Raw genomic sequence first — 72,089 nt, forward strand, 5'->3', positions numbered from 1 at the left:
AAGCGTTTAATTGGAGTAAGGGCAATTACGAGGCTATCAGGCTGGAAACAGGAAGCTTAAATTTGAAACAAATGTTCTCGGGGAAAAGTACGGAAGAAATGTGGCAAATGTTCAGTGGATATTTGTGTGGAGTTCTGCATTGGTAGCTTCCAATAAGGCAGGGAAATTATGGTAGGGCGCAAGAACCGTGGTGTACAAAGGCTGTAATATATCTGGTCAAGAAGAAAAGAAAAACTTACAAAAGGTTCAGAGAGCTCGGTAATGTTAGAGATCTAGAAGATTATAGGGCTAACAGGAAGGAGCTTAAGAAGGAAATTAGGAGAGCCAGAAGAGGTCATGAGAAGGCCTTGGCCGCCAGGATTAAGGAAAACACCGAGGCATTCTACAAGTATGTGAAGAGCAGGGGGATGAGAAGTGAAAGTATAGCACATATCAAATGTGACATTGGGAAAGTATGTACAGAACCGGAGGAAATAGCAGAGGTACTTATTTAATACTTTACTTCAGTATTCACTATGGAAAATGCTCTTGATAATAATAGTGATGACTTGCAGCAGATTGAAAAATTTGAGCATGTAGAGATTAAGAAAGAGGATGTGCTGGAGCTTTAGGAAAGCATCAAATTGGATATATCGCCGGGACCGGGTGAGATGAACCCTAAGCTACTGTGCGAGGCGAGGGAGGAGATTGCTGAGCCTCTAGCGATGATATTTGCATCATCAATGGGGACGGGAGAGGTTTCGGAGGATTGGAGGGTTGTGGATGTTGTTCCTTCATTCAAGTAGAGATAGCCTAGGAAATTATAGACCAGTGAGTCTTACCTCAGTGGTTGGTAAGTTGATGGAGAAGATCCTGACAGGCAGGATTTATGAACGTTTGGAGAGGTACAATGTGATTAGGAATAGTCAGCACGGCGTTGCCAAGGGCAGGCGTGCCTTACGAGCCTGATTGAATTTTTTGAGGACGTGGATACACATATTGATGAAGGATGAGCAGTAGTTATAGTGTATATGGATTTCAGCAAAGCATTTGATAAGGTATCCCATGCAAGACTTATTGAGAAAGTAAGGATGCATGGGATCCAAGGGAACATTGCTCTGTGGATCGAGAACTGGCTTGCAGACAGAAAGCAAAGAGTGGTTATAGACGGGTGATATTCTGCATGGAGTTCGGTCACCAGTTGAGTGCCTCAGGGATCTGTTCCGGGACCCATACTCTTTGTGAGTTTTTTAATTGACCTCAATGAGGAACTGGAGGGATGGATTAGTAAGTTTGCTGATGACACTAGGTTGGAGCTGCTGTGGATAGTGTGGAGGCCTGTCAAAGGTTACAGCGGGACATTGATAGGATGCAAAACTGGGCTGAGAGGTGGCAGATGCAGTTCAACCCAGGTAAGTGTGAAGAGGTTCATTTTGGTAGGTGAAATATGATGGCAGAATATATTATTAATTGTAAGACACTTGGCAGTGCGGAGGATCAGTGGGATCTTGGGGTCCGAGTCCATATGATGCTCAAAGTAGCTGCGCAGGGTGACTCCGTGGTTAAGAAGCCGTATGGTGCATTGGCCTTCGTCAATCGTGGATTTGAATTTAGGAGTCGAGAGGTAATGTGGCAGCTATATAAGATCTTGGTCAGACCCCACTTGGAGTACTCTGCTCAGTTATGGTCGCCTCACTACTGGATGGATTTGGAAGCCGTAGAAAGGGTGTAGTTGAGATGTTGCCTCGATTGGGGAGCATGTCTTATGAGGATAGGTTGAGCCAACTCGGCCTTTACTCCTTGGAGCGACGGAGGATGAGAGGTGATCTGATGGAGGTGTATAATATGTTGGGAGGCGTTGATCCTCTGGATAGTCAGAGGCTTTTTCCCATGGCTGAACTGGTTGCCACAAGAGGACACAGGTTTACAGTGCTGGGGTGTAGGTACAGAGGAGACGTCAGGGGTAAGTTTTTTTCTCAGAGAGTGGTGAGTGCGCGGAATAGGCTGTCTGGAAAGTGGTGGAGGTGGATACGATAGGGTCTTTTAGGAGACTTTTAGACTCATACATAGTGCATACAAAAATAGAGGGCTGTAGGTAAGCCCAGCAATTTCTAAGGTAGGGACATGTTTGGCACAACCTTGTAGGCCGAACTACCTGTACTGTGCTGTTGGATTTCTATGTTTCTATGTTTTTAATATTCCACAATATATCTGGGTGCGTTGAATCCTGGGCAGGATATTCACTCCTTCCAGTAAACACAATTCGCAGGTGTGATTAAGAGCCGGGACATTATTTTCGTTATTATGTAGGAGAAAACCGCATTCTTTAAAAATAATATATACTTGGGAAAGGTGCTGGTCAGACTGTCAAACAGAAAAAAATGGGTTAGCAGGGTGTCGGGATGTTATCTGAATCCGAACAAGTCGTTCTGCGTCTTCCCGATGCTGACCGCTTAACATAGCTGCTATAGGCTTCCGACATTCCACCTTCAATCACTGGGCACGGAGACTTGAATATTAACAAAGCTTTCACAAACTCGGAACATTCGAAGGAACCGTCGCTCAGTCACAATTGAAGGTTTAAAAGTCTCAAAATTGCTGATCGAATAATTCAAGATTTGGGGATTTTTTGGGAAATGACAAAGAACTGGTCCCAATGGAGGGACCAATAAATCTGGAAATGCTGTGAGCAGTTAGTGATGAGGCTGAGTAGTGTTGAAGTTATTTCAATACAATACTAGTAAGATCTAGAATTCAATTCCAAGGTGAGAGTGGTTTCAAAAATATTTGAAACATACTTGATGTCCCACAGTATCCGCACAAGGTTGTGGACCCAGAGCTGGGAGGTTGTAATAATCCTGGCAACTATTGACTTAAAGGATTGTACCCAAAGGGTCAAATGTACCTCTTCAGTGCCCCACATTTCATTCAATGTCTGAGTTAATTTGTGTTAATTTCACCGGCATTGTTTCGATCACCGGTCGTGAATAAAATAACGTTGTTTCCACTCCCTTCCGTCTGCCCTCTCTTACACAGGTAGCGAGTCCCGGAAGCCCTCGGTTTTTCTGCTCCCTTACTCCCGGAGGGGACCGGCTCGGGTTCTGCCACTCTATCCTACCTGGTGAGAGGATTTAAGCCGGGCTTGGTAGCGCTGCGCTGGAGCGTGGATGGAGTCGAGATGGAGAGCGGGGTGACGACAGGCGGCTTGCCTCCGGACTGCAAGCTAAAACCAAGCATAAAAGCTGAGTAGTTACATGCGGGTACCCGCCGGTACATGGAACAAGGGCTCAATCTACTCCTGCAGCGTGAGAAACAACTAGCTGAGGTCGCCGCTGCGCAACATCATCTCTTTGTCCGCTTGTGCGCAGTGAAACCCCGCCGGTTGGCAGAATACAGTGTTAGTATGTTCTTGTTTAACGCCCTGAAGTAATCACTGGGTTTGTGCAGTCGTCCTGCTCAATCTCACAATAATGTCCGCTTTTGGCAACGCTCAGAATGTTTAATAATTTCAGAATTAGTATTTTGTGACATTGCCCACAGTGTGCGGCGTCTTAGCTTCCTCTGTGTATAGAAAAAATGAGAGCTCCCGTGTTGTCATTGAAACCTGTGTAACACAACTCTGATTAAACAAGAAACAGCCGTGGGTTTGTCGTTGTCGTTAAATCCCTATCTTGCTCCTCATTTGCTTCGATTATGCCTTGATTCCGGCCGTTAATTTCCCATTTACTGCTAATTCTCTTTGATGACGGCACACCTGGTTCCTGTCGAGAATTGCAGCAGAAGAAACCTGGCGTTACAATCATTAGTCGCCAGATCATTGGTCTTTTTTACTGTGAGATAACAACGTTTCCCGACCGCTTAGAACCGTTTATTCTAAGTTTAGCTGCAGTTTTAGGGTTTACCTATGTGACTCCGTTTCTCTGAGTCAAGGCTCCGTGTCAAGGCTCTGAGTCAAGGCTCGGTGTCAAGGCTCCATAACAGGGCTCCGTGACCAGAACCTTCCTGTTTGCTGTTCGGCGTTTACGCCCGTGTAAGCATCCAAACTCAATCTCTTTGCCTGTGCTCTGCAGTTGGTTTCGCCTCATTCGCCATGTTCCATTGCAACAGTCGTGGCCTGGCTTTACTCGGCTGTGCGCGCTGCGTTGCGGGGCTGGTGAGGGGTGTGGGTTGTGGATTGGTAGCGGATAATGTCCTTTCTAGGACCCTCAATCAAAAGTACAGTCCAATGCATTTAGACATCTTATTTCGCCCTCGCCTCTCACCTTCCGCCATCACTGACATCTGTTCCACGTCGTCTTGCGCCTCTGCTCTTTATTTGCAATCGCCCGTATGTGACAGAGGTCAAAATTCTCACTGCTTGTTCGTCACATTCTTACTGCCAATGGGAGTGTTAACCTGTAAAAATATTTCCCCGTGACTTGGCAATTCACTCTATCTGAGGTTATCAATTGCGTTAGTTGATCCACAAAGACCAATGGCCTCATTTCGCGCACATCTCTTCGGTGCAGGTAATATCCTGGATATAAAGAGGAAGTGACTACTTCATTCTGTAATAAAAATTCCTATTTCAGTCACTGTAATTCACCGACACCACGCCCACCCATCATCCTGCCACACACACACACACACACACACACACACACACACACACACACACACACACACACACACACACACACACACACACACACACACACACACACACACACACACACACACACACAATTGTAAATCATTTCCTGAAAAACAATTCATTAATTTCTGTAACTTATCTTTATCTTCAGCTCAAAGTAAGTTTGTTATCAAAGTACTTATACGTCATCATATACAACCCTGAGATTTGTTTTCACACTTATTCAGAGTAAAGGTAGAAAGTACAACAGAAACAATGAAAACCTGCACACAAACAAAAGCTGACAAGTCATGTGCAAAAAGACGAGCGGCAAACAACGAAATAGAGAGAAAGATAGATAACCAAATAAACAAATGAATGAATGAATGAATAAACAAATTAATTAATTAATTAAATTCTAACAGTAAATAAACGAATGCAGGGATAATGGATATATAGATAAATAACACTGAGATTTCAGGTAGTTTGCTTGTGTAGAATACAGAGAGGAAGTATGTGTGTAAGGCCGGTGTTCTGTGCTCGTGGTCAGATGTGAAAAGGCCTTGAGGCTCCCAGCATCCCAGGCGGCCACATCAGCGCCAGGTGCGTCGAGCTGAAGCTCCTCGGGGACCAGATTAAGGAAATGTAGATGCAGTTCGGTGATCTTTATTTGATCAGGGAGAGTGAGGAGGTGATAGATAGGAGCTATATGCAAATAGTCACACCAGGGCCAACGGAGACGGATGTGGGTAACATTCAGGTGAGGGCAGGGCAGGAGTTAAAGGCTAGAAAGTACCCCAGTGGCTGTACCCCTGCAACAAGAAGTACTCCTGGTTGAGTACTGTTGGGAAGCGGAATACCTGGGGGAGGAAATGGTGTCCAACCCCTCTGGCACAAAGCCTGGCCTGTGGCTCAGAAAGGTAGGGAAAGGAAGAAGATGGCAGCAGTGATAGGGGACACTATAGTCAGGGGGTAAAGGTAAGGAGGGCGATTCTGTAGACGCAGGAAAGAAACAAGGATGGCAGTTTTCCTCCCAGCTGTCGGGTTCCGGGATATTTCTGATCGTGTCTACGATTATCTTGAAGACCGAAGGAGGAGAGCCAGAAGTACATATTGGTACCAACGAGATGGCAGGAAAAGGGAGGAGGTTCTGAAAACAGACTACAGGGAGTTAAGATGGAAGTTGAGAAGCAGGACCACAAAAGTAGTCGTCTCGGGATTAATTCCTTTGCCACGTGACAGTGAGTTTAGGAATAGGGTGAGGTGGAGGATTAATGCGTGGCTGAGGGATTGGAGCAGGGAACAGTGTTTCAGATTTCTGGATCATTGGGGGCACTTTGGGGCATGTGTGACCTGTACATAAAGGACGGGTTTCACTTGAATCCGAGGAGGAACAAATATCCTGGCGGGGAGGATTGCTGGAATTGCTGGAGGGGGGCAGTGGGAACCGAACTGAAGAGACGGAGAAAGAGGTAGTTAGCTGACAAAGAGAGAAAGATTGGAGACAATGTGAGGATAGGCAGGCGATAGAGAGGGGACGCGCTCAGACCGATGGTTTGAGTTGTGTCTATTTTAATGCAAAGTGCATCATGAACAAAGCGGATGAGCTTGGAGCGTGAATCAGTACTCAGATCAATGATATCGTGGCCATTACAGAGACTCGGATGGCTCTGTGGCAGGAATGTTTACTTCGAGTGCCCGGCTTTAGATGTTTCAGAAAGGACAGGGAGGGAAACAAAAGAAGTTGGGGCGTGGCATTGTTGTGCAGAGATAGCGTCACGGATGCAGAAAAGGAGTAGTCATGGTGGGATTGTCTACGGAGTCTCAGTGGGTGGAAGTTAGCAACATGAAGAGGTCAATAACTCGACTTGGTGTCTTATTTTATGTACACCACCCAATAGTAACAGGGGCATCGAGAAACAGATACGGAAACAGATTCTGGAAATGTGTAATAATGATAGGGTTTGCATGGTGGGAGATTTGAATTTCCCAAATATCGATTGGCATCTCCCTGGAGCGAGTGGTCATACAGGGTGGAGTTTGTTAGGTGTGTTCAGGAAAGTTTGTCGACAATATGTTTAGATAAGCCTGCAAGAGGAGAGGCTGTACTTGATCTGGTACTGCGAAATGAACCTGGTCAGATGTTAAGTTTCTCAGTGGGAGAGCATTTTGGAGATAGTGATGACAATTCTATCTCCTTTACCATACCTTTGGAGAGGGATAGCAACAGATAAGTTAGGAAAGCGTTTAATTGGAGTGAGGGGGAATATGATACTTTCAGGCAGGAATTTGGAAGCATAAATTAGAAACAGATGTTTTCAGGGAAATATACGGCAGAAATGTGGCAAATATTCAAGGAATATTTGCGTGGAGTTCTGCACAGGTACGTTCCAAAGAGGCATGGAATGGATGGTAGGGTACAAGAGCCGTGGGTCACAAAGGCCGTTGTAAATCCAGTCAAGAAGTAAAGAAGATCTTACGAAAGGTCCAAAAACTAGGTAATGATAAAGACCTGGAAGATTATAAGGCTAGCTGGTAAGAGCTTAAGAATGAAGTGAGGGGAGCCAGAGGAAGCCATGAGAAGGTCTTGGCGGACAGAATTAAGGAAACGCCCAAGGTATTCTACAAGTATGTGAAGAGCAAGAGATAAGACGTGAGAGAATAGGACCAATGAAGTGTGACGGTGGAAAATGGAATATGGAACCGGAGGCGATAGCAAAGGTACCTAATGAATACTTGGCTTCAGTTTTAACTATAGAAAAGGATTTCGGCGATTGTAGGGATGATTTACTGCGGACTGAAAAAATAGAGCATTTAGATACTAAGGAAGAGGATGCGCTGGAGCTTTTGGAAAGTATGAATTTGGGTAAGTCACCAGGACCGGACGAACTGTACTGCAGGCTACTGTGGGAGGCGAGGGGGGAGATTGCTGAGCCTCTACCGATGATCTTTGCATCATCAATGGGGACGGGAAAGGTACCTGAGGATTGGACGATTGCTGATGTTGTTCCCTTATTCTAGAAAGGAAGTAAAGATAGCCCAAGAAATTATAAACCATTTAGTCTTACTCCAATGTTTAGTAAGTTAATGGTGAAGATCCTGAGAGGCAGAATTAACGAACATTTGGAGAGGCATAGTATGATTAGGAATAGTCAGCATGACTTTATCAAAGGCTGGTTGTGCCTTACGTGCCTGATTGAATAGTTTGAGGATGTGACAAACATATTGAATAAGTTAGAGCAGTAGATACAGTGTATATGGATTTCAGCAGTTGATAAGGTACCCCATTCAAGGCTTATTGAGAAAGTAAGGAGGCATTGAAAGCAAGGGCACATTGATTTGTGGCTCCAGAATCAACCCGATGTTAGAAACATAGAGACCTCGAAAACCCACAGCACAATACAGGCACTTGGGCCTGTAAAGCTGTGCCGATCATACCCTTACCTTAGAAATTACCTTCAGTTACCCATAGGCCACTATTTTTCCAAGCTCCATGTACTTGTCCCGGAGTCTCTTGAAATACCCTATCGAATCCGCCTCCACCACAGTCGCCGGCCGCCCATTACACGGACTCACAAGTCTCTGCGTAAAACATCTTACCCCTGACATCTCCTCTGTACCTTCTACGAAGTACCTTAAAACTATGCCCTCTCGTGATAGCCATTACAGACCTAGGCAAAAAGCCTCTGACTATCCACACGATCAATGCCTCACATCATCTTATACACCCCTATAAGGTCACCTCTCATTCCCCATCGCTCCAAGGAGAAATGACCGCGTTCACTCAACCTATTCTCAAAAGACGTGCTCCCCAATCCAGACAACACATTTGTAAACATCCTTTGCACCCTTTCTATGGCTTCCACATCCTTCCTCTAGTGAGGAGAACAGAACTGAGCACAATACTCCAAGTGGGATCTGACAACGGTCCAATATATCTCCAAGATTTCCTCTGGGCTCCTAAAATCAATCCCACGATTAATGAAGGCCAATGCACCGTATGCTCTCTTAACCACAGAGTCAGCCTGCGCAGCAGCTTTGAATGTCCTATGGACTCGAACCCCAAGTTTCCTCTGATCCTCCACACTGCCATTAATACTATAGTCTGTCATCATATTTGACCTACCAGAATGAACCACATCAAAGTTATTTGGGTTGAACTTCATCTGCCACTTCTTAGCCCAGTTTTGCATCCTGTCAATGTCCGGCTGTAACCTCTGACAGCCCTCCACACTAACCACAACACCTCCAACCTTTGTGTCATATTCTCTACCTTGAGTCGTTGAATTGTTGCAGGTGCGTTACACATTCCAAAAGCCATGACGGAGTACTATAGTAAATGATGCAAAGTAACACAGGCAGAGACAATATCATTTTCACAGGTCAAGCTTAACGTCAGACTTGTCTGCAGTTACTCTGTCAATGCAATTCTCCATACCCGACAGCGGAAATGATTCTGGCACCGTAACGGCATTTACTTTCCTATAATATGTGCAGAAGCAGATATTCCTTGGCTCTTGTGCTCCAGGATGCATGGGGATCTCTACGGGCTATAGCTAGGATGGGCTACCCAATGAATGATCAGATAGCTTACCTCCTGCTGCATTAACGCAGTGGGTTCACCCGGTACGCATGCTGCTTCATAGGCTTAGCACCATTCCCAACAATGTCATGCTCCGACCAACTCGTTCGAGTAGGCACATCATTAAACAACGCCGGATAATCTTGAATTAATTGTTTCACATCCAACTGTTGCAGGGGATCTAGCTGTGACAGCCCACCTCGGAGCTCCAGTAATGGAGAAGAATTCTACAATTTGGCACACTGCTCCGTGGCGTTTCGCAACACTAGGCCTTCTTCATCCGCGCTGCCAGCTGGCATGGGAAGAACGACTGCAATGGAGCCAGTGACCCCTATTTCAGAAGACGGAATCCCATTCTTTGTTCCCGATGTAATACGCCTCAGCATGTTGATGTGCAACACACGAGCCTGTCGCCTCTGGTCAAGGGTACGAAATAACAATACGAACTCGGAAAGTTTGTGAGCAATCGGGGAAGGTCCTGAAAAACGAGAATGGAGAGCTGAAACACATATGGCACGAAATGCCAGAACCAAATCCCCAGCACTGAAGCAGCGAGGCCTTTTTTTTGTCGTAACGCGCCTTCATCTCAGCCTGCGAGGATGACAGAACCCTACTGGTGTGCCCACAAGCAGAGTGGAGACGATCTACGAATTCGCTGACATATTCCAACAGATTGGGCAAAGTCTTCGGGGATTCTCCGAACAGCTGCTTTTGACTAGCTTAAGCTGCCATATAATAGTATGCACAAGGATTATTTCATCAGGTGGAATCCGAGGGACTCCTGTACGGTTTCGTGCACTGCAAATAATACAAAAGGAATGTCTGTGCCCCAGTCTCTACCATGTTCCAAACAATACGCAAGTAGCATCGACTTCAGCGCCGAATGGAATCGTTCCAGTCAGCTGTGACGCTGGATGACACACACAGGGGACCTTACGAAGGACTGAAAGTGTGTTCATAACCTGGGTAAAGACGAACATAAATCTCCTATCCCGATTAATCAGCACAACTCTCGGCAGACCAAATGTGGAGAAGAATTGTATCAGTGCCGTAGTGAAAACAGGCGCAGCAATTTTGCACAGAGAAAACGCCTCGAGTAAACGGGTGGCAGCGCACATTACGCTCGGCAAAAACTGGTTCCCCGGCAAAGTCCCTACATAATCCACCAGTACTCACTCAAACGACCATCACATCACAGGAATCGGGTGAATAATCCCAGGGGTTAACCCTGATTAGGTTTACCTCCGCGCTGGCATACCGGTCAGGTTCGGCAATAGTCAGCCGCGGCACACTTCATTCCGGGGCAAATGGATTGGCGTAAAATGCGTTATACGTTTTAGTAATGTCTGGGTGTCCTGCCAATGGGTGGTCATGCGCTAACTACAGCACATACTGTCCGTAATTTGTCAGTGTCAAAATGTGAAAGACAACATCCCAGCCCAAGCCATCGTACACAACAGGCACCCACCTACGCATAAGTCTTCCAAAAGTATCAGACAGGGATCGACATACAACTAAACAGCAACTGAGCAATTACGAACTGTGGAGGGAGCTTTTGGAAAGGACAATTTGCAGGGTGAGTAGTTTAATAAGTGAGCAAGTTTTGAGATCTGAAAAGTTCAGGCTCTCGAGTTCGCCACTAGTGAACATCCGGTGGCGGTAGAGCGCCGCGGGTATCTGAATGGGTCATGACCTGAGAAAGAAATTTCACCAACGCGGAAGAAAGGAAGACATCGGTTTAGATTGCGCCTGCCGCTATTCTGGACAGCTTAAAAAGTGCTTTAGACTAATGAACTGATTGATAAAAACTGGCATTCCTGCAATACATTAAACTGAGCGGCTAGTGGCAGTTGAGAGGTTGCTGTCCTACAGATTAGTCCATGGTTAAATGCAAGAAATTAGTATTTGAATTTGAATTGAATTGACTTCATGTCTTACATTCTTCACATACATGTGGAGTACAAATATGTACCTTTCATCTCCGTCTAAATGTGCAATGTGCAAAAATAGTAATTTATAATTAATAGAACAGTCAATATAACATAGACTACACTCAGATCAGCGTCAGTTATCAGTCTAATGGCCTGGTGTAAGAACTGTCCCGGAGTTTGTTGGTCCTGGCTTTTATTCTGTGTTGGAATAACCGGTTGGAAGCAGCTGGAATAGATTGCGGTTGCGTCGACTCGTGTCCCCAATAATCCGACGGGACCTTTTTACACACCTGTCCTTGTAAAAGTCCTGAATCATGAGAACTTCACAACTACAGATCCGCTGGGCTGTCTATACCACTCTCTGCAGAGTCCTGCGATTCAGGGAGGTACAGTTACCATACCAGGCAGTGATGCAGCTAGTCAAGATGCTCTCAGTTGTGCCCCTGCAGAAAGTTTTTTAGGATTCAGGGCCCATACCAAACTTCCTCAATCTTCGGAGGTGAAAGAGACGCTGTTGCGTCTCTTACCGCCAGAATACAGAATTGTCTTTGTATACCAACTTTTCCATTCCCGTTTCCTCATTTACTGCTAACCTCCAGTAATTTGCGACTTCAGTGCATAGGGACATTTACGTGAGGTAGCAGTTCACATGGAACAAGTGTAGGAGAATCCATACCAGATACGCAAGTCCAGAAAGGTAACACGACAATAGCTGGGAACCACTCAGAAACACACAAGCTGAAATAAGCCGATTAACAACACTGGCAACTGGAGCTCTCGATCCAGATACAAAACCTCCGAAACAGGGATGTTATAAATGTCTGTCAGGGAAACATGATAACATAACACACAAAAACCGGATTAGACTATTCGGCCTCCTCCTTCCACTGTCATGGCCCGGATCGGTTCCCCTTTAAATTTAGTTAGGTTGCAATCCGGACCATTGACTCCTTGTTTCCTTCTAATTCCGTTTCACGCGTCCCTTGAGCTTGGCAATCAAGGTAATCTACCCTCGATCCGAACCGGCAGCTTATAAGCCCCTGGCTTTAGCAGTTCGGGGCGAGAGTGTTAAGAAGCCTTCGCACGTCGCCGCCGCCGCTACGACAAGCCAGAGTCATCCAGCACGCATTGGAGTACCAGCAATTCGCCTTCCTGCACAAGAGTGTAGTCCAGGCTGCTCAGCGAAGGGAAAGGGAAGCAGAGCCTATTAAACAGAGGCTGCCCCCAAGTAATGAATGGCTTCTGATGCCGTTGCTTGCGCGAAGAGGCCGTGTCCCAAATTCTGCTGCAAGGAGTGACTCGAGATCACTAGGCAACATAAGCTATTCACCAGCGTTCCTCACTAAACTGGAAAATACTTCCCGAATGTTGAAGTCAAAGAAACAGGAGATATTTTGTAAGTTGAATTCCTCTAGCGGCGGGGAGTCTGACATTGCTAATGCTCAACCTGGGACTGACATATTTAACCTTCCTGCGGTTACCACATCAGGTGTGGTTTCATACAAGACAAGCGGAGTCCTGACTCGACGTTCATGCCCCTTGTCCATGTCTACCCCTAGAAGAGTCCCGGCTCGGTGCCTGAGTGGAAGGTGGAGTCCTGACTTGATGTTCATGCCCCTTGTCCGTATCTACCCCTAGAAGAGTGCCGGCTCGGTGCCTGAGTTGAAGGCGGAGTTCCGGCTCGATGTCATGCCCAGTGTCTGTCTACCCCCCGAAGAAGAGTCCTGACTCGATTCCTGATCTGAAGGAGGAGTCCTGGTTCGAGATTCCTTGTCCTGTGTTTTGGTGTCCCCGCTTCTGGCTGCGGCGATCCATGGTGTCCACGTTTCAGACTGCGGTGAATCAAGGTCCTAGTCTCCTAGTCCAGGGTCCGCGACGATCCAGGTTGCACGTTCCCGGCTGCGGCGATCCATGGATCCCAGTCTCCAAGTCCAAGGTCAGCAGTTGTCCATATTTTCGCTGTCCAAGTCATGGCCGCGGCGATCCCAGTTCCCTGTTTCCAAGTCCCAGGTCTTCTGAGACCCTCTTTGTCCTCCTTGATTTCCCGATCTTCTGTGTAGCGAGTAAAAACGCTATTTTATTGTACCTAAGAAAGACGTGTTTATGTCTTGATTGTGGGTCCTCTCCTAGCACCTTTGCCCCCACCTCGTGACAACCACTCCATTATTCAATGTGATCACGATGAACCTGTCAACCATAGAAACAGAAAAACATATAAGTCTCGAGCAGATTACAGCCCATTCGGGCCACAATATTGTGCCGACAATGTAACCTACTCTAGAATCTCTCTAGAATTCTCTACCGCAGAACCCTCTACTATTCTAAGCTCCATGAGTCTCTCAAAAGACCCTACTGTATATGCCTTTGCCAGTTTTGTTTTCCACGTTCCCATCGCTCTCTGTGTAACGAACCTACCTCTGACATCCCCCTTGTACCCACTTCCAAGCAACTTTAGACTATGACCTCTCATTTTAGCCATTTCAGCTCTGGAAAGAAAGCCTTTGGATATCCATACGATCAATGCATCTCAACATCTCATAGACCCATCAGGTCACCTCTCATCCTCTGTTTCTCCAAGGAGAAAAGGCAAAGTTCACTCAACGTAATCTCAAAAAGCATGCTCACCAATCCAGGCAACATCCTTATAAATCTTATTCTGCATTCTCTCTATAGTATAGATATCCTTCCTGTAATGAGATAACCAGAACTGAACACGGTACTCCAATTGGGGGTCTAAGGAACGTCTTGTATAGCTGTAACAATACACCACGATACATCATCAGTCCCACTGTTGATGAAGGCCAACACACCATACGCATTTTTAACAACACTGTGAATCTGCATAGCAGCTTTGAGTGTCCTATTGACATGAACCCCAAGTTCTCGATGGTCCTCCACACAGCCAGGTGTCTTTCCAGTAATATTATATTCTGTCTTCAAATTTGACCTACCGAAATGAACTACTTCACACTTATCTGGGTTGAGCTCCCTCTGCCACTTCTCAACCCAGTTCTGCATCCTATTGATTTCATGCTGTAACCTTTGACAACACTTCAGACTATCCAAAACATCCCCAAATTTGTGTCATCAGCAAACCAACTCACCTTTCACTCCACTCACCCCATCCAGAACAGTTATAAAAAAAAATCAGAAAGACGAGGGGTCCTAGAACAGATCCCTGCGGAACGCAACTGGTCATCGACCTCCATTCAGAATTCTGGATTCACAAACCAAGGTGTCTTTGGATCCCATGTCTTATTACTTTCTGAATAGGCTTGGCATGGGGAACCTTATTTCAGATTTCTAGGACTAACACCTGACTCACTATTCCCTGAACATCTCAACCGATGCCAGTCTCTGGGAACTCTCCGACTGTCAGTGCGACACTATTTGCAACGTTGAAACTAAAGTTGTCAAAGTTCGTACATGTCCCCACATAGCACCTCGAGATACATTTTCTTGCAAGCATTGACAGTAGTTCAGAGAAACGCAAACGAATACACGCCGACTGGCAAACAGTCAAAGTTGTAAAACAGACAAACTGTGCAGATAGATAGATCATAACTATAAATCCTTGAAAATGAGCCTATAGTTAGTGGGATCAGTTCAGCGTCGAAATTAATGAAGTTGTCTACACTGGTTCAGGAGTCTGATGGCTGAAAGGTAATAACTGTTCCTGAAACTAGTGGATAAGACCTAAGGCTCCAGTGGTAGTCACATTAGACAAAGTTGCTGTACCATGAAGGAAGACTGAGAAGTCCAGATGAATAAGTTGGATTTAGACTGGTAAATAGTTTTGCGTTTATAGCGAATGTGACCGAGAAGTCGGACAGCTGGTGGCAGCTCCATTCTCTCCAGATAATTCAGTAACTTTTCGTACGAACTATTATCGGGTACTTGTGAACCAGGTAAACTCATTAGGGCTGCATGGAAGGTGGAAGCTGGAGAGGAGAGAAAAATGAATTAGGATGGGTAGAGTATTCCTCCCCAAAAATCTTCATAATGCTCAAAGAAAATTACTGTACAGGGAAGAGCACTGCTCCCCAGAGATGTCTGCACTGGACATCTCACAAGTACTCGCGGGAAAGGTAAGGGGAAGTGTAAATCCAACTTTATATACAGATAAATTGTTAATGGAGTTATTTAGAAGGAGAAGGAGGTTCCACCAGAAGCACTGAGATTGCTAGATGACTGATAACAAGTATGTTTCACTGCAGATGTCTGTGCGTTAATCCCAGTTGGATTCACCTTCTATGGACCTGATCAAGCACAATTTTGGGGTGACTCAGCCAAGATAGGAAAACACAGGTCATTATACAGCTGCTGGAATTCAATAGGCGCAGCATCAATGGAAATTAATATAAAGTCGACGTTCCGAACTGAGCCTCTTCTTCATGACTGACCAAGCGTCGTGGCCCGAAACGTCCACGCATTTTATGTTACAAATATGCTACCTGACTTGCTGAGTTCCTCCAGAGTTTCGTGCAGAAACCTCATTTCGTCATTAATGAAGAGTCTAACCAGTTGGCCAGTGGTGCTAACCTGTGACGGGAATTTCACTGACCATTAATTTCCATATTAATTACTGAATTTATGGATCGTACAGGGCAAAGTGCGCCGCACCAGAAAACAAATCCTCTCCATAAAATGAGAATCAAATGAACAGCCGGGTATACAAAGTTCTCATCTGGTTAGTTGACATGATTCAACATTTTAACAGTTTAAGATATCGTTGAAAACACTGCAGCAGTCAATCGCGTCTAAACAGTATATAAAATCAAAAAAAAAATCTTAATGATTAAAGGATTAGCTTTATTTGTCATATGCACAAGGAAACATACAGTGACGTACAAAAAAGCTGGAAGAACTCAGCAGGTTGGGCAGCATCCGTTGAAAGGAGCAGTCAACATTTCGGGTCGAGACCCTTCGTCAGGACTAAAGAAGGAGGGGGCAGGGGCCCTATAAAGAAGGTGGGGGGATGGTGGAAAACCAATCAGAGGAAAGATCAAGGGGTGGGGGAGGGGTAGCAGGGAGAGGATAGGCAGGAGAGGTGAAGAAGGAATCTCAGCGGAAAACAGTATGGGTAGTAGAAGAAGGCAGAGTCATGAGAGGTGATAGGCAGCTAGAAGAGGAGACAGAGTGAAGGTGGGATGGGGGAAGGGAGAGGGAGGGAATTACCGGAAGTTGGAGAATTCGATGTTCATACCATGGGGCTGGAGACTACCCAGACGGTAGATGAGATGTTGTTCCTCCAGCCGAAGTTTGGTCTCATCATGGCAGTAGAGGAGGCCATGTATGGACATATCCGAATGGGAATGTGAAGGAGAGTTGAAGTGAGTGGCAACCGGGAGATCCTGTCTGTTGTGGCGGACGGAGCGTAAGTGCTCGACTAAGCGGTCCCCCAATCTGCGTCGGGTCTCGCCGATGAAGAGGAGACCGCACCGGGAGCACCGGATGCAATACATTACCCCAACAGACTCACAAGTGAAGTGTTGCCTCACCCGGAAGGACTGTTTGGGACATTGAATGGCGGTAGGAGATGAGGTGTAGGGACAGGTGTAGCACTTACGCTTGCAGGGACAAGTGTCAGATGGGAGATCTGTGGGAAGGGACGTGTGGACCAGGCAGTCGCGGAGGGAACGATCCCTGCGAAAAGCAGAGAGGGGTAGAGAGGGAAAGATGTCCTTAGTGGTGGGGTCCTGTTGAAGGTGACGGAGGTTGCAGAGGATCACATGCTTGATCCTGAGGCTGGTGGGGTGATAGGTGAGGACAAGGGGGGCACGGTTCCTGTTGTAGCGACGGGAGGATGGGGTGAGAGCTGAAGTGCGAGAAATGGAGGAGATGCGGGTGAGGGCATTATTGATAACGGCAGAAGGGAAACCACGATTCTTAAAGAAAGAGGACATTTGGGATATCCTTGAACGGAAAGGCTCATCCTTGGACCAGATGTGGAGGAGACGGAGGAACTGGGAATAGGGAATGGAATTTTTGCATTTGGCAGGGTGGGAAGAGGTATAATCAAGGTAATTATGGGAGTCAGTGGGTTTATAGTCGAGGACCTACGCTCCGTCCGCCACAACAGACAGGATCGCCCGGTTGCTACTCACTTCAACTCTCCTTCACATTCCCATTCGGATATGTCCATACATGGCCTCCTTTACTGCCATGATGAGACCAAACTTCGGCTGGAGGGACAACATCTCATCTACCGTCTGGGTAGACTCCAGCCCCTTGGTATGAACATCGAATTCTCCAACTTCCGGTAATTCCCTCCCTCTCCCTTCCCCCATCCCACCTTCACTCTGTCTCCTCTTCTAGCTGCCTATCACCTCTCATGATTCTGCCTTCTTCTACTACCCATAGTGTTTTCCGCTTAGATTCCTTCTTCACCTCTCCTGCCTATCCCCTCCCTGCTACCCCTCCCCCACCCCTTGATCTTTCCTCTGATTGGTTTTCCACCATCCCCCCACCTTCTTTATAGGGCCCGTTCCCCCACCTTCTTTAGTCCTGACGAAGAGTCTCGACCCGAAATGTTGACTGCTACTTTCAACGGATGCTGCCCAACCTGCTGAGTTCATCCAGCTTTTTTGTACGTCTTGATTTGACCACAGCATCTGCAGTGCACTTTGTGTTTACGAAACATTCAGTGAAATGCGTCGTTTGCATAGAATCAAATCAGTGACTACTGTGCTGGGCATCCCACCACACTTCCGACCCCAAAATTTAGTACCTTTAACTAAATGCCTTGGGAAAGTTGGAAGACAGCAGAACGCCTGGAAGGAATCGCACCTTAAACTCTGGCTAGCATACGGGTTTTGTATACTTATTCATGATATGTTAATATGATAGTCAGGAGAGCTGTCATGATATATTGATTTTTATTAAAATAAAACGTATGAAATGCACTCGTGCAGAAGATTTATGACAAATTTGCTTTGTTTTCAATATATGTGGAAAGGTATACAGGCAATGGAGGTAGAGGAGCAACGGTTCGCTTTGTCGGTTCTTGCAAGGAAGTGGCTGACCATATCAGAGATGTTGGGCACACAATGGAAATCCCGAATATCAGCTTATTTATAAGGTGCTATGATACCTAATTCTCTCAGTTTTACTAGGACACTTCGTCGTAATATCCCTCTGTGCAATTCAGAATTTCATTGGGTAATTGAAATCATGTGACAAATGAAAGGTACCGTAAAGATGCATGCAAATTCTTGTTTCTCTTGCTCCTGATGCGTTCGACAAGAGAACGATAGCGCCCCCGTTAGTGTAATTTCAGTGCATGCTTCTCATTTTTCAGCTTTGCAGTAAAAACACTGCTAAATGTTCAAAGTATATTTGTTATCAAAGTGTGTATACATCATACATCCTTGAGACTCACCTCCTTACAGGCAGCTACAAAACAATGGAACCCAACGGAACCCGTTGAAAAAGAAAATAGTGATACAGTTAGTTCAATGAACGATAGAATGAAAATGCATCATATTGACCGCTTTCCTGGATGCCCAGAGGTTTAATTTCCACAATTTGCACTTCATCTGCATGGCAGCAAGCAAACTAAAATTTATGGTGTAGTAAGTCGTAAATTATACTGGGTATAAAAGAATGGCTCTGAAAGGTGAGCACTAATGATGTGGTAGCGGTAGAACTCAGTCATTCACGGGGCTGCGGTCAGTAAGCCAGATTCAGCAGGGAAACAAAGCGAAATTCCCTTTAGTGCAGCACTTATCATATCCTGTTTAGCTCCCTACCATCAGGCAGAGTTACCGTACGATTAGAACAAGGTCTGTTAGACTGGGAAACCGCTTGTTCCCCAACCCTCGCTCCCCCCACCCCCACATTTACCAGGAGATTACTGAACTCCCCGCCACCAATGCTTCAAAGTTCAAAACACTTTTATTAAAGTATTCTGTATACAACCTTGAGATTTGTCCTCCCGTAGACAGAAAGAAACACCATGGAGCCCGTTTCAAGAATAGAAAAAACATACACACAATAAATTATATCAAAAATCCAAAACGCAAAAAAGGAAACATAATCGCGTAAACAACTAAAAGATAGCAAATAGCAAACAGAATATTAAATATTAAATCGCAGAGTTCCTGACATTGTCCGGGAGAAACTGCTACCGATTTAGTTTAGTTCAGCGCTGTGCTGATACTGCATGCCACATCCGCAGAGCTATTTCCGCGCCAAATCGTTGAAAATGTAAATTTAAAGTAAGCAAGAATAGATAGAACATGAACTGTAGACTTTCCAAAACTGAATCCACATTCGTGATAATTCCACGGTGAAGCAACTTTAGGATACTTCCGTTTGTGAAATGTTCTCAGACAACATCCTGTAGTTTTGGTTTGTGTACGGTATTTTGTACAACCTGCCCGGAAATCCTATATAGAGTCGAGATGGAGAGAGTGTTTCCTATAGCAGGGGAGTTTAGTACCACAGCATCGAAATAGAAGGGCATCATTTAGAAAAGAAATTAGGAGATATTTCTTTAGCAAGAAATCTATGGAATTAATTGCCACAGACGGTTGTAGAAGCCAAATCATAGGGTAAGCTTAAAGCAAAATTGGTAGGTTATTGTTTAGTCAGCGTTTCGAAGTAAATCCCAGACCTGAAGAAAAGTCTCGGCCTGAGACATGAACTGTTTACTCTGTTCGATAGATGCCGCCTGACCTGCCGAGTTCCTCCAGCAATGAGTCTGTTGCTTTGAATTTCGAGCATCTGCAAACTTTCACCTGTTGCGAATTATTATTCTGGCCAGCTGCCATCGATTTGCATCGCGATAACAGCGTTCCACACCCCTTCCATTTCATGTACATTGTTCCAAACTGGTCTTATCACTTATAATCAAGCCCGCATTCACCCCTTCCACCAGGATCTGGCTCCACAGTCTCACCGCCCTCCAAGTGAAGAAGTTCCCCTTCACGATCCCCTTCAATATTTAATATTTCACACTTAACTCATTAACTTTATTTCTAGTGTAACAACTTGGCAAAGTTTTCTATGCTAAAGTAATCATCTTTCTGCAGAAGCAATGTTTGGGTTATGATTAGAGATAACGTGCACTTTGGAATCTGAGCCATGCAATGAAAGGAGTGTATTTTGGTGTTGTGTGACTAACACCAGTGTGAGCTGGGTATTTTGTTCGGCCGGAGATGAAGGGAGAAGACACCGAAGAGAAGAGTTCGCAGCAATCAAACCGGAGCCAGTCCATGATTCGACAAAGTCCAGGGAGATCAAAGGAGGATCGGCGAAGGGGACACTATGAGGTCCACACTGTGCATATTAAACTGTTTCATTAAAATTGGCCCTTTCCTTTTCTTTTCTTTACTCGCCCTTTAGTCCAACTCTGAATTAAAAAGCTAAATGCTTTTATTGTATGCCGTGTACTGTCTTTTATTTCGTGGTACTTATTTGTAATAGGGTAACGAATCAAGCTGCATCCACACAAACAAGGGGTTTATTACACGCTTGGCGGGGCCGAAGATTGCCTTCCCTAGACGTATGCAGCCGAGGGAACCCGAGCGTTTCACTAGTACAAACCCACTTCAAATGAAAACCCTACTTGCAACGATTGCATCGCAATCCCATATCATTTTGAATAACCCTGCCAAATCTCCTCTTATTCTCCTGCAGTCCAGGAAATAAAGTTCTAACCTATTCCAGTTCAATAACAAATTGCTTTCCATTTCTAACACTCTCCCACGGGGCACTGAATCCTCAGATGGTCACCTCTTCCAGCGCCCCTGTGTAGTTAGTTCGGATTTTCCTCAAAACTTGCTAACCTGCTTAGCGCAGGTGGAATGACGCATTAAACATTAGCACGCAGCAGAGGGAAAAGCCTCTCTGATGTTGAAGCTAGCGATATCTTATCCTGTTGCCATGTTTGGCTCCAACATGTACCAAGTGGTGAGGAAATGAGTCCAGCTGTTGAGCGTCTCGTTATTCATTTGGAAAGAGCTGAGGAGGCAGTCCCTGGATGAGCTCTGTAGGTTACGGTCACTGTGCAGACGATGCCAACCTCTGAGAAAAGTTGCGTACGTGGTTGGGGTGGCAGCCCAGCGTATAAAGAAGTTATGGCACTCCATTTTTTTTCCAGGTACTCGTCGCATTAGGAAACTCGGAAGCAACTCCAACACCCTCACAGACCAGGAAACGACACGACATGAGATGGGTTAATTTGTGCATAGCAAAGTGTCATAGATCCCAACATGACTGTGTGTGTTAATGTTCTCGTGAGGACCAGAGAAAGATAAATATTAGGCCTTAATCTTTCACTTACTAGCATGTGCCCAATCCTTTTATAAATGAGCTAGATGAGTAAGTGGAGAGATAGGTTAATAAATTCGCTGTTGACAGAATGTCTGGTGTTATTGCGGACCGTGTAAATTGTTGTCAGAGGTTACAGGGGGACATTCATAGGACACAATCTAGGCTAAAAATTGCAGATGGAGTTCAACGCAGTTACGTGTGAGGTGGTTCATTTTGGTAGGTCAAATATGATGGCAGAATATAGCATTAATGGCAAGACTCTGGGCAGTGTGGAGGGTCAGGGGGATCTTGGGGACCTAGTACATAGGACACTCAAAGGTGCTACGCAGGTTTTCTCTGTGGTTAAGAACGCATACGATGCAATGGCCTTCATCAATCTTTGCATTGATTTTAAGAGCCGAGAGGTAATGTTGCAGCTATAGAGGACCTTGGTCAGACCCCACTCGGAGTACTGTGCTCAGTTCTCGTCTCCTCACTACAAGAAGGACATGCAAACCATAGAAAGAATGCAGAGGAGATTTGCAAGGATGTTGTCTGGATTAGAGAACATTGCTTATGAGAAGAAGTTGAGCGAACTCGGCCATTTCTCGTTGGAGCGACGGAGGATAAGAGGTGACCTGATAGAGGTGTACAAGACAATGAAAGGTATTGAGCCTGTGGATAATAAGAGGCTTTTTCCCAGGGTTGAAATGGCTATCACGAGTGGGCATAGTTTTAAGGTGCTTGGAAGAAGGTACAGAGGAGATGTAAGGGGCATTTTTTTTTTTTACGCAGAGAGTGGCGAGTGCGTGGAATGGCCTGCCGGCGGCGGTGATACCTACGGAGACGACAGGGTCTTTTATGAGACTCCTGGATGGATACATGGAGTTTAGAAAAATAGGTATGCTTTGTGGGCCGAATGGCCTGAATGGCGCTGTAGATTTTTAAAAATGTTTCTATATTTCCAATCCTATCCCTCGAGACTGTCGATGTGAGGTTGCTTTGAAAATTAATTTTAAAATCGTAAATCCCACGGTGCAGCACTCCTTCCTCTCCGCAACCATGGTGTGACTCTCCCTCCTATAGCCGCAATACAGTTTAACCCAAGTCGTTCAAGACTGAGTCCTCGATGTCATCACGAGTGAACACCACTCTGTACCGATTGACAACCACATCTCAACCACAATCATCATCAGCACGATACAGTTCCATAATGTTAAACGGATTTTTTTTTCTGAAGTAAACGATAATATCAGAAGACATTGGAACACAATCTGGGCATCGATTCTGTGCAGCAACCCTTCATGGCTGATTTATTATCCCTTTCAAGACTATCCTCCTGCCTTCTCCCTGATGCCTTTGAAGTCTCTAGTAATCAAGAACCTATCAACCTCCTCTTTAAATATGCAATGATTTTACCTCCACAGCCACTCGTAGGAATGACCTCCACAGATTCACCACCCTCTAGATAAAGAAATTCATGACCATCTATTTAAAAAGGAATGTCCTACACTCCTGGATTCTCTCAATATAGGAAGCATCCTCTTCACATGCACTCTGTCCAGGGTTTTCAATACTGGATAGGTTTCAATAAGATATACTACCATTCTTTAAATCTAATCTAATCTCCAGCGAATACAGGCTAAGGGCCATCTTTCAGGGTGGGAACATCCTTGTGAACCTCCTCTGGACAGTCCCAGATGCCAGCACATTTTTTCTTAGATAAAGAAAAAAAAACATTCAGTAATGCAAAGTAATCCAACAGCTTCTTTTTCGAATCAGACCACTCCCTCAGACTAGGGTGATATCAATTTCGGACCGAAATGATCAGGCATTTCTTGAGTCAACAGGTGAAGATCCTTGGAAATCATTGTCACGGGCGACTGTACCACCCAGGTCATTAGGTATTTTGAAAGCAGGTTGATAGTTTTGTGATTAGTCAGGGTGTCAAAGGTTACGGGGAGCCGGAGAAAGGGGTTGAAAATTATAATAAATCAGCCATGGTGAATGGCTGAGCAGTCTCAATGGACCGAATTCTAATTCTGCCCCCCATGTCTCATAACGTACCAAATGCAGCAGCTACTCAGTAACACCTCAGAGAGGCCGATAATCGGGCACGTGTAGGGAAGCCGTTGGAAACGACGTTATTACAGAGAGCCCCTCCAAGCTGTTTTTGAGCCTAATGATTCGTGCTTTCGGGCCTTCGTATATTCTAATCGATTGGAAAGGGGATAAGAGAGAATGTCCTGGGTGTATGCTGTGTTTGAGTAAGTTTTCTGCTTTATCGATACTGGTTTCCCTGATATCCTGCGCTCTGTCTAAGATTCTCTGCAGTTTTGTATGGCGATGGTCATAGCGTCCGCCGTAGACCTGGTTCGATGATGGGTGAATTGCAGTGGGTGGAGGTTTTGTGGCAAGCGAAAGTCCTACGTGCCATGAATAGCTCATCGAAGCGCTTCATGAAGACAGATGTCAAAGCCACAATGCGGTGGACTTTAAGACCAGTCATTTTGGGTTTTTTTCCTGTCTACCGGAGCAATGGTGGTCTACTTAAAGTTGGAAGGAAATGCATCTTAATGCGAGGAGATGTTAAATATTTCAGTCAGTTCATCCGCAGGATCTTAGACATAGACACAATCGAGGTCCAATTCTTCTGCCATAAACTAGAATGTGTGCTGAATAGGATGTTGCATATACATAAGGACCTGATTTAGGAGTGGTTGTGTTGATTAGGACTACACTCTGGAACATTAGAGTTTAAAAAGTGAGCTGCTGAATGTGTATAAGATCATGCGGTGCATAGACAAGGAGAAAGAACATCGAATGTATAAAGGGAAAGGGTCAGGAGACCAAGAGGGTACAAGTTTAAGATCATATGCCAGTGATCTAAAGATAAGCTCAGTAGCAGATTTTTCACACAAAGAGTGGTGCGTATTTTGCATGAGCTTCTAGAAATAGTGGTCAAAGTCTATTTAATAACACAATTTAAAAGCTATCTCGCAAAGTAGAAATATTGTAGCGGTTTTGAGGTCTATGGGATAATGACGAGAAGGTGGGACCAGCTCGCTGGCAACACAGTGGGCTGAGGTGCCTGTTACCGTGCTGCATGCCTCCATGACATCGCGATGACTTCTGAGAAAGACAGGTAAATAGTTTCTCCTGACCGACTTCCGATAAGCAAAGATTCAAATAATGAGCTTTGTGCAGGAGGTCGTTGTGAGGAGGAATTAAAGTCCAAAGTCTCTGCAAAATTTTCAATGAGTAGGACATTGTACAATACAGCACAGGTACATTCACTTCGGCTCACAATGTGTCTTGTATGTGTGAAGGTGATCAATTTACTCGGAAACGACACAATCGTATCCACATTCAGTACCATCGCATATCAGCCTCACTTAATCTTTCAAATTACAAGTAGGTTGTCTCTCACCCTCCTACACTCCTGAGATAGTAAACAAATATGTCCAACCTCTCTATATAACTCACGCCGTCGAATCCAGGCGGAATCCTTGGAGATGTTTTCTGCACTCTTTCTAAAGTCTCCACATCCTACAAATAATGGAGTGCCAAGAAAAGCATACAATATTCAAAGGGCTGCTGAAGCAAAATTTTCTGCGCGTACAAATGACATGCGACTATTATTATCAATGCACTGACCAATAAAGGCAATGATTGTATATGCATTCCTCCAATCTACATATGAGGCGACTGAGTTATGGACTTTGATCCCATAATCCCTCTGTACATTTCTGTATTTCAGTGTCCTGCCATTACCGGTGTACCTTACTCTTATACTTGACAACTTTTGGGGTAACTTACTTTCATTAAGAAAAAGAAGCAGTGTGGGTCCTATTTCCCGATTCATTACACCACACTTGCCCGGAACAAATCAATACACAACACAATAGATTCTGCAGTTGCTGGGACATGCACAACAATGACGGATGAATTTAACAGGTCAGGTTATGGAGAAGTATAAACTGTGGACGTTTCCGGCCGACACCTGAAATAACGGCACAATCTACGTTTTCTGTCGCCCAAATCTGCAATTGGTCTATATTTTGTTGTATCCTTTAAAGCCCCTTAAAGAGGTCTCAGCAGCAGTCCCTGAGGAATACCACTGGTCACAGACCTGTTTCGTGTGTTTCTCTCTCTCTGTGTGTGTGTGTGTGTGTGTGTGTGTGTGTGTGTGTGTGTGTGTGTGTGTGTGTGTGTGTGTGTGTGTGTGTGTGTGTGTGTGTGTATGTTGCGTTTACGACCAAGATATTAGAACCGATTAGTGCAATCAGTTAATCAACGTAATTGGTTTGTAATTGCGCCGAGGGACAGTGAACATATTCCTTTGTTTTGCATCCCATCTATACAAATTATTTCATTCATTTCAATTTCTTTGTAAGTCCAGAAGAAATCCCGTGCGAAATCGATGCGCGTTGCCTACTGTGCCGTGTTCAGACGAGAAGTTAACCTAAAGCCTGACTATCCTTTGCCACTCCTCTGAAAGCAAGATAAAGTGATTCCGTCCCGCACTTGGCTCCATTATCCATCCTTCCAGGCCAGTCAGCTGTAATGCTGGTTTGTGGGAACTTCCTGTGTAAAAATTGGTTGGTGCCTTTTCAACATCTGAATTTTGATTACTAGAACCTCCATTGTGTATTTAACAACCTTGGAAGTAATGAACAATCCATCAAGCTCCTCTTTAAATATACCTAGTGACCTGGACTCTGCAGCCGCCTGTGTCAATGTATTCCGAAGATTCACTACCCTCCGGCTGAAAAAGATCCCTCTCATTTCTGTTCTAAAGGTACATCTCACTCTTTTGAGGCTGCGAACTTTGGTCATAGACTGTCCCACTCTCGGAAACCTCCTCTCCACATCCACCCTTTCTTGGTCTTCCAATATTCATTGGGTTTAGTGGATCACCCTTCATTCTCCTACACTCCATCGAGTACAGGCCCGGAGTCATCAGCGCTTCTCAAATGACAACCGTTACATTAATGGGATCATTCCCGTGAACCTCCTCTGGACTCTCGGCAATTGTAATATATTCGTTCATAGATATGGGGGTTGAAATCTGTTCACAATACGCGAAGTGCGGTTTGAACAATCGGTTAAAGAGCCCCAGCATTCTATTCTTGCCATTATATTTTCGCTGATGACTTCTAATTTAAATTTCCACCGTCTTCGCCCACGCCCGCTTCCAATAAAGCCGTCGTTATTTGGTAATATCGGCACCGACTCTATCGAGCACATTCCGATTTAAAATTAACCCCGATGAGGTCGCCTCTCCCACCACCCACTCTCTTTCCTTCTCTGGAGAAAGGCTTCCTGGACTAATGAAAGTAGAGTACTCCAAGTGTGATATGACCGCTGCGAGTAGACGTGTATTTTTATGTGTTTGCAAACCAAGTTCCATCTGCATATACTTGGCCCCGCGAAAACAGGAAATCCGCAGCGCGCTTCTGTCTGTTTACAATACAACTAAACATTTATTAATAAGCATGTATTTGTTTTACATCAATTACAAAGGATCTCACTCCTCCCTTGCAGCAACCATACAAACCGATGAACACGCGTTTGCGATTAACACCTAGGGTTTAACTCGGTCACGAACAATGAGATGCTTCGCCCATTTTGTTTTCTCTTACATATTACAAGGGGAACGATCCGAATTTATAGCGGAGCAGAGTTTAGCAGCTATTTCAGAGAGAATTCAGGATAAATTATTCTTAATTAATAAGGTTTCTAATACGAGGGCAAGAATTCAAGGTGAAAGCGGGTAATTTCAAAAGAGATTTGAGGGGCTGGGTTTTCCCACAGTGAGTGTGTGTGCCTGGAAAGCGCTAGTGCGATGATAGAGACAGACGTATTTGGGGCTTTTAAAAGAAGTTTAAATAGGTGCATGGCTGTGAGGAAAATGGATAGTATGTAGACAGAAGAGCTTAGGTGACAATTCATTACTAATTTTATTGGTTTAGCACAACGTTGTGTGTCGTACTGTTCTATGTTCTGAGTTCTCTGTTTTGTTTAAATACCGATAGTCGATAATCCGAACAGGTAGAATTAGAAAGGTAGATTAGTCAAGAGTGATGGTGTGGTAAATTTGTTCTTACCCCACCGGGAAATGCAGTAACTGGAGGGATGTCCTATAGAGTTTTAAGAAAGGGATTTGGATAAAACTAAGGGAATGGGCAGCAGGTAGTGCAACTAATAGTTCAGTCTGAGGCTACTCCTTTTTCTGTCTTCCAAAGAGGCAATTTGTAAAAAAGATGGGTGGGGTGAAATCAACCCATGTTACCTGTGATAGGATCTGATTCCAAAAAATTACACCAAGCAACTGTGGTTTGAAAGCAGGGCTAGCTGTTTGGAATGGGAGAAGGGGCTCATATTTTAATTTAAAAAATGCAAACTATCGTGGTCTTCAGCACATGAAAACGGCCCAAATGAGTGTAAGACAGTTTCAATTGTTGACCAGACGATAGTTGAAATCACAACCGCACACTGGTTCAAGGCTGCTCACACTTATGCGCTCAGGTTGAAGTGCATTAAATTGGGGTCGGTAATGCGTTGGCGGGAAAGTGCAGCGCACTCTCGTAATTGCTCTCAACTGCACATCGGAGCTTCCAATATTCATCTGCATTTTATCTTTAATAATGTCAAACCACCAGGAAGGCAGACTGTGCAGAAATCACTCTCTCTCTCTCCTCAGTTTCTGTGTCTCAGACCGCCTTTTTCCGTTCTCCGCCAAATCAGCCCGCCCGTGTCGGGAGTCCGGCCACTCTAAATTGTAGCCAGGACCTTGGCTTGTTTTATTCTATAAAGTGGAAGAAACGGAGCAACCTATGTCATCTGCGGTTCATTTACAGAGTGGGCCAATTCGTAGATGCGGAGGGGAGGTTCACGGAACAGGTATACGAAGTGTCGACCCTAGTGACGGAAAACATAGAGCGAAATGATTCTAGGATCTACTTCTGCGCATACCATCTCTGCGGCGAATTCGGCAATGGTCACGAGTAACCTGTGGAAACAAGTTAATTTATTTCTACAGATAATCAGACCCGTTTTCTTCTTAAGCCCATCACCCCTACTGGGGCAAAAGCGCCTACAGCAGCTCGCCAGGCTTCTGTCCTGGGCCTCTTTCAAGTTGTCTCCATGTGGAGCTCTGTTTAGAAGGTTTTCCTTTTCCGGGGAGCTTCTTTTAGCGGTTCTGTTGCACTAGAGTCTTAAGGGAATGGATTGCTTGCCCCATGTTCAGCAGTCCTTTATTTCGCAGCCAGGCTTAGGGCTTTCCATGGAAGAGCTTGTTGGGACTAGAGTGTATGAAGGGGGTATAATTAGTAGGTTCAAAAATGAGACGGGAATTTGTGGTGCTGTCGATAGTGAGGAGATTATTTTTCAGCTGCAGAGCGGTACTGATGAGTTTAATTTCCATAAACATCACGAAATCTGGCTCTTCCAATGGTTCCAGTTCACGTCGCCCAATTACCAGTTACCTCGTATCTCCTTAGAATGTATGAGTAAACCGGAACACATGGAGGAAATCCATGCGTTCACGTACATTCTCCTTACGGCGGCTGAACATCCTATCTCACAGTTGTCTCTGTAAAGCCTTGCGCTACGCTGCCGTGCCTCCATATAATGTGGTCAGAACCGTGGTAGATGAAGGTTCACCCAGAAAAATTTAAAGCGATGTGTTTTGGAAGCTCGGGAACAGACACTACGAAAGGCAGTAACCAAGGTAACATGGAGAAAATATGAAGTAAAAATACCAAATACATGTCTTCATGTGCAGTAGAATAAAGTTTAAGAGCAAGTACAGTATATTCAGTCTGGGCAACACATTAACCAGGCCAAAATTGGTGTAGTGTGTGCAAGCTCTAGCCTTTAAACTATAGCAAAGCGCGATTGCGTTGGACTGGATGCAGAGCGGATTCATCAACTTTGTGTCTTCGACGGTCCCGAATACTTACTGCTTCATCATAAAAGGCTCAATACGATCTTTCAGATGAGGCCAAGAGAGGTTTTGAACTAAGTAGTCAGGAATACCAGTGTACCGTATCTCAGAGAATGAAATTGGTTATAAGACCATACGACATCGGAGCAGGATTAGGCCATTCGGCTCATAGAATCTATACTGTCATTCCATTCACGTCTGATATTTTTCCATCTCAAATTCATCCTCATGCTTTCTCTCCGTAACCGTTGACACACTTACTAATTAAGAAGCTATCAATATTTGCTTTAAATGCATCCAACGACTTCGCCTCCACAGCTACCTTTGGCAATCAGTTTCACAGATTCAACACCTTCTGGACAATCAGGTTGAAGAGGTTGCAGTGGGGGGGGGGGGGCGGTTTTTGAATAGTAGGTACAACTCCATATATATCGTGGATATGCAAAATATAAGTTCGCATGAACCAGAAATAAACATCTTAAATTGGACGAAAACCAATTTCATTAACATTAGTCAGGACCTGATTAGAGCTGAATGGTAGCACCGGCCTACTGCCAGATCTATGTGTATGGATGCAGAAGCAGGAAGTGATCAGGGCCAACATCTTCTTCTAATGGTAAAACAAAGTGGTCATAATCTTAGAGAACTATGGAAGTCACAGATGACTAAATATTGGATAAAGGAAAAAAAATAAAACATGTGGCATGTATGGAGAACAAAGCCTTCCACGGTATAAAACGCACAGGGAAGCGCTGCGAAAAAAAAAACAGATTAGGAAATGGTCAGAAAATGTCGTTGGCAATCAAATAAATATTCACCCGCGGACATCCTAAAAGAGTATAATTGTCGAAGGACTATCCAAGGGTAAAATAGAACCCACTATGAGCAATGGTGGCAATCTGTCTACGGAGACCGAAGTTCCTAAATGAGTAAGTTTAATCAGTATTCACACAGGAAGCGCACCTTGCAACTGGAGGCTTCATGAAAGGGAAAGGAGAAGTTCTGGTGTAAATCTAAATCTAAATAAATAAATACATACATACATACTTAGTAAGTGTGTCAACGGTAAGTAAGTAAGTAAGTAAATAGATAGATAGATAGATAGATAGATAGATAGATAGATAGATAGATAGATAGATAGATAGATAGATAGATAGATAGATAGATAGATAGATAGATAGATAGATTGATAAATATATACATACATAAATAAATCGATGAATAAATGAATAAATAAATAATTGCAAGTGTTCGAGGCCTTGGCGGTTTTAAATGTGAGTCTTCTCCGAATCTATCCCAAACATCTGTGGCAAGTAAACTGTGACACCGTAAATAGTTGCTGGGCACATGAAATATTTCTGGAGGCAGCAATTGGAGTACCAGCGAAGAGACTGTCAAGTACGTCCTATGAGTCGAATGTCAGTAGTAGGGATCTGAAAAGACTAAATTTTCGGAAACAGTATTATCGATCTCGTAGGTTCATAAGATCTAACGAGGGGCAATCAAACTGGCTGTGTCAATAGCTGATTCTGTCTGAACAATCTGATTGAATTTCTTGGAGAAGTAGCCGAGTCTAACAAAGATAACAGAGCAAAAATGTATGTCTTGCATGGGCTTCAGCAAAGCCTCTGATAAGGTCCCACTTGGACGTAGACTGGTCCAAAGAAATAGGGATCTAGAGCAATTTGACAAATAGATCCTACATTAGTCTGGCAACAAAGATCGTGGGAGGGTTGCATCCCTGTTACTGGGTTGTCTTCCAAGAATAGGTGCTGGAAACGTTGCTATTTGAGAAATTCGTGAACAGTTTAGGTTTTTCGAAAAGAAGTAAGACCAGTAAATTAATGGAGAAGACAAAACATAGCGAAATAATGGGTAGTATGAAGGGTTGTCTCCGCCGACAAGTGATACTGAAGGGTTGGTGAAATGTTCTATGAATGTTCTCCCAGATAATCGTGAGACAATGAAATTTTGAAGGATTAATGAGGCGAAGGATCTTATTTTTGAAACTACGATTAAAACTGACCAATTCACTTGGGCATTCAGCCGAACCTCCCACGATATTCCTGTTAAGACACCAGCGGATGAAATTTCTCGAATGGGATTGGTGCGAAGGCACCTCCGTTCCACCGACACTTGATCCCGACAGGAGTGCTGGTAGCCGCTTCCAAGTGCCACTGATATATGGCACAGCAATGTCCTCTACACTTGCGCCATTGGAGATTTGGTCAGTGACAGTGCCTCCACTTAGAGATGTGTCGTAGGTACCAGTATTCTTGTCAGGATTGTGACGTGAGGCGATTCGGCCGTTGGTCTTTATGCCTCCTACCCAGCTTAATCCCACCTTCCAGCACAGTCAGGTGTCCCTGACTGCTCTTCTATAGCATCCAAACACTGGTAAAACAAAGTGGAAATAATCACAATATGTTTAGTGCTTGTTCCCCCACCGTTTCTTGAGACTGTTACCAATCTGCGGGTGAAAACTTTCCCCTCACTTCTTTTATCATCGCTCAAAACTTTCTTTAAATAGGTTTCTCTTCGGGTGACCACCCTGCTGAGGGAAATGCTTAGTATCAGAATCAGTATTATTATCATTGACAATTTATTTATAATATTTAATTCCTCTTTATTCATTATCAAACTACGTATATGTCACTATATACTACTACTCTGAGATTCGTTTTCTTGCAGGCATTTACAAGAAAATGAATAAGTACAATATAATTTGTGAAAAAGTGTGAATAGCGAAGACTGACAATCAAAGTACAGAAGTAAGCCATTCGCCACTGGTACACGTCTCCCAATGAATTCTAGTTAAATAAGATTTTAAAACTGTAGATAAATAAGTTACATGTACATCGATAAATACAGTGAACTGCATATTCTGCATCAAATCAAATCAGCATAGGTGTGCTGGGGGCCGCCCGCAAGTGAAGCCATATTTCCGACAGCAGCATAGCATGCCCGTAACTCACCAACCCGGAACCATACATCCTTGAATGTGAGTGATAATCGCACCACCCAAAAAAATATAGCCACGGGGACGGGGGGTGGGGGGTGGGGTTGGGGTTGTTATGTAAATCTTCTTACAGACAGTGGCGGGAATTGAACACCATTCGTGCAGCTGAAGCTCTAAACCATTGCGCTAGCCAGTACAGTAGGTATAAATTTCCAAATCTCCACCTGCATTGCTTAGAATTTATGTAATATTGAATTCCCTTACAAATTACGGAGTAATTCATTCAATTTATCAATAGACATACTGTAGTTTAGGCTGAAAATGACTAGTTCAGTCCCGACTCTCTGTCAGTTAACCATTCCCTTCTCCAGGCCAATATATCTCCTCTTAGTGCTGCGCACACTTAAATCCTTATCTGCCTGTGGCAGGTGGACGATTTCGGAATATGCACGATCCTGTACATTCCAATTCTCCTTTACCCACCCTATTTAGTATTTTCTCAAACGGTAGCTATATATCAAACTCAAACCAACTAACTGCCATAGCCTGGATAAATATATTTATCAGACGTGTGAACGGACCTCTCGTAAGATTTAAATGATTCCTAGATAGGCACATGGATGAAAGGAAAATGGATGACTATGGTGGAGGGAAGGGTTAGATTGAAACTGAAATAAGATTTTTTAAATTTAAAGAATCAATAAAAATAAACTACAAATAAAAATCGGTACAGCATGATGGCCGAGGGACTGCACTTTGTTGGACTGTTCTCAGTTTTTGATCGATTCATGTTTGAATAGACATCATCATTGCTCTTGCACCTTATTACATACCTGCACTGCGCCTTCTCTATAACTGCAATACTTCATTCATCATTCTCTCCTTTTGTGCTACCTCGATGTTTTATGTGTGGTATGATCTGTCTGTATGGCAAACATACACAACGTTTCACTCCATCGCGGTGTTCATAATAATAAACCACATACTAATTACGATAAACTTCCATGACCTATTGTATAACAACTAAGGCTCCTGACACAAATATCAAAGGGAAGTTCCCAGTCAGATCGTTTTCTTGACTTTCCCTCAAGCTCTAATAATCCTCAAGCTCGAGTTTATTATTGGCTGAGTCAACTCTCGAGAAACCCTATGCCCAACTTCTGATGTTGTATCGTCTTCACTTGACCGCTGCTATGTGGATAAAATTCCTTTGATATTTTTTTTTGCCATATCGTTACCACCAAGCCTTTCCTTGCTGTGAGGCAGCGGGAATATCTGGTGGAAGCTCTCGTGAGCACGGAGAGGCGTGTACACTTCACATAGAGGACGTCCGAGAGCGAGATGGGACCTGGGTCTCTAGAGTCACGAATTACCGTGAGCCATTTGGATAGGCTATTTGTACCGAACGGAGGTCAGAATTTTAAGAACGAGTGGAACATTAGAACTCAAGATCAGAAGGCAAAAGATAATTCAGCCCACCAAGTCTGCTCCGCTATACCATCGTCGCTGTTTTACTATTCCCCTCACCACTATTCTGCTGCCTTCGTAACCAATGACATCCTTACTAATCAAGAAACACTCAATCTGCGCTTTAAATATACGCAATAACTTGTCCTCCACTGCCGCCTATAATGAATCCCACAGAGTTACTATATTGAAGAAAATCATCTTATTTTCTGTTCTAAGAGGTTGGGAATGACTTCCAGATTTGTGCCGAAGGGAATCGAAGAAAATCGATATACATAAACAATCTAGCTGGTCATATTACCGTCTGGTATGGAGGGGATACTGCACATGATCAGAAAGCTCATAATGTTCTATATTCAGCTAACTCCATCATAAGCAACAGCCTCGTCAGTAACCGGGACTCCTTAAAAAAGCGGCATCCATCACTATGGATCTCATCAACCAGGGCATGTCTTTTCTTATTGCTCCCATCAAGGAGTAGCTCCAAGAGTCTAAAGACACACACTTATTGTTTTAAGAACAATTTCTCCCCTCCGCCATTCAATTTTTGAATAGATAATGAACCCATTCACACTGCCTCGCAATTTGCCTTTTTATTTTGCTGCATATATTTAATTAAATATACATATACATGTTATTGTAAATTATGGATGTTACTATCATGTACTGCAATGTATTGCTACTGCAAAACAACAAAATTCGCGGCATATGATATGGTATTGTACCTGACACTGAAAATAGCTTGAATTTATCTACAATCTGTTGAGTAATTGGGCACAGGAAACAACAAATACAGATTCTAACGGATGGTAGATTTGTTGCATATCGAAGTTGTTCTTTTGTTCCTCAGACAGACTAAAGTGTCCGCTCTGTATGCTGATGTCATTTGGCCTGACGGCGACTCTCGTCTTCTTGCTCTAGGGGCGACCACTGTGGCCATTAGGAAGTATCGGAAGGAAAGTGAACCAGGTAAAGCGCTGGCCTTAACCTGCCAAAACATACCATTCAAGAAAAACTCAGTTCTAAATATTTATTTCAATCATTAAAAAGGGAAACGGCTTAGAAAACCATTACCCCTACGCACCCCCCCCCCCCCCGCGAAAGAATCCAGAACATTAATTAAGAACGCTGAATTTCAGGTGCACTTGTACATCTGCTCGTTCATGAACATATTTAATCAGGCAGTCATGTAGCAACAACTGAGTGCATAAAATCATGTAAACATGGGCAAGAGGTTTATTTGTTGTTCAGACCAAATATCATAATGGCGAAGAAATGTGATCAAGGGAGCACTGACCGAGGTATGATTATTGTTGGCAAACAGGGTGCTTTGAGTGTGTCAGAAAATGCTGATATCCTGCGGTTTTCGCGCACAACCATCTCTAGATTTTGTAGAGAATAGTGCGAAAAACAAAAATAACATCTCGTGCCCAACAATTATGTGGACCAAATCGCCTTATTAATGAGAGTCGTCAGGAGATAATAACCAGACTGGTTCAAGTTGTCAGAAAAGCGACAGTAACTCGAACAACCACGTGTTGCAACAGTGTTGTGCTGAAGAGCAACTCTGAACGCACCATACGCCAAACCCTGAAGTGAATGGGCAACAGAAGTAGAAGACCTCACCGGGTTCCTCTCCTGCATCCAATAAAGTATTCGCTTTGCGCTTCAAACAGCACGCTACAGGAACATGCCCTTCAGACCATCATGATCAGTCAAACTAATTGAATTTGTTTATTTGTTTTTCAAATGGCAAACGAAACTAATCGCTTCTGGTTGAAGAATGTCCATATTATTCAATTCTGGCTCCTCGATGTCCATCGCACACCTGTACCGCATTTGCCCCCATCAACATCCCGGGCAGCGAATTCCAAACTTCCACTGTTCTCTGTGTTAACAAAATTATTACGCACATCTGCTTTGTACTTACCTGCGCGTACCTGAATCAGAAGGAACGATTCAACAACAGGAAAAAAATACACAAGCTGTTTTTTTTTCTATCTGTGCATCAAAGTAATAAAACATAGATATCCAAAAATAAATTAACAATTAATAAGATGCATATACAACATAAGTTATAAGTAAACGGTATAATGCCACTGGGGCTTCATACATGCTGCGTCACAGTTGGTTGTAGGGAGTTCAGAAGTCCTATGGCCTGTAGAATAAAGCTGGTTTCACACATAGTTGTTCTCTAATGCTACGGTATATTTTGCTGATGGTAGGGTAAAATACAATTGTGGTGATTATTGATAATGCTAAGAGCCCAGCGTACGCAGAGTCAACCTTCCCTTGTAGCGGATGCTTTCTATCCAGCCAGTATCCCGGTAAACTTCTTCTACACTCTCTGCAATGCCTCTACATCCGTCCTCTCTGATCGTATCTTCCACATCTTTCTACTTGGTAAATGCTGATCCTAAACAATCATTTAGAACTTCATCCACATCCTCTGCATCAAAGCACATGCTCCCTCGTTTATCATTCAGTGATCCTAACTATTCACAAGCTAACCCCTTGCTGTACATATATATGGATGTAATGCCCTGGGAATGCCTTTAATCCTATTTGCCTATGGCATTTCTTGAACCCTTTTTGGCGTAGTGTTTACTTCGAGTTAGTTTCTGGCTTCTTTGTAATTCTTAATTGCTCTCTTTGATCTTTAGCTTTGTAAACCTTTCATTTTTGACGAAAACATTACTTTGTCTTCTCAAACAAATTATTTGACTGTTTCGATATTTGTAACTTTCACCGTTTACTCACCCCAGTTTCAGCCTAATATTCTCCTAATTTACCATGCTGGAATAAATGTTATTTATAATAGTTGTTCTTACGTACGGCTACCTTAAAACTTGTGGAGCTGTGATCTCAGTGTCCTCAATGTTCTCCTAAAGAAAGGTCACTTACTTGGCTAGGTTTATTATCAAACTCCAAGCCTATTATGCCCCCTGCTGTTGTTAGATTATCTTCCCAGTGCTTCAGAAAACAACCTGGATTTACTGAAAAAAAATCCCCGTCTAAAGTTTTTGTATTAAGAATATCCCACTACATATTAGGAAAGTTGAAACCACCCACAACGACAACCCTGTATAGAAGTTAATGTCCTAAACAAATTACAGAGACGAAAATAGGCATAATGCAACACCAGGCCTTATAAGATCACGTGACCAGCACTGGGTCCTACGCCATCGCCGGAAGGGCTTTAACGAGGAGTAGACGTCTTTTTAACGCTTTGGGCCCCGCAGCGGCGAACATGGACACTGTTGGTGCTAGGCCGCAAGTAAGGGATGCAGACATCTTGGGAATTCGTGGCGCTGTGGAAGATCATAAAGAAATAAAAAAGTGAATGGAACTGGGCAGGGAAATCAGGAAAATTCAGTGGCAGGGTAACAGCTTAGAAAATAAGTTACGGAGTAGCGAGGATTTAGAGGTTTTAGTGTGTTGCAGAGATGGAGGGCTTTACTCGTTGGACCAATTGCACAGTTAGCGAACGTTGTAGAAGTTGGATGGGTGAGACAGATCGAAGAGTTCGAGGGCTGGATTGGTCACATGGACGGTTGTACACGGTGTCACACGGAATGTTGTGCGGTCTGGAGGAGACACACGGAAGGCAGTATGGGCTGCAGGAGACATGCAGAGGGCTGTAGAAGCTGGAGTAGTTACGCAAGGAGAGCGCGGCCTAGTTGCTAAAGAAGTTACAAAGAACGCAATGCAGCTATTTATTAAGATAAGCAAGGGCATTGGTGCTGGAACTCGAGGCGCTAGATGCGGAGGGAGACAGGGAGGCTTATATTACCGAAAAATACTGCATTTCAGGAACAGAAGAGCGTCCATGATCTGTTGGATGTTATGGATGCACTGGGCCGTGAGCTGGACAAAGTTACACAGAGCATAGGCTAAAGAACAATATCGAAATCGGAAGAACATAACAGGGGCAGGTTCAGGAACCGGAAGAGACGGTCCTGCGTTTTGTTGTGGACTGTATACAGTGAAATTCAATGGGAATGAGAGTCCTTGCCTGATAACACCATATTCCTTCGATCTGGAATTATCTCGTGACGAAATTTCGGTATCGTCGCATCGTAGCGCGAAATTGTACAGGGAGGGGAATAAAATGGTAACCGATCTCATGTACTTCCAGATCTACGCCAAGATGGCGATTGATACGAATTGATCTGGAAATGCAGAGCGAAGAATTTCCGCAGTGAACAACAAAAAAAAACGATCTTGTTTTGTTTGCGCGGTGTAAGACAAGCAAAGGTGGAGCATAATTAAACGTTTTATATGAAGCATATTTTTAAACTGAGCAGCTTAAATTGCTGGAGTGACAAACCGGGCTCGTCAAGACAAAAATCTGCACAGTCCATAGCCCGCGCAGAGGAGCCCAATTGATTCACGGCAACATCGATCGGTCGCAAGCGCACTTTTCATATTCTCGCAATCCATCTCGTACGGTACAGATTTCTCCATCCAAAGTCTCGCACAGAGATTCATAAGTCACAGGCCGTACGGTAGTAATGAGGACCGACGGTTAACCTGTAGACCACAAACCCCCCTCCCCCCCCCCATTGTGTATATCGCTGCGATTATAAGTGACCCTTGTTTTAACTGCTACTTCAATAAATTATAATTTGGCATAAAATGTAGAATTTGTTCTTTGTCATATGAGCCGAGATGCAGACTAGCCGCTTGTATCCATTTGCTCAAAAGTTGGTTACACATTTACCGCTGGACCCAGGGATTCAGAATTCTCATTCCAGATCATGAGACTCTCCCACTGAAAATACAGAGGGAGATTCTCAATGCTTTAAGAGCAGGAATAAGTGAACGCAGTGCTGCTGAAGGGGCAGTATTGAGTCAGGTGGGGTCGGTTTGAAACGTATTATGGAATTAATCTGTTTCCCGCCGAACCAAACCGGTTGCAACTGAAACAATTTCGACCGATATGAAATTGAATCTTCGCTGATGAAGGGGTGAATCAGCCCCAGATTCAGAGTGAAAGGGAAGTCCTTGGGCAGAGGCCGGGTGTTCTGGTGTCTTATTTCAGCTGGGATAGGTAATCCGTGCGGATTTCCCCTTCGCGTTGTCTGCCGAGGCTTGTGTTTCGGGCGCAGCCGTAACGGCTGTGTTAAGCGGCGGGTGGTCCAGACAACTGAGTCGAAGAGATGCACAGTGGAAAGTATCCTCAGTGGTTGCATCATGGGTTGGTATGTAAGCACTGATGTCCTTAAACGGAAATGGCTAAAAAAAAACTAGTGGATACAGCCCAGTTCATCATGGGTAAAACCTTCGCATTGACACGTCCACACGAGCTCTGTCGCAGGAAAGAAACATTCATCATCAAAGATGCCTCCGTTCAGGCCGTGCACCCTACTTATTGCTGCCATCAGGAAGGAGGTACAGGACACACATCAGATTCAGGAAGAGGTATTACCCCTCAACCACTAGCCTGTTAAACCAAAGGGTATAACTACACACAACTTCACATTTTCTAACAATGTTCTTTTGCCAGAACCCATGGATTCACTTTCCCTCTTCACCTAACGTTCTCAATATTTAATGCTTATTTATTCATTATCATTACCATTATTTTGTTTGTTTTATTTTTGTATTTGCACAGTCGATTGCCTTCTGGTTATTTGTCCGTCCTGTATTCTGTCTTTTATTGATTGTATTGTGTTTCTTTGTATTTTCTGTGGACACCTGCAAGGACATTAAACTCAAGGTTGTATATGGTGATGTTTAAGTACTTTGATAATAAATTTACTGGAATAATTGAATCCGTCAGAGAATAAGAAACACTGCATTTCCCGTGGGAAATCACTGTATTTCCAATGGAAACACTGCTGCCCTGCTATACAAATTCAAGCTCACATTTGAGGGTGGTGAAATTGACAAGAAAGGAAGTGTTAAATTTCGGAGACTGATTTCTAGCGTAGTTTTGGGATGTCGTATATTTACTGATTGTCATCTTTCTAAATGTGACAGATATCTCCTCAGTTTCAAGAACAGTAAACGCATCTCCAACCTTCAAGGAACAGCAGCAAAAGAAAATAACATACAAAGTACAATAGCCGAACATTTATGGCAAGGATAGTGTTAAAATCTGCTAATATGAACGCGGCAACAGAAAAAAAATATAATGAGAGAATGGGATAGAATAATTATGGATTTGTCAGAGTGAAACCTGTCTGGTAATACTACGACTTGAATTTCTAAATCGCAGAAGCGGTAAAGGCGAACAAGTCAACAACGTATCTTTTTGAAAAGAGTTGATGAGCTGTATTACAAAATTATTATAGTTAATGTGATATATTGGCATTGATTGATAGTTTGTTAAGGGAAATAAAATATTTTTTATTTAAAGTGACAAATTTATAACCAACGTTCAAGGTACAAAGAAAATAAAATGTACTGTAACGAGAAAAAAAATATTAAGGACATGGACATCAATCAACAAGTGGTAATGAAATTTTAAATTTTAAAAGCTGAAAGATGTTGATGTGACAGGGGCCCAAGATGTAATTTTACACAAGCCCGTGAAAGTCAAAGTGCAGGTACAAGAGTCTGCCGGCTTTTGTTGCAAGGATTTGATTACAAGGTTAAATTTAGAATTCCATGATAACTCACAAGACCTAGAAAATCATTGCTTTAGGCCTGACGGGTTTGAGGCTGGGTTAATAATTTTTTTTAATGGAAGTTCCTGCAACAACTGCTACGCTCTAAAATAGGGTCGAACATTCAGGACTGAGCTGAGAGAAAATTTCTTCAACAAGACAGTAATAAATTTCCATTTTTTTACGCGTTTGGTTCTGGAGTCTTAGCATCTGCTCATATTTGTGACCAAGTGGGTTGATTTTTTGACTTCAGATGGAAAGACGGGTGTGGGATTAATATAGACATACTGCCCTGAGCTACCAAACCAACGATGTTCTTATTGAAAGGAATAGGAATGCAGACTACAGTGTTACAGTTACAAAAAAAGTGCAGCAGAGTTAGAAAAATAAAGTAAAGGGGCCATACGGCTGAGAGAAGCAAAGGAATGTGGCATGAAACCACCTGCTTCTTGCCTGGTTCGTACAGCGATTTCCACACGCGTGTTCAACGTTACGTATCACATTGCACCTTTTGCAGTTGGACGAAATTACTGACGTTTAGACTTTAAACCGAAAACCTGTAGAGCGAATTGACACGGCGCGGGGCTTACCACACAGCTGCCTTTAAACACATGACGTAATTTCGGTAACTGACCGATGTTTCGGTTCTCTTCCAAGTTTACGGATATATCGGCAATCACTCCATGCGCAATTCGCCGTGACAGACTCTCCTCTTGTAGGCATATCTATATGTTATCTCAAGAAACCAAGGGTGTTTGAAGCCACCACTATTAACGGATTCTGCTTAAAAAGGCACAGAGTGAGTGAAATACTTACACAATGAGAACACCTTCGTCAAGAAAGACAAGCAACCCTGCTTAATTACCGTCAGTAGACGCACTGCTTTAGATATAAAAATATTTGCCAATCTTATGGTATGTGTGGGATGACTTAGTTCAAGTTATATTTACTGTCATTCAACCTTACACATGTATGCAGCCAAACGAAAATGCCTTCCTCCAGATCAAGCTGCGACTCAAAACAACATATATAACTCACACAGGACACCTGAAATAATATTTCCACAACTAAAGTAAATTCCAGCAGATTGATATTTAGTCAATCTTCACTTCATTACCAATTCCCAAAACGCCTCGCAATGTTTATTTCTGTTCAACCGAGGCTCGGTGTAGTGCTGCCGATAAGAGGAAGATATCATTCCGCAGACAGAAGATGGTAGCGTGGGTAAATCCGTTGATGTCGAGCAGTTTTCCCTGTCCAAACTAATTGACATAATGTCCGTCAAGATATTATTCGGACTGATCCGACTATCCCCGGTTCCCTTCATTTTCAGAGTTAATAATAAAAAAAACTTTCAGCATCAGATTTTAAAGAACCAATTATTTTGGCATTCTTTACCATTTGCACCAGAAAATTTTAATTTTTTTTTCTAGCCTCTGTTACAGAGAATTCCATTACTTCAATCGGGAAACTCCTGCTCTGCCTCCTCCTATTAGAGGGTCTCTAACAACCGGTGCAAGTTCTTTCCAATCGCTACTAATTTGTTGAAAGACAATTAAATAATTCCTTACTATTCTACCTGCAGCGTTAATGTCAAGAAGTTCAAAGGAACACGAGGATCGTACAGAAACTTCAAAACCAGTTTGAGGAATGAGTCTTGGAAGGTATCTCAGATATTTGGTCGGAATACAGTTAGTGTGCTGTGAGCAGTTTTGGGCCCCGTATCTATGATAGAATGTATTGGCGTTGGAGAGGATCCAATAAAAAGTTAACGAGAATGATTCCGGGAACGAAAGCGTTACCACATGAGAACCGTTTGATACCTGGAGTTTTGTAGAATGAGCGGGAACTCAGTGAAGCATGTTAAACAATAAAAGAGCGAGCTAGAGTGGATGTGGAGGACAAAACATTTTCATTAGTGGCAAAATCTAAGACCAAAGGCACAACCGCTCAATCGAGGGACTTCCCTTTAGAACCGAGATGAGGAGATATTTATTTATACAGGAGGTGGTGAATCTGTGGAATTCATTACCACGGACAGATGTTAAAGCCAAATTCTGAGTATATTTCAAAACGGGGTTTGACAGGTTCTTGATTAGTAAGTATGTCAAAGGAAGGCAGAAGAATAGTGTTGAGAGTCATAATAAATCGGTACTGATGGATTAACGGAGCAAACCCGGTGGTCCGGACGGCTTAATCTGTTCCTAAGCCATGTGGTCTTATGGTTTCTGGTCAAAATCCACGCTGTGTTCTCTAAACGGCTAAAGACGTCTTCATCAGATGTGGGTGCCCTACTTTTTCCAAATGCTTCGGGAGTTTGCCAAGTAGCGGTTTCTGCAGCTCAAAATTCAAGAATCAAGATTATTTATTGTCATTCTTCAGCATACGACTTTATAAATAGGACAAAATGATTGTTGTCCAAGATCCGACGCAGCATAAAAAAAAACACAATAAGCATAAACAACACAATACAAACACAAAGAATCGCAATAAATATAAAGGTATCCTATAAAGCATAGTGCACAGTAACTGTTTGAGCTGCAGCGCAAGTTGTAACCACAAATGGAATAACACGAAAATGGTCATTAATTAATTCAAAGCAGTTCTTTTTAATCATATTACAATGTATATAATTTATGCACAGGAAAAATCAAAATGTTAACTCCGAGGGAAACTTCGAGAGGAGAATGAATACAAACTATGCATGAAGCCTCTGTTCTTCACTTAAGGCTTAGAATGTGCCCGAATCGCGAACCACCATGCTCATCCACCTCTTTTTTGACATAATAAACGTGCCCGGAGCGTCAGATATTGATTCGTTCAGAAGGTTTTATTGTGACCCCAGGTTCGGACCATATCTCCGTAATCCACCGAACTAGAAACCAATTAGATTCTCATCTGCGGGCAGAGAAGGATGCAGCGAAGTCAAGAGAGGTGTAAATCATGGGCGCTTATGTCTGAAATGCACCAAACATTAGCAGTTAAAGTTATCGCACACCACGATTTACCATTGTTTCACTTATTCACGACAGTTCCGACCTGCTTCTACGAGACACCTCCTTAAATAACTCCAGCAGATTAGTAAAATATGTCTCCCGTTTTATAACTCCCTGATGATTCCGTTCATACCTATTATGTTTAGTACCCAATCCCAAACGTCAGGTTTGTAAATCTTAGAACGGCGTTCAAACAACGTCCGTACCTGAGCCGCACTGCCGCGTCCCTGGCGCGTCGCCGATTGACGATGTGTCCCTGCGCATTGGTGGAATATGAATTAGATATATTATCTGGGCAATTTATAATTAGTCACATAAATGTCTTATATTCATAAATCCCAAATATGGCAATAGACCCCAATGTACCAACTAATCGTATGCTATGTTAACAGTGTCTCATTATTTCGCATTCACCAATTGCTCTCAGATGCGTCATCACTTTCTTATTCCTTCTTCAATATGAGAATGATCCCCAACATAAGAATAATTCCCAAATGCACAAACTATCCCGTCATGGAATAGTACACACCAATGAAAGCATAATAATTTAACGATTCCCAAGTTCGTAAAACCTACAGGGGCTTACATGGGGCATGATTTCTTCAATGCATTTAGGAGAAGATATTGAAACCTTAAGAGAGCATAAAACATATGAGCAGAATTTGGTCATTGAGCATATTAAGTCTGCTTCACCATTCCGTTATGGCTGAGCCCCGATCCCATACCTCATACAGCTTCCTGCTCGCCATAACCTCGGATGCCATGGCTCGTCGGAAAACTATCAATTTTCGCTTTAAGTACACCCACGGTCTTGTCTCCTCAGCTGTTTACGGCAGAGCATTCCACAGATTTACTACTTTCTGGCTAAAATCCATCCTTACCTTTGTTCTAATAGATCACCCCCTCAATTCTGAGGCTGAGCCCTCTAGGTCTGGACACCCACACAATAGGAAACATCCTCTGCACATCCACCTTATCACGTCCTTATAAAGTTCTGTAGTTTTCAGTAAGGCTCTTCCTCGCCCCCCACCCTCGCGTTCCGGTGAGTTCATGCCCAAATCTGCCAAACGCTCCTCATATGTGAATCTCTTCATTCTCGGAATCATACTCATGATTCCCTCCAATAACATGTTTCTTGATTTCTTTAGTGCATCCACGAGGAGATGTTAAAATATTATCTGGCGAGTCCAACTGGCCCTGCGTTTAGGAACACAGTAACTGACTGTTTTAAGATAGGGATGACTGAGTGTAACATCGGCAAACGGGTTGTTTCTCTTTATTGGTTGGGGTGTCGAGTACAAAACTATGGAGTATTGAGTGCCTTTCTGATTGCCGCATTACAGACAAACCGCGCAAAGAGCGCAGAAGGGATGTACAAGGATGCTCTCCGGGTTTGTGGTATGATGCATAAGTAAAGGTTGAACATAGTAGCGTTGTTGTTTAACACAAAAATTATCAAAAATACAACCAAAGGCCAGAAAAACATAGACGATGAATGCAGAAAATGCAAAGAGAAACCAGAAACAATCCAAAGCAACATACTACAGGAACCTACAGCAGTTTAACCCGATTGGTTTACTTATACGCGCAAAATCAAGTGGCAAGAACAATTCACTAAAATCTTGCTTAGAAGTGCAAACCTATGAAAGACTCTACATTTTAGTAGAAGTACAGGCCTTATCCATTTTAGACCCTGTGTCCTGCAAATTATATTATGACCAATGCACTATTATTGATAGGGCAATCCAACTTACTCAATAGATATAGCCAATTGAAACACGCATAACAAATTCAATAAGTCAAAACCACCAGATACATACTGGATGAAAAGAGGAAATTGAAAGTTTATGGAACATGAGCAGTGCATTGTTCCGATAGGAATATCTACAACGAGTATTATCCCAATGTCACTATGCAATAGCATTAAAGATTAGCCATACAAAGCAACATTTATGTAAATCCTGAGAAAGCCACAATACTAGAAACCATTTGAATAGTCCGAAAGTTGGAAGAAATTGAGAAATGTGTGTGTTTGGCTATGCCCGTACCTCAGATGTTACCAGCTTGAGCCGAAAAAAAATAGTAAAAAGAGCTCAATAGTAAAAATGCCATGATCACCGTCATAATATGCCCGGTTATACCCCAGGCATTATCATTACTGCTTAGAGAATGTTTGCCTGGCATCAGTGTTCCCCTAACCAGAACTGGTGATATTCACTAGCTGCTCATACGACCATCCTCTACATACTTCCATGGCTTCATATAACCTTAATCGGGGTTGCGGGCGGCTAAACTGGTGCTACTCCTTGCTCAAGGGTGACTTGCAATCTAGAGGAGGGAAAAGGAGCCTTAAACCTCCTTTAGTCGAGACGCATATCCACCCATCCACCCAAAGTAAAAATATGACAAAGCCAATGAGCCCTTTCGCTGTACCTATATTTACGTATTCATTTAGTATAATATCGTGGTCTGAAACCGATCTGGAAAATTTACAAAGAAAAATAAGAACTGAAATGTCAAATCTTAGAAAACACTGTGCATACTTGAAACCACTACCTCAGACAGAAGGAAGAAGAGGAAAAGCAGACAAAAAAAATACACAACAGTTGGATAACACTTTTACGGATATATTTTCATAGACGAAAAATGAATTCAGCACTCCACGCTAGTACATGCAAAAGCACAAACCACTAAGCTTCACTGAAAGCACAAACCACTAAGCTTCACTGAAAGCACAACTCAGAAAAAAAAAGAAATTGTCACCGCAGAAGAAACGGTTAACTAACTAAAGAGCCTGACACTCCATGGAAAAGGTCCCACGATCGGAGCAGATTTCGACAAGGCAGCGTCGAATGCCTAGCTCAGAGTTGAAGGCCGCTTCCCAGAAATAGGGTTTCCTTGTGGCAATACAGGACCAGGTTGGTAACACAAAAACATATAATATCAAAAATTCAAAACGATAAACGCAGAACATGCCGAGAGAAACCAGGAATATTCCAACACGTTACGGGATCTGGCAGCAGTTTAATTAAGTCTGACTACCTACACAGGCACAAACAGCTGGTAAACATCATTCCCTAAAATCTTCCTCTAGAATCTAAACACATAAAGCACACTGTACCTTACCAAAAATGCAAGCTTGATTCAGTTTTAGTGTCAGCGAGCTTCAAATTATATTATGTCTGAACAAGAAAAAGTCTGTAATGTTGAAAATCGAAGTAATAAACACAAAATGCTGATGAAGGGTCTCGGGCCGAAACACCGACTGTTTATACTTTTCCATTGATGCTGTCTGGACTGCCGAATTCCTACAGCATTCTGTGTGTATTGCTATGTTGTGACCGATACTTTATTACCAGGGCAATCCATTATAAATGTCCGAATATAATATTACAGGATAAATAAGCGAGAAAAACGTACTTCATAGATAGAATAATTTTAATTACAGAAAACATCAGTGTGAAAAACATGAGATATATGCAAAATTAAACGAGTAAAATGAAAGTCTATGGAACATGAACAGGGTTTACATTGTCCCAATAGTCTCTACAAAATACAATTAAACAATTAGGGCTACATAGCAATGTTTATATCAATCCTCAGAAAGCGACAATAGTAAACATTTCTGGAATAGTACATACGTTCATACCAATTGAGAAGTGCATGTGCTTATCTGTGTCCGTATCTCAGGTTTTACCAGCTTGAGAGAGGAAATAATGCAATAGAAATAATAATATAAGCAAAATACACTGAGATATCACTGATAATGGGAAACACGTTATATAGAACTTCAGACATTCCATCTCTCAGATCCCTACCCTCCGAGACTTGAGTCCCATTTGCCCCGCTCCCTGCCTCAACTGTTTCTTGCGTCCTCTATTCTAAACCCATTGGCTGAAATTATACAGAACATTGAAATGGGCCTGCGGTAACAGTTAATAGTTGTATGGATATACCTGGGAAAATGAATCCTCACCTGGTCTACGCTCTTTAGAGATCCAAATAAAAAAGACGATAACGAGTAATAACAGCACCTCAAGTAGGATGGTTCTGGGGAGACACCAGTCTAGAGAGAAAGAATTGTTGCTTGTTGAAATCATCGCTTCCATGAACATTTTATTCGGGCTTTCATTTGGTTGTAATGTGAATGACTCTAAACAGATGCACACTAATTCTAAACAACAAGAGCACAAATCTAAACCGATGCCGTCGTTTGGAGCTAGATTGAGACTGTCCAGACAGTTACCATCCCCACCAGTGATGTTCTACAACCTGAGGATAACATCGGTGGATGTTACCTTAAATATACATGTTGCATGTCAAGCCCTGACTAGCTACTACAGCAAATTTCTAACGCATGCAAATGTATATGGCGAATAAATTTGACCCTTGATCCTTCAGCCGTAATGGACGACCAGACTACCATGGCAACGGAAATGAAGAACGACTCATCCATTGATCGTTTCCCCGCTCTTCTCAGTTACCTTGATCCTTCCATTCAGTTTTACGGTTCACCATCCCACTTTGGAAAGTCAACGTTTTTCCTTCTTGGTGGCCCTGTGTAATTTTCGGAAGCCGTTTCTAACCGCACCGTGAGTACTTCACGGACATCAGAGAGTGAAAGAGGCGCTTCGCCCCCTGCTACTCACAGGGCTCTAGATTCGGACACGCAAAGTTCGTGTTGTTGGAGATCCTTATAAACGGATAAATACAGACTAATACCTACTGTGACCTTAGTGTACCGGCAGTCTATTCCCGTAGACATAAGAAGTAGGAGAATAATTAGGTCGTACGGTCCATCGAGACTGCTCCGCCTTTCACCCACGGAAGAGTATCAATATGTGCAAAACATGGCCTTACCTTGATCTGGTTCAATGTTGGGATGGGAGACGCTCATAGTCCTCTTCTTTCCCGCACCCCCGAATTGTGCGATACAGGTGCTGACTCCTCCGTTTATCCAGGTTTTCACTGGGACCAGTACCTGACTTCTAACACTGTAGCTCCCGTCAGGGTCACGCGTGCCGGGATCGCTCCATCCTTCCGTGATCTGTCCGGATATGTCCCAGTAAATGACAATCTGGTTGGAAGAGAGGCCGCTAACCAGACACACCAAGGGAACGGATCCGTTCACCTCTGACGGTGGGACAAAGAGCTGCATGTTGGTCCGACTGGTGGAGCTGTCTGACAGAGATTGGGACACAGTTAATCATAGCTTTAACCGAAGTACATGGGTGAGTATAATCCCAGTGCCGATTTCTCTTACCTCCAACAATGAGTCTAGGTCCTTTCACAAGCGGTGGATAGCTTTTTATCTCAGCACAGTAGTAGAAACCCGAATCCTCCACACTTACGTTCCGGATTTCCAGCACTGATGTGCGATCACCAGAGCCTTTTTTGTAAGTAGCCCTGCAACCGGTCTTTTGGCAGTCGGTGGTTCTGATCGCTACCGGGGGTTCATCAGCACGGTGTTTGTACCAGAAAATACCTCTCCCGAACTCTAGTTTGTTCTTAAATTCACAGGACAGTTTAACCGTCTCACCTACGTCTGCAGTCCGTGCAGCCGGTCTCACAGAAAACGGCTCGGATGCTGCAAAACGAATGATTATCAGTAAAATAATCCGGAACAGAACTAATTAGAAATTAAGCACATTGCCTGCACTTTAAAAATGAGCCGACATTCTCAGTTGCATTTATTAGCTAAGGCGTCAAAGTACCATCTAACAGAGAACCAGACGGATGTTTGAAGCTAACCCGTTCAATATCGCATGACTTTTCCCTCATTCATTTAGAGGATGTATAGCCAGTAAAATTAGTTTGTCTATCTATCCGGAGGAGACCTTAAATTGAGAAGTTTAGTGGCATTTTCAGGTATGGCTCGCGAAATATTCTGCTGGGCGTTTGGGGTTACTTACGCGCAGTACGCCAGATAACCTTCAACAAAAGAAAATGAGCGAGGCTCATAAAAATAATTTTGAATTTACTTAGAAATCTTTAGAATCAGCATTAATGAGATTCTAGATTTATTTGATTCACTGGGCTTATTTTCCCAAGTGCATAGGATTTTTAATGTACTGGATAACTAACTTGCTAGGACTCGTTTGTGAGTTCCCAAACCCGACTCACTCACCATAAACACAGAATATCAGAACAGTAACGAACAAGAATAAAACTTCCATCATCATTTGGACTCAGCTCGGTGGCTGGCTGTCGCTTCTCTCCACTCTCAGGGGTCGGAGTGAGTTTCGCCGTACTCTGTGCAGACCCTCAACTGCCGTTGTCCGCGCTCGGTGACGAGCTTCGGGGGCGGGTCCGCCACATCCATACCGCGTCTTGCGCGGGTTACATTTGGCTACCGAGTCAGTGCGTCACAACGTCAAACGGCTATGGAGAATTGTTCAGAAAGACTTCCAAAGAGAACATAGTTTGATCATGGTTTTTGGGATGTAAATATATGTATCACTAACAAAACCGTTTTCCATGTCCTCATGCCAAATTCCTCGCAGGAGCTGGCGATGGGTCGACAGTGTTTCCTTACTGCATTCCGCCTTAGTTAGTTACCTGATGCTATACTGGGAGAAAAAGTTCAGAGCCGGATACTGACGGAACACAGATATGCCAGCCAGGGTAACTCCCGACTTGGCGGGAAACCTGCAGTCGTGCATTCCCGTCCCTGCTACTCTTGAACCGCTTGGCCAGGGTCTGGGAAGAGGCCTTGGAGCTGTGTGGGGGCGTAATTCAGTGAATTTCGGTACGGGTACTTTGTAATAGATAATACCGAGTTCACGTGGTCCGTGCTGAGCCATTTCAGTTCAATAGAGCGCATTCCATCGTAATCGTAACCCGTGCGAAGGTAAAAATGGATTGTCTCGTCAGAAATTATTACTCGCTCTTGGATTTGCAATCTCTGACCTAGTCCTGAAGTCACCATATTCCTACAGCGAAAGGAGGTTACAATGAATGATGATTTGCATAGCATTGTACAATGATCCGGCTTTATAAGAAACTGGTCAGACAGCACCTGGACTATTGTGTGTAGCTTTGGGCACCTTGTCTAAGAAAAGATGAGCTGACATTATGAGTACCGTTTGATGCCTCTGGGCTTATACTGTCAGGAGTTTAGAAGAATGAGGTGTGGGGTGGAATCTCATTGAAAACTTGTCAAATATTGAAAGAGTGAAGGTGGAAAAGTTATTTCCAGTTGCAGTAGACTCTAGGACCAGAGCGCACAGCATCAGTAACGTATGACGCCCCTTTAGACCAGAGATAAGGAGGAATTTCTTTAGCCAGGGTGTAGTGAATCTATGGAACTCGTTGCCACAGATACCTGTGGACCCAAGCCATTGGTTATATTTAGGGCGAAGGCTAATAGGTTCCTGATTAAGGGAACTTCTCAGGACAAACGCAGGAAATGGTTTGAGAAAGAAATAAATCTGACATGTTGGAATGGTGGAGCAGATTCGATGGGCTGAATAGCCTAATTCTGCTCCTATGTCATATGGTTACTGGATTATGCGGGACTCGTTAGCATGACTGTATGTAATCAAGCAGATCCTGTTGGAGATCGTCAGTGCCCCGAGATTATAGTTCTCCAGTGTTAAGTTTCTATTTATTTATTAAAGTTAGAGAGCTCTTTACATTACGAAGCGGGGTAAACCGGACGCATCATAGAGCACAGCTTATGCGGTAAATTTCCACCGCAATCACGTCGGTCGCAGGGCCATCCTGTGTGTCACATAATATGAAGTCTAATAGGCTGAACTCTGGGCAGCAGCGTCTAAGCTACGAAAACAGGAAACCCACAAAGAGCCTCTAGTTCGGTTACTTTATCCATTTCAAGCGTTAACTGTTGCTGCAACTGTTTGTCAGTATTTGAAGTGTCTGAATGTAAGACAGATGCACTGCGAATGAGTCTGCCAGCAAGTTTCACGGTAGCGTTCACTGAACGTCTCTGATGACAGCACGTTGCTGCCTTTGCATCAGGACTGATTCATTGCCCTGAAGGACAAATTTCTCTCGAGCACCGATTCGCTCTCAGCACAACATGACTACTTTGGTACAACACCAGCAGTTGCACTTTAATTTGAAAAGTAATTCTATTTTATTTTTCGTACCTCATCTCAAATTCATCAGTCCTGATGAAAGGCCTCAACACGAAACGTTTATTCCTCTCCAAATAATCTGCCCGAGTTCAGAGTTATTTCAGCATTTTACGTCTGCACTCTGAAAGTTACCTTCCTCCAACAAGGGCTCCTGCAAAATCTCTACAGCGCAGAAGATTCATTTGGCCGCCTTTCTCCTCTTCTTTTTCTTCTTCCTCTTCTTCGGCTTCTTCTTCCTTCTCTTCTTCTTCTTCTTCTTCTTCTTCTTCTTCTTCTTCTTCTTCTTCTTCTTCTTCTTCTTCTTCTTCTTCTTCTTCTTCTTCTTTAGCCCTACTACATCATAGACCATTGATAGCATCTTTCCAGAACCCTCTGTCCAGTCTTTCAAACTGTCTCCAGATGCAGCCCCATCTTCGAGGATCCTTGCATTCCGAGGGATGTGGATTTTGCTTCCTCTGTTGGCGTTTCTGGGGCGAGGGTTTTTTTTTTTACAGGATGGGGTTGCTAAACCAGTGCTCAATCCTCACCCTTTTGCAACGGGGCGTGGGACCGTCCATGCAGAAGATCTATCAGTGTTTTTGTTCTGCAGTAACACGCACTCACCTCTCTCCATCCCACCTATCACCATCTGCTTCCGTTTCTCTCCCTTTCCTGTGACAACACACCTGCATATTAAATCTGCTTCTGTTGTTCACCATCTCCAGCGAATTCCGCGTTCTTCTCATTCTCAGAGTGTGGTTTCCAGAAATCCACAGTGGATTTATTAAGGATTACCCTTAAGATTGCCCTCCTCCCACTCCAGTCTTGCAGCCAGCCACTAGTCTCATTCTTGTCTAAAATAAATTAGATTCAACAGATGATGGAAATCTGGGCAAAACACACACGGTGCTGGAGGAACTCAAAAAGTCAGGCAGTGTCTATGGCCCGAAACATCGACTGTGGATTCCTCTCCATATGTATTTCTTGATTCTCTGAATTCTTTCAGTAGTGTGTGTGTGTGTGTGTGTGTGTGTGTGTGTGTGTGTGTGTGTGTGTGTGTGTGTGTGTGTGTGTGTGTGTGTGTGTGTGTGTGTGTGTGTGTGTTTGTGAGTCTGTGTGTGGGTTGGCACCCCATGGAACGGGTTAATTATGTTAGCTTCTTCTCTCCCTTTTATCTTATTCAGTATCAACTATGATTTCGTGTTCCCCGAAGTACAGCTCATTGTACGGTATATTTTCTAAAATCTGGAATATTGTGCCGATCAGAACAAATAGAAGTCATTCAAATACAACTTCCTTGATCTTTAGTGACCCTTTTTATTTTTTTTGTGCGCAATGTTGGAGGAGTGGTGTGTATCGGTTAAGTGGGAGAGGCCGTGGGATTGATACAATATCAGCATTTCACTCCTTTACTCCGCACGAGTTGCCAATGACATCGGCATTTAACTCATTTAGACTGCATCTCATCGCTTGGACCGAATTCATCTGCAATTACTTTTGGCACGTTATTTTTCATATACTTAGCGGCTACGTTATTATGTGTACCTAGTAAAGTGGTCACTGTATGATTGTTCGTGGTCTTGAAGATTTATTTACTTCAGGGTTCGATGTGTTGTGCGTTACGAAACACTCTTCTGCACAACACTGTTGTAACGAATGTTATTTGTGTCATTACCACCTTCCTGTCTCATTGTACCATTCTGGATTTTCTCCTCTGACCTCTCTCATTAACAAGGCGATTGGGCCCACAGAATATCTGCTTAGGATGATTTTATTTGTTTTTTGTACCATTTTCTCTAAACTCCAGAAATTGTTGAGAATGAAAATCCCTGGAGATTAGCTGATACAGCATTCATTTACCCACTCATCAATCATTCCAGAGTCAAAGTCACTAAGCTCAGATGCCTTGCCCATTCTGATATTTGGTATGAGCAGCAATTGAAAGTCTTAACCATGCTTTGATGCATTGAATTCCTACCACGTGATTAGCTGATTAGATATTTGCACTAACGACCAGGTGTACAGATAAGGTAGCCACTGAGTGATGCTGGCGAGAATACGTTTGGAGTACTGCGTCCAGTTTTTGCCCTGCTTTCGGAAATGCGTCATTAAACTAGGAAGAGTGCATTAAAGGTTTAATGGTGCTAGATCTCGCAAGCGAGTTTCAGGCATACATTAGACGGGCCAGGGCTTCATTCCACAGAGCATGGGAGTCTGAGAAGTGATCTTATAGTGGCGTATTAAATCACGAGATGCAACTATATAGTTAATTTCTTTATTCACTGAGCTCGATTATCAAGAAATTGAGAGCAGAGGTATCAAGCGAAGGAGAAAGAGAGTAGGAACTTTAGGGGTACTTTTTTACAAAGACGGTGGAATTGGTCGAGACGGCGACAACAATAACCTTTAAAGGAAAGATAAAAGTACATACATAGGAAATGTTTAGAGGGATATAGGTCAAACAGGGGCAAGTGGGATGTGCTTGGATGGCAGCTAGGCTGAAAGAACTGTTTCCGTCCTGTGACATTTTGTGATTCGGTGACTGTTTATTTGTTGCCTTGTTTATATAGTCCGCTGTGATTTTTAATATTACCGATACGAGGTGGTTTGATTTTGATGATGACTTTCATTCATCTATTCTAAAAATGTTGCAACAATGAGAAAGACGGTCTTGCATTTCTATAGCACCTTTCACGCGCTGGATGCTGCTCATAGACTTTTATTTGGCAAGATCATAATTCGTTTCATCTTGTATCTGTTCATCAGAAATTTGAGATACACCGTAGCAATCTGCTTGAGGAATGTATTTTCATCGCCCTACCGGGAAGATCCGAGCACAAAGGGAAGATCATTCAAATTACAATTAAAAAAAGTAGACCACATCTCTCTGAAATATAGAGTGCAAAGAGAGAGCAAAAATGGTGAGGTAGCATTTAGGGGCTCCTGGACAATTTGAAGCCTCTGCAAGACTTGTTAGAAAATTCAGCTTTCGTCCGACCACAGTTCAGTGAGTGTGGGCTACTCCTATTCTATCTTTCCCCCTTGGATGAAGTCCATATCACACTATTGAATGGAGCATATCGTATTGTCAGGGATGGGTTTTCGTCTGTGAGAAGGGAGGCCTGGGTTGATAGTGCAGTCCAATCAATGGAAGTTGAGTAGTCGGGTCTAAAAAGGCGACAGTACAGAATGAGATCAGTGAAAAGGTGGGGGTGAGGGGTGAAAACTTTGAAGATCACTGTAGTCTTCTTTTGAAGAAGTGCAATTGCGGAAAGACTCTGAACCTCAAATTGACTCCAAGGAATATAACTCACATATTGCAATTTGTTGTTTCTCATGCGATGAATTTAAGGATTTAAAAAAAATTCCATTCGATTACAATTCTGAAATTCTGGGATAGTCGGAGTGAGACAGTGGGAGAGATGATGATTGTGTGTGTGTGTGTGTGTGTGTGTGTGTGTGTGTGTGTGTGCGTGTGTGTGTGTGTGTGTGTGTGTGTGTGTGTGTGTGTGTGTGTGTGTGTGTGTGTGTGTGTGTGTGAGAGAGAGAGAGAGAGAGAGAGAGAGAGAGATCGAGATCGAGACACAGAGAGAGAGAGAGAATAGGAGAACAGGCGATCAGTAATATAGAACATAGAACAGTACAGCGTAGGAATGTTATGTCAAATTTAACTAATTCCTCTTTCTTGCACGTATTCGATATCCCGCCATCCTTGTACATTTATGTCCTATCTAAGAGGCCTAAACATCAATATCCGACTTCAGTCTACACTCGTAGCAGTGTTTTCAGGCACCCACTACTCTCTGTGTATACAATTTATCCCATGTGCATCTCCTTTAAACAATCGCCTCCAATCTTAATGCATTCTCCAGTATGTGTTATTCCTACAATAGTTAACCCTTTTGAGTGCTTTCCCTTTCTATTCCCCTCATAGTTTTTAAAGTTTGATCATACGTCCCCTCCACTACCTACTCTCCAGAGAAAACCGAGCGGATTTGTCAATCCTCTCCTTATCTTTAATGTAATCTAATCCTGTTATCATTTTTCTGCAGCTATTGTGCACCTTCCCTAGTGCCTCCTGGAATGGGTGACCGGAATTGCACGCCAAGTGCGGCCTAACCAAACTTTTTTCAGCTACAACCTGACTTCATTGCTCTTATACTCAGTACCCCGATCGATGAAAACAAAATCGCTTTCGGTACCACTCTGTCGACTTGTGCTGCTACTTCCAGGGAGCTATACCAGTTTTGCACCCCCTATCTTAAGACTGCCTAACCAAGGAAACGGGCTCCGGACGTTCACCTTTTTGCTTCATGAAGTATCTTGTCCTTTAATGTGATCACATCTCCTTTTGTCTTACGCCAGATAACATTGCATTCAATAATCTCATCGTGGGTCAGAGTCATTATCATGGGAATGTTAGGCTTAAAGCTGTCTCTGACAAGTTTCGGAATGTTTGAGACAAGAGCAGAAGTTCTTATTGCAAAAGGCATTGACGCACCGAAGTCTGGAGCGGCGCGTTTTCATGCTTGTTTGCGGGATTTTCAGAGAAATAAATGGACACCGATCCTGGTCTATATACCCGCGTTGTGAAGTCTACATATTTGTTTATGACGATTTCACTCAGATTTAGGCTCAATTTCAGATTTATTTATCACGTGTACATAGAAAGACGGATTAAATGCGTCGATTGTCTTATAAACCAACACAATGAAGAATGCGCTGAGGGCAGTGTGCAAGTATTGCCAAACTCACAGGTTCCAACATAGCATAACAATGTTCAGCAGAACAACACAAGCAGCAGCAGCAACAGCAACAACGACAACAAAACAACAGATCAATTCCTCTTGCTAGCAGTCTGACCTCCCAGAGCAAGGCAGAACTTTGCTTCAACTGCATGCTAAATTACAGTGTCCCTTAAACTGGAATAGGAGTAACGTTGTGTGCACCGAGGTTTGAAACCTCCTTTGCCCTTTCATTATATGCTGAGGCCCCACTCATTCCCACCGAGTAAAAGGCAAATTTTGATTTCTAAATTCTGCTTCTTACTTTCAGTTCCGGGTACACGTTCCAGGGGTAGCGCGAAACAATCAGGCTCTTCTAGACACTAGACACTATACAATACAGACCCTTTGGCCCTCGAAGTTGTGCCGACCCATATATTCCTAAAAAAAAAACTAAACCCACAGTACCCCGTAGCCCTCTATTTTTCTTTCATCCATGTGCCTGTCCCAGAGGCTCTTAAATACCCCCAATGCATACCCCTAATACCCCTTAATACATGAGTTTAAGGTAGGGGGTGGGAAGTTCAAGGGGGATATTAGAGGAACGTGTTTTACTCAGAGAGTGGAATGCACTGCCTGAGTCTGTGAGTGGAGGCAGATACACTAGCGAAATTTAAGAGACTACTAGATGGAGGAATTTAAGGTAGGGGTATATATGGGAGGCATGGTTTAGGGGGTCGGCACTACATTGTGGGCCGAAAGGCCTGTACTGTGCAATACTATTCAATGTTCAATGTTCTATGTTCCATTTTAGCCTCCACCACCATCCCTGGCAAGTCAATCCAGGCACCCACTACCCTCTGTGTAAAACACTTATCCCTAATGTCTCCCCTAAATTTCCCTTTCTTACCTTTGTACATATGTCCTCTGGTGTTTGCTATCCGAGCCTAGGGAAACTGGTACTGGCTATCCACCCTATATATGCCGCTCATGATCTTGTAGTCCTCTATCATGTCCCGTCTCATCCTTCTACGCTCCAAAGAGAAAAGGCTCAGCTCTGCTAACCTTGCCTCATGAGACTTGTTTTCCAATCCAGGCAACATCCTGATAAATCTCCTCTGCGACCTCTCTATAGCTTCCACAACCTTTCTATAATGAGGTGACCATAACTGAGCACAATAATCTGTGTGGTCTCACCAGAGATTTGTAGAGTCGCAACATGACCTCGCTACTCTTGAACTCAATCTCCTTATTAAAGAAGCCTAGCATCCCACAGGCCTTGTCAAGTCTCCTATTAACCTGTGCAGCAACCTTGGTGGATGCATGGATTTGAACCCCAAGGTCTTTCTGTTCACCCACACTCTTAAGTAACCGAACATTAACCCTGTATTCAGCCTTCTGGTTTGTCCAAAGTTCAAAGTAATTTTATTATCAACGTACAGATATATCATTATATACAAACCTGGGATTCGTTTGCTTGCCAGTATGCTCCGGAAATCCCCAAGAACCACAACAGAATCAATGAGAGACTTTACGCAACAAAATAGGAATACACCCAGTGAACAAAAGACAATACACTGCGCAAATACCAAAGAAAGATAAGGAAATTAAAATTAAATCAATAACCAAAATAGAACATGATGTCACTTGAGCGATTTAGACATTATTAGTTCGACATCACAGAAATACGCTCAGTGGCCACTTTTTACTTTCATGTCCAACCAGATGCCTGATTACTAAAGTAAGTATCTAAACAATTAATCGCGTGGCAGCATCTCACCGTATAAAAGTATGCAGACAAAGCCAACAGGTTCATTTGTTGTTTAGACCAAACGTCAGAATGGGAAAGAAACGTGATCTAAGTGAATTTAATCGCAATAATTGTTGGTGCCAGTTGGGGTGGTTCCAGTACTTCTGGAAGTGCTGTTCTGCTAGAATGTTCACGCACACCGTTTACAGAAAATGTTGCGATAACAATCACTTAGCTGACGTTCTGTGGTAGTAAACGCCTTGATCATGAAATTAGACAGAGCAGAATGACCAGAATTGTGCAAACTGGACAGGAAAGCAACTCAATTCACCACGCCTTACAACAGCAGTATATAGAACAGAATCTATAAACGCAGAACATGTCGAAAGTTGATGTGAATGAGCTACAGCAGATGAAGGCCACATACATTCAGGAGATACTTCAAAAAGTGCCCTTCAAAGAGAGAGTGAGAGAGAGAGAGAGAGAGAGAGAGAGAGAGAGAGAGAGAGAGAGAGAGAGAGAGAGAGAGAGAGAGAGAGAGAGAGAGAGAGAGAGAGGGAGAGAGAGAGGGAGAGAGAGGGAGAGAGGGAGAGAGAGAGAGAGAGAGAGAGAGAGAGAGAGAGAGAGAGAGAGAGAGAGAGAGAGAGAGAGAGAGAGGTCTTTGCTGATGGATCCTGCTTTCTGCGACAGCGCTCCCTTAGATGTGCTCAGAAGTGGGTGGGCTTTACTTGTGATGGACTAGGCTTTATTCTTTGCTTTGTAGGCGTTACCGCTTATGGACATTGGAGTTTCCATGATACAGCAAATAAATATACTATAAACTTGAGGATCAATTAAACTTGATAAAAACGAATAAACTTGAGGATCAATTAAAACCTTCGCTGTTTACTGACACGGGTGTCCTTAATGTTCAAATAGAACATGCTGTGAGTGAGATAAATGTTGCTTCTTTCCAAGGAGTTTTGAGGATGGAGATATTTATCGCCTCGGGCGGCTTGATGATAACTGCTAAGTGCAGGAAACAGGTGTGGTTTTCGGATCCAATTGCCTCATGCTTTCACCGTCTGACCCGCTGTCTCTCTCTGTTCTCTTGGCACTGCCTGCCTCTCTTTTTTTTCTGTTGCGCTCTCCCCTTTCGTTCTTTCTCTCATCGTTCCCTTTCAGAATTGTAATTTGGCAGTCTGTGACATCAATCAAATTCATCGCTTGTAACAACTAATTGCAATTTGTGTAAACTTTTTATTCAGTATTTTTCTTTCAGTATTTGTGTCTTGCAGTTATAGCAGTTTCTTGGTTTTGAAGTTGTTATTTAAAATTTCAGCCGTATCTCTCCCCACCTCAACCTCCTCCGATCGATTGACCGGACCACCTTGATCACTTCACAAACAGGACAGAAGCAGCAGCAATTTGCGTAACAGTTGCTAAATAAAAGCTGTGAAGAAACCGCCCTAGTCCCCATGGGGAGATGGCACGCTCCACGGCTGCATAAGTGCGGATCACAACATAGACGTGATCAGCATGATTGAGGGGTTAACTGGACTGAGTGATTTCCGACGTCAGGATAGGTTTGATGGAAGAGAACCATATCCAAGTAATTGACAACTGTTTTTTCTAGATTCGGGACAAACATTGACACAGAATCACATACACACCGAACACCTACTTGGAAGACACTTCTTCTGAGCTATCACACAATATCCAACAGTTTAGATATGGAGGCGGAATGAGGGGTGGGTGGTGATTAAATAAATCATAAACAACAGAAACGAGAAGTGATGTCTCACACAGGGTCCATTGTCGATGAGGATCTTTCATCAGAGTGATGATCAGAACTAGAATCAGGTTCCATATCACTGACATATGTCGTGAAATCTGAGCGGGGAAGGGGGTGGAGGCTGGAAAAAGTAATTTTGCTTGAGAAAATAATGAACGAATTACCAAGATGCCAGAATTCTGCAGATCACATTAAAATAAACGAAGAACATAATTGAGTCCTGGAGCACTACAACATATAATCAGACCGTTCGGCCTATCTGGTCTGTGCCGAATTACTAATATGGCTCGTCCCGTAATTCTATACTGTTACGAAGGATGAACAGCTCTGATGGGCAGAAGGGTGCAGAGTTGCCCATGTCGTCGTCCCCCGGGAGAAAATCTCTCTCCCTCTCCCCCCCCCCCCCAACGGTTACAACACAACAACCAACATCTACCTCAGCACGTATGAACTGAACTGAACTTTATGTTCACATATGACAATTCGTTATCCCCTGGACATCGATAGAGCTTGTTTATTATTGATTATTATTATACCCACATTCTTAGGTTTATTATTACTAACGTGTATTATCTATATATTTGCATTATTGACATTGATTTGTGTATTTTACTAATAAACACTTTTGAAAATAGTACCACCAAGACTCCAACGGATACTTCTTTCTCTGCTGGTCAGAGACGGGGTACGTAACAACACCTAGACCATAGGTTTCCATAACCTTCCCTCCAAGTACTTATCCATTTTTTTCTGAAATGCAAACATTGACCCGCATTCAGCACATCCGCTAGGAACTCTTCCCACATCATTCTTTGAGTGAAGAAGCTTCCCCTCATGTTCCCCTTAAACATTTCACTATTTACTCTTATGCCATGAACTCTAGTTGTAGTCTCACGCAACATCATGTCGAAAAAAAATCCAGCTTGTATTTACCCTAGCTAGATCCCGCTGCAGTGGCGTGGCAGGAGGCATGAACACAGTCAGAAATGCTACTATAAATATGTAAAAAAAAACATATAAAGGGAATGAACTTGGATGAATTTCACACTGTGAATGAGAGCAACACAAAATATGTACAAACGTTTGTCAATGAAGCGTCCATTATAACGATTATAAATAAAATATGCGAGAACGCAAAGGAAGCCATCGCTCCTTTGGGCCAAGGTGAAAAACATTGAAGATATAGTCACACACAGGATATACAGGCACAAAATATGTATTATCACAAGCCTCTGAGTGGCCTGGCCTTAAAATTGATAGGTTGACTAGAATAAGAGGTGTATACTTCTGTAGGACAGTAGAATGTTACTGTAAGTTTTCTGAAAAAAAAATCCCTGCTATAAATATCTGGAACAGAAGCAATAAAAGTCATTTTTACTACTGATAATGAAGACATCTGGATACCACTGTGCGCAGATCACAGAACGTTAACAAGTACGATAAAAGAGAATGACGGAAACGGGTTGCTGACCTTCATTTCAGGATTAATTGAGTCAAAAGAAAGGAGGTTCATTGCATTGATGTAGGACTAGATCAATAGGATTCATAGAGTGCAGAGAAAATTTACAAGGATGTTGATGGTACTTAAGGACCTGGCTTAAATCTGAAAGGTAACAGGAGTGGTGGACTTCCTCAGGCAGAGGCTGGACAAAGTGTGGATCAAGCTCTTAGCAGAAATTGTGGATGCAGTTTGACTTCAATATTTAAGCGAAAACTGGATAGACACATGTATGGGAGGGCTATGCTCTCGGTAATGTCAACGTGACTAGGCAACATGACAGTTCAACATGGACAAGTGGGCCGAATGACCTGCTCCATGCTGCATTCGTCTTTGACTATGACTCCATGATTCGAATGAGAGCACAACTGATATATTGCTCTTCGATCCAATTTTCAGTGTTTTAAGAGGACATGCAAGCGATCGAGATGGAGTCATTGAATCATGCAGTAACCGACGACAGTCCAATTTATTTATATACTTAGAGATAAAGAGCGAAATAGGCTTTTTCCGGCCTTTCTAGCCGTACCGACAAACGCTTTACTCCTGATTTAAACAGAGTCTAAACATGGATCAAATTACAATGACTAATTAACCTTCGAAACCAAACGTCTTTGGACTGGAAAAATAAAACAGATGACCTGGAGAAAACTCACACATTCCCCGGCGAGAACGTACACTCTCCTTACAGATGCCGCTGGTAATGAACCCCGAACTCTGACGCCTTGAGATGTAATTTCGTCGCGCTAATCGCTATTTCGCAATACCTTTGCAATGCATGTACCTGTCTAATTAAATGGTGTTACTATGCGTGCATCTGCCAGCTCCTCTCACAGTTCGTTCCATATGCGTACAGTCCTCTACTGATAAAATTGCCCCACATGATGTTTTTAACAAAATTCTTTATTCGCCTTTAACACATGCCCTGCAGTTCTTCGTTTCCGAATCCCGGGCAAGGAAGACTACGCCTTCACCACATGTATGCTCCTTCGATTTGTTAACAGTTCTGTTAGAATCCTCCTTATTTTCCTACGCTCAAAGGAATAACTTCCGAAAAGACCCAATCTATCTTTATTACTCAATCCCTGGAGTCATCGCAACATTCGCATAAATCGTCATTCATTTATAGAGGACTAGAATATAAAAGCAAGATCGTCGTGTTGAGCCCTTATAAGGTGTTGTGAGGCCACACTTGGAGTATTATGAGATGTTCTGGGCCCCTTATCTTAGAAAGGGTGTGCTGAAACTGGAGAGGGCTTATAGGAGTTACACAGGAATTATTCTAGGATGGCTTGTATGGCTTGTTAAATGAAGGGCGTTTCATGGCTCTGGACTTTATTGACGAGAATTCAGAAGAATGAGTGATGACCTCACTGAAGTTGAAATGCCTTGATAATGTGGATGTGGACAGGATGTTTCCTGTGGTGGGACAGTTTAAGACCAGAGGAGACAGCCTCAGAATATAAGTGTTTCCTTTTAGAACAGAATTGAAGAAGAATTTCTTTTGCCAGAGGTGGCGAATCTGGAATTCTTTGCCACAGGCAGCTGTGGAGGCGAAGTCTTTATGTGTTCTATATTTAACGCAGAGGTTGATAGATTCTTGATTAGTAGGGGCATGAAGGTATACAGGAGAAGACTGGAGACTGGGGCTGAGGAAAATTGAATCAGCGATGATGAAATGGCAGAGCAGGCTCGATGAGGCAAATTGCTTAATTCTCCTCCTATATCCTATGGTCTAAATATTTACTGTGCTCTTTCCAACTTAATGTAATTTTTCCAATAACAGGTAATTAATACAAAAGACATTATTTCAAATTCGGCATTCCAACTTCTAACGCACTAGTAAAATTGCATCCCAACATCAAAATTGAGGTGCCCTAACCGGCGAAGGCTGTCGTACAAAAGGCTGCCGCACCAACCTGCATACCAGTGACGCCACTTTCAGGGATAGATAATTGGATAATTAATGCAGTAGAGTAAGCGATAAGCTCCATGAGTGACAAGCAAGAAGGCATGAATATCCAATGACTGAATCGAATACCTTGTCTTATTTTGCCTTGGCGCATAGTACTTCACAATTAACCTGGTGGGGAAGGTATAAATTCTTAGAGTGCTGGTACGAGGCAAGTGCATTATCTTGTGATGTTGTTGACTTTTCCCAGAGCAGTGGAAGCTGGTAGAGGCAAGTGGAGAGTTGTGTTTGGAGAGTCTTCAATGCATCTAATACGTGTCATTGGTCTTTGCACACATACGTCCAGACTCCTGAACTAGCGTAGACTACTGCAATCACCTCAAACCTATGGATTCACATTGAAGGACTCTAGAACTCATGTTCTCAATTCTATCTATACATCTATCCAACAAGCTGGCTATCAATTTATCTATATTTATTTATTTATTCGTTATTTATCTATTTTGATTAGTTATCCATCTATTTATGTATGTTATATTTGTATTGTTTGTTTCTGTCTGCACAACGTGTCTTCTTTTGCACCTTATTTCTTTCTCCGTCTTTGAATTTACCTTTTCGTTGATTCCATTGCATTTCTTTATATTTTCTGTGAATGTCTACAAGACAATGAATTACAGGGTAGTATATGATGCCGTGTACGCACTCTGATAGTAAATTTACATCGAACGTTGAACTTCATGAGCCCTAGACTTTGATAACTGTCTAATCTTTAAAAAAACTCAATTTAATGAATCGAATCTTTTCTGTTCAGTACTCACCACTGGATATTTTCGGTGAAATACTCAACAAAGTAGATCAGGCGTGGTATTTGGATGTCAGGGGATGATTGGTCAGGTCCGTTGCTGTTGAAAGTAGCCATTGCGTAAAAAATAACGCTAGTCCTACTTGCCCTGTCACCATTTTCATAGTCTTGTTCCATGCCTTAATGTCTCACTGAGGAAAAAGTGAAATGAATCAGCTACAACTTTTCAACTGAAATGGCTGTAAATGGCGACTGTCCATTTCCCTACATAGTTGCTTGCTGACCTGTCCTCTGGAAGGTCAATCTCCGCCCCCCTCCGAACCCGCAGATTACAATTTGCAAACGTTGGAACCGGAGCAGCTTACGTGATTGCAGAACAGCGCACGGTTTCGTTGGAATATTAGGCGCTCGCTGAATACTCTTGTCCAGAAGAATGTCCCCTGTGTTACATCTCCCGTGGCCCTGCTGCTGCATTTACCAGGTGAGAGTCCGCTTGGTGCGGGAACTGATTTCCTGTTAAAATAGTTATTACAGCTGACTTATTTATATTTTCCTCGTATTCAATGATTGATGATCCCTCTGTTAGTTTCACATCACCCAGTGGTTTTATTGTGCTATTCTGCAGGTATCCAGAGAACCCCAGTCCTTAGTCAGATCCAAATATCCAGTCCTGTCTCTGCTGGACAAACCTTCCTATCAGAGTGTCGGATGCAGAACAGCAATGTTGGAAGTCACCATATAAGCTGGTACCGACAGCGTCCTGGAGAGACACTGAGGCGGGTGTTAGTACATGCGACGGGCAATGGAATATATCGAGGAGCAGGGATCACAAACCGCTTCCAGCAACAGTCATATCTTCATGATGGGCAGCTTGGGACCCATTGTTCCGCCGTCTATTACTGTGGGATGTGGGATAATGCATATATCTTCGGTGCAGCCACGGTCCTGGACATAAAGTGTAAGTGACTCATTCACTCTGTTATACACAATTCCTATTTCAGTCACTTTCATTCCCCACAGCTGGATAAAACGCCGTCCAGGAAAGGTTGATCATATATCTGCACTGAAGGTGGTTCGATCTGTCTCAGTTTGGCACAGGAAGCCATTCATCCCATCAAGTCAGCCACAACAATCATAATACTGATCACTGTCAGCCACAACAATCATAATACTGATCACTTTAATTGCGAACACATTTTTGTTGGACGCTTTTGATCTATCTCAGTGAGCCCCGTGCAATTTATCATTAGCATTGTTTTATTATTGCCAATTTTGGAAGATACAACAAAAAGCTTGTCTTGCAAGTGCAGTACAAGTACATAAGCTGCAATACACAAGGATGTAGATTGTGAGGTCAATAGTGCATCTTATCATAACATAGAACCACTTCATGGCCCTGTTTCCCAGTGGTACCTCTAAGTTATCCAACTAAACCAATCCCTGCTGCCTGTATATACTCTATATACCTTCTTTCTCTGCACACTCATGTGTCCATCTAGCAACACACACAAATTCTGGTGGAACGCAGCAGGCCAGGCAGCATCTATAGGGAGGAGCACTGTAGATGTTTCGGGCCGAGACCTTTCGTCAGGACTAACTGATAGGAAATATAGTAAGAGATTTGAAATTAGGAGGGGGAGGAGAAAATGCGAAATGATAGGAGAAGACTGGAGGGCGTGGGGTGAAGCTGAGAGCCAGAAAGGTGATTGGCAAAAGGGATACAGAGCTAGAGAAGGGAGAGGATCATCGGATGGGAGGTCAAGGAAGAATGAAAGGGGAGGGGTACACCAGAGGGAGTTGGAGAACAGGCAGAGTGATGGGCAGAGAGAGAGAGAGAGAAAAAAGGGGAGGGGGAAAAAACTAAATATATCAGGGATAGGGTAAGACGGGGAGGAGGGGCATTAGAGAAGTCAATGTTCATGCCATCAGGTTGCAGACTACCCAGCCGGTATATAAGTTATTGTTCCTCCAACCTGAGTGTGGCTTCATCTTGACAGTAGAGGAGGCCATGGATAGACATATCATAATGGGAATGGGACGTGGAATTAAAATGTGTGGCCACTGGGAGATCCTGCTTTCTCTGGCGGGCAGAGCGTAGGTGTTCAGCGAAAGGGTCCCAGTCTGCGTCGGGTCTCAGCAATTATATAAAAGGCCACACCAGGAGCACCGGACGCAGTATACAACACCAGCTGACTCACAGGTGAAGTGTCACCTCACCTGGAAGGACTGTCTGGGACCCTGAATGGTGGTGAGGGAGGAAGTGTAAGGGCAGGTGTAGCACTTGCAAGGGTAAGTGCCAGGCGGGAGGTCAGTGGGAAGGGATGGGGGTGGGTGAATGGACAAGGGAGTAGGGAGCTATCCCTGCGGAAAGCAGAAAAGGGGGGAGGGTGGTGGAGGAAAAATGTGCTGTGTCCGTCTAACAGCATTTTAAACGTCCCTGTCGTATCTGCCTCCTCCACTCAGGCAACGCGGTCCATGCACCCATCACTCTGTATAAAAAATAAAAATGAATCGAACATGTTCATTAAATATAATCCCCTCTCGGTTTAGATTTCTGCCCTAGGGAAAAATATTGACTGATATTATCGCTAATGTTATCGTATGTACCCCATACTGTTCATACATAAATTAGGTAAACTTACATCACCACAAGCAAGTCATCCACCCTTCTCTCTTTCTCTCTACATTCTACAACTCTGCGGAAGTGTTTAGCATGAATATTTCACAATATATCTGGGTGCGGTAAATCCTGGGACCACAGGGCAGGGCATTCACTGCTTCCAGTTAACAGAATTCGCAGGTGTGATAAAGAGCCGCAACATTATTATCTCCTCTCTCACACACGGGTAGCGAGTCCCGGAAGTCCTCGGTTCTTCTGCTCCTTCCTTCCACGGTGGAGACAGGCTTGAGTTCGGCCTCTCCGTCGTATGTGGTGAGCGGATTTAAGCCGGGCTTCGTGGCACTGCACTGGAGCGTGGAGGGAGACGAAACGGAGAGCGGGGTGACGACAGGTGCTGTGTCCACACACTAACCAGACGTACAGGCTGAACAGTTACATGCGGATACCTGCCATTACATGTAACAAGGGCTCGAGCTATTCCTGCAGAGTGAGCCACAGCTCGCTGAGATCGCCTTTGCGCAACGCCATCTCTTCGTCCGCCTGTGAGCAATGAGAGTGTTCTAGTTGGCAGCACACGGGGATTGTTTGCTCTTATTTAATGGAGTAAAATAATCATTGGGTTTGTGCAGTCGCCCTGTGCAATGTAATTGTGCAGTAATGTCCGCTTTTGGCAACAATCAGAATGTTTAATAATTTCAGAATTAATAATTTGCAGCATTGTCCTCTGTGTACTCCGTCTGAGCTTCCGCTGTTCGAATATAAAGAGCCCTCCCATGTTGTCATGAATCTTGTGTAACACATCTCTTGATAAAGAAAAAAAAACAGCGGTGGGTTTGTCGTGGCCTGTCTTTACTCGTCTGTGCACAGTGCGTTTGGGGAGTAGTAGATTGGTAGCGGATAATGTGCTTTATAGGAGCCTGAAAGAGAATTACAGTCCCATCCGCTCAGGCATCTCATTTCGTCCTATCGATCTCTGTATCGTATGTGGGCACGTCTGTTCTTTATTTCCAAACACCCCTATGTGAAGGAGGTCAACATTCTCATTGCCTGTTGGCCACATTCATACCACCAATGGGGATGTTACTCTGCAAAAATATTTCCCCATTCCTTGCTAATTCATTCCATCTAAGGTCATTGATTGCTTTAGTTTTTCCACAAAGGCCAACGGCCTCATTTTCCGCCCGGACACCACGCTCACCCTATCCCTTCCGCCCCCGACACACACACACACACACACACACACACACACACACACACACACACACACACACACACACACACACACACACACACACACACACACACACACACACACACACACACACACACACACACATTATTATCATCACCATCATCATCTCTCCCACTGTCTCAATCCGACTATCCCAGAATTTCAGGATTGTAATCGAATGGACAATTTTTAAATTCTTAAATTCATCGCATGAGAAACAGCAAATTGGAGGAAGGAGGAAGGAATGAACGGCAGGATAGCTAAAATGGTGCTTCTCAAAGATCTTTAAAATACCCCAAGAAAGTACAAGGAAGATCGCTGCTTCCCGGCAATCTCCACGGTGTATCTCACAAGTACCTGGGAGAACGGAATAGATGGGTGCATATCCACGTTTATAAGCAGATAAAGGCTTAACAGGTTATTTTGAAGGAGAATGAGGCTCAAACAAAAGATGCAATGATTATGATTTGGATGATATTTGACAAGTGTGTTTCACTATGTATTGTATTCCCAGATGCATCCAGTTCTGATTCTGCAGTTGCAATTATGGCACATGATTGCCACCACCCAGGCAACTTAGGAACCTCGTAAACACAAGAGATTCTGTAGATGCTGGACATTCAGAGCAACAAGCACAAAATGATGCAGGAAAACAGCAGGTCAAGCAGCATCTATAGAAAAGATTAATCAGTCGACGTTTCAGGTCGAAACACTTCATTAGGACTGGTGAAGGCTCTTCGCCCGAAGAATCGACTCTTCTTTTGTTCCTTAGATTCTGCCTGCACTGCTGACTTCCTCCAGCATTGTGTAAAAATCCTACTGCGTCATTAATACTTCTTCTCTTTTGGTTGTGTGGTGTCAACCTGTTCCTGGACTTCCAATAGCCATTACTGCCTATACTAATCCCTCCTTTACTGGGGTATATAGATCAACGTGAGCGGCGTTAGAGCAAAACAAATCTTGTTCAGAGGATATAAATCAAATGAAAAATCTGGCAAATGACGCCCACACTTGGTTTATTGTATCGATTAGCATTTTTACGGTATAAAATATCATGAAAATACTGCGGCTGTCAAGCGCAATTTAACGCATTAAAACACACTAATCTATTATCATAAATCGAATATGTTAAACAGTGAAAGTCCAACTTTATTTTCCACACTCAGAAAGAAACCGACAGGGTCAAATCAACGAGATTGTGCTGAGGACAGGTAGCAAGTTTCACCACGCTCCCTGTGTTAAGATGTACATATTTATTTACTTATCTATATATCTATCTGTCTACCTACAGTGTGTACCTGTCTAGCTGCCTGCCCAACTATCAGTCTATCTATCTATCTATCTATCTATTTAGAGATAGAGTGCGCCCAACGATTCGCACCACCCAGCGGCCCACCGATTTAAACCTAGCCCAATCAGAGGATAATTTACAATAACTGATTAACTTACTAGGTTCAAGAGGGATGCAAGGGATAATTTGCTTTCCTCAGGGAGTGGTGGATGTCTGGAATGCGCTGCCTGATATCGTGCTAGATGCTTTTAAGAGAAATTTGGATAGGCACATGAATGAAAGGAAGATAAAGGTATATGGACGTAGGGTAGGTTAGAGAGATTACTGCTTGGTTGTGTTATGCTCCGCTGTTAGCTCTTGTCGAAAGTTGTCGGGGAAGCATAAAAGCAAGTCTCCCCACCCGAAAAACGTATTGTGGCCTAAAAAGTACAAAGCAAACACAGGCGGTTCTATTTGCAATATATTTACAATATTTACACGTATTTACAGAAGTGATCCAGAGCAATCAAATCCAAGAGAGTATTCCAAAACCGAGATACATAATATAAAAACACAAGTTAGAACACGAAGACTGCAAATTTGTAAATACGGAAGCGAGAGTAATTGTTTAACAGTCGATTCACGCAGCGGCTCTCCTTATCTTCTTCACGGCTTTATTTTAAATTTGCGCGCTCCGAATCCCCATTGGAGCTGTGCTGACAAGGAGTGGGTCCAGTTGTACTCTAAATTAAAATTGGCAGCGACTTGGCGCACTGAAACAAGGAAAGCTGAGTAGAGTCCAAGAACAGAAAACAAAATCACGAGCGCACACTCAACCACGTAACACCACTATCCACGAAGAACAAACTTGTCATCTCTTTGCAACAAAAATTAGACTAACTCATGGACCGAGACAGTATGTCTAGCAATACATTTTCGCTCCCTTTGTTACAACGAATATCAATATTATAATGGTGGAAAATGTACACCAGCGCAAAGGCGTTGGTTCCGATTCTGCATACGGAAGCGAAGGACAATGGGATTGTGATCTAAATATACAACAATTGGGAGAACTAGAAACTACATAAAATTCGAAATGCAATAGTGCAAATAGGAGAGGTAGACATTCCTTTTCTATGGCGAAGTAGTTACTTTGGTACAGGGAAGAAATGTATCTTTTCGACCTTCGCGTCACTGGACGAACTTGCCCCCGACGAAGGACTTTGCACAGATAGGTGACCTAAGCTTTCCCGAAGTGACACTTATTCCATTAACGGTTAACGAGGCCGCATCTAAACGCGAGAATACACACTGAAGAGTCTCCATGTGCGACAGCCAGTCAACAGAATAGACCACGAAGTTATTTAAATACGGCTCACAGCTAGGCATCGCCTCAAAAAACTAGCGACATAAGTAGTTGGAATGTTGCGGGTGCGTTACGCATTCCGAAAGCCATGGCAGAGCAGTGTAGTAAGTGGTCCCCAGCAACAGAGGTAGAGATTTAAGCGGCACGAAGAGTTTGCGGGACCTATCAATATCCTTTTCACAGGTCAAGCTTAATGTCAAAATTGGCTGAAGGTACTCTGTGAATGTAATTCTCCATACCCAACAGTGGAAATGAGTCTGGCACCATAACGGCGTTTACTTTCCGATAATGTGTGCAGAAGCGGATATTCCATTTCTCCTGGGCACCAGGATGCAGGAGAGCAGTGGGAGGGAGGAGGGGGAGCACCACGAGCTAGAGCTAGGATGGGCTATCCGGTGAATGAGCAGGTATTGCCTCCTGCTGCATCAAACGCAATGGGGTTCACCAGGTACGCATGCTGCTTCAGATGCTTAGCACCATTCACAAAAATATCATGCTCCAACACATTCATTCGAGTAGGTACATCGTTAAACTACGCCTGATAATCCTGAATTAATTGTTACACATCTGACTGTTGCAAGGGATCTTGGTGTGACAACCAACTCCGGAGCTCCGAGTAATGGAGAAGAATTCTACAATTTGGCACACTACTCTGGGGCGTTCCGCAGTACTAGACCATATTCAACCGCCCTGTCAGCTGGCTTGGAGACAGCGACTGCAATGGAGCAGGCGGCCCCTACCTCTGAAGACGGAATCCCGAAAGCAGTTCCCCATCGCAATATGGTCTTACCATGTTGATGTGTAACACAAGACTCTGTCGCTTCCGGTCAGGGGTGTTAAATACGAATAGGTACTCAGAAAGTTAGAGAACAATCAGGGAAATTCCTAAAAGTGAGATTGGAGTGCTGAACCACATATGATAAGAAATGCCAGAACCGAATTCCCAGGACTGAAGCAGCGAGACATTTTTTTTTAAATTGTAATGCATCTTCATTTGAGCCTGCGAAGATGCCAGAGCCTTATCGGTGTGGGCACAAACAGTGTGGAGATGATCTCTGAATTCTCTAACATAATCCACTAGATCGGGCTTTGGGACTCTCTGAATAGCTGCTATCTGAGAGGCTTAAGCGGCCCTCTAATAGTATGCCCAAAGATTATTTCAGCAGGAGGAATCCGCGGGACTCCTATACGATGCCATGCACAGCAAATATTACGAAAGGATTGCTTGTATCCCAGTTTTCCTCGTGCTCCAAACAACAGACATGCAACTTAGACTTTAGCGCCTGATGGAATCTTTCTAAAGAGCTCTGTGAATCCGGATAATAGGCACAGGGGAACGCGTGAAGAACTGAAAGTACGTTCATAGCCTGGGCAAACACTGTGAACATAAATCTCACAACCCGATTAATCCGCATGACTCTCGGCAGACCGAATGTGGAGAAGAACTGCATCAAGTCCTTAATTATAACAGGCGCAGCAACTTTACACAGGGAAAACTCCTCGAGAAAACGGGTGGCCGCGCACATTACGGTCAGCAAAAACTGGTTCTCCGACAAGGTTCCACAAGTACTCACTCGAACGACCATCCCATCACAGAAATAGGGCGAAGATGTGCAGGGGTTAATCTTGATTAGGTTTATCTCCGCGCTGGCATACCGGTCGGGTTCGGCAATAGTCAGCCAAGGCACACTTCATTCCGGGCCAAACGAAACGGCG

The sequence above is a fragment of the Hemitrygon akajei genome, chromosome 11, assembly GCF_048418815.1.
Source record: "Hemitrygon akajei chromosome 11, sHemAka1.3, whole genome shotgun sequence".
Classification (NCBI taxonomy): Eukaryota; Metazoa; Chordata; class Chondrichthyes; order Myliobatiformes; family Dasyatidae; genus Hemitrygon; species Hemitrygon akajei.